General features: G+C 37.1%; 1 protein-coding gene across 1 annotated transcript; it reads left to right on the plus strand.

Moving 5' to 3' along the window:
• Positions 1-51,967: 51,967 nt before the first annotated feature.
• On the plus strand, positions 51,968-56,185 carry LOC115455346. The gene is made up of 4 exons (XM_037441522.1): positions 51,968-52,186; positions 53,505-54,489; positions 54,640-54,750; positions 56,049-56,185. Exons 1-4 carry the CDS (start codon positions 52,034-52,036, stop codon positions 56,183-56,185), a joined length of 1,386 nt encoding a protein of 461 aa, XP_037297419.1. The 5' UTR covers positions 51,968-52,033.
• Positions 56,186-72,089: the final 15,904 nt, after the last annotated feature.

The raw sequence follows: 72,089 nt of genomic DNA on the forward strand, positions 1-72,089 counted from the left end.
CGACTGATAGGACCGACGACTTGACAGAGGCAGCGGGTAGCGGATGGATGGTTGCTCGAGACCGGGATGGTTGGTGCTCACTTGAGAAGGCCCACATTGAGCAGTGGACAGTGACAAGCTGATTGATGGAAGGCTATAATACAGTTACTATATTAATGAATACTCAATAATAATGATGAAAGGCCGTTGTGCCTTAAAACTTAAATCTAGCTGTACTATACAAATTGAAAGCCGAGATATACTTATCTTCAAGATTTATGAATAACAAAACAAGCACATTGCCATTACAAAGGAGTTTTGTTGATAACAGTAAAGATAACTTGGTACTTCCTTTAATTATGTTCTTTATCTGCAGATCTCTTACCTTCTTTGTAATGTATAACATCTTTTCAACTACGACAAATTATAACATAACATTAAAGTAATGTAGCGGCGATAGTCTAGTTGGTTGTGGAACAGACTGCCGAGTCAAGGATCCGTAGGTTCAAATCCCAAGGGAACACACCTTTGATTTTTCTAAAATTATGTGTGTATTCTTTGCGAATTACCGCTTGCTTTAACGCTGAAGATAAACGTCGTGAGGAACCCTGCATACCTAAAAAGTTCTGTGTAGAAAGTTTGAGAGTATGTAAAGTCTATCAAAACGCACTAGGCCAGCGTGGTGTACTAAGGCCTAATCCCTCTCAGTAATAGAGGAAGCTCGTCCCGAACAGTGAAATACATAATACTTTTATTATTTATTATTATCATTATATTAATGTAATAACGTTCCACAAAGTTATGAAAATCTAATCGGAATAATTAAAATGATTGCAGAGTTTCAAATCGTCGACCGCATTCATTAAAATTATTCATGTATTGCCGTGTGCCGTACCAATCAAGGCGATACGATCTGCCGATTGATTGCCGGTTGGCGTGAGTAAAGCCGAAACAATGCCGGCTTAGTGCGGAGCGTACGTGACTTCAACTATTATACCAGCGCTTTCTGCCGCCCTGGTACTTTGATTTCAAATTCTGGATAATATTTGGTTGTTATTAAGCCCTGCAATTCTGTTCTACTGCGGCTTCTATTATTATCAGTTTGAAAATTCGTTTACCTTGCTAGCCTATAAATGTGGATTAGTAGATCGCATATCGTAATTTTATTGTAGAAAACTATCGAGTATAGACGTGTCAATACAATATTTTCAGATATTTGTGAAGCTCTAGATAAATACATTACACTGATTTAGTAAAGGCAGAATTTAGATAAACACATTACACCAATTTACAGAGTCCAAATTGCAAATCATGACGACTACGCTCAACCTTACAACTCGTCAATCATTCACTCGCTAGGCTATAACTTCATAAATATCGAATATACATTAGAAACCTTTTATAAACAAATCCCTACATTAGCAGAAACAACAAACGCATTTGAAAGTTCCGCCGAGGTCTCGTTAATGCGTAGTTTTTGTGTTTTACTTTGAAACGAGATCCATTCGTGAATTACTTTGTAAAGCTGTGCGAATGAGAGGCGACTTTATGATGGATTGTGACATAATTAACGTCGACTGTTAGCGCTCTCATTTGTGGCGTTTCAATGTAATTGGATCGGACTTAAATTCAATCGTATTATTTGAACTAATTATTCGTTGAGTTTCAACGTTTATGTACAATCATAATTATTCTGTGTCATGGCTTAGAATAAAATATTACGACAAAACTAGACGCGTCTCTGTAAGTTAACATGGTCTCGTTTTTTTTTATGAGCCCTTAAAAGTTTATTTATTTATTTATTAAGAGATAAAGATTTAAGAAGAAGAGACCCACAATGTTAGGTTATTCTAGGTGACAAATATTTACAGGTATACAACTCTATTGGCTAAATAAAAATATATATTTTTATATTAATAGAAAATTTCAAGAACATAAATTAATAAAATGAAATAATGTAAGAGTTAATGTGTAGGGTTAAATATAATATCCTTAATTGAGAAAATTCGAGAAGACAGTAGTAGTAGAGGTAACTCATCCAATCAATGAATAAAAATTTATGAAACAAAAATATAAATCAGAGTATAACAAAATAAACACCTCTCGAACTGAATATAATCACTGCCAGCCCTTTGTAATTACATCACGCCGTTGGATATCAGACAAATGACTTTGGAAACATTTTCTCTGACTGCGAGCAAAATATTACGTGAGTGATTCCTCTTACCGGGGAAAAAACACTTCACCTCATAACGGGTCACGGCAAAATGCACTTTAACACTTCACTGATACAGTAGATTGTCAACTGTGTGATGTGTCGAGTAGGGGTCTTTTGTACCCGTCAATGATGTACGTGATAATAGTGCCATTAGTAGCAAAAATCCAAGCTTTTGTTCTCTTAGACACTTGAACGATGAAGTTAAACGCTAAACATCCCTTTTTGCTATAATCATCGTATTGTGATTCTTTTATCGCGAATATATTCTAGAATGGTTTAGATTGGCTGAGAAGCGTTGTTTTTCAAAATGGACAAGTAGGTTATTGGAAACGTCTCTGCAAGAATTGAGGCTTATTGTACCTTTTCAATATTGTTTGTGACGAATTTATTTCTAGTGATATTAGTGCTGTATGATGCTTGATCCTTTATTTCATAGGGTGATCTAGACTTTATTTTCGATAGAAGAAACTAGATATAACAATGTAATGAGGGAAAAGTTGTTTACTCATTCTAACCGATGATAAATAGGACTAAAAGTATTTTGGTTTTATTACGAATGGCCAGGTACAAAAGACGATCAATATTTTCAGTAATAAACAACTCGTACGATACTCGACATGTTTTTAATTCCTGCACATAATTAGCTGTGACTGATCCAAGATAAAACCCAACAATCGTTATACGAATAAAAGGAATAATTGCGAAAACATTACGTATGCCAAAAATCTACCCATATACATGTTATTAAACCATTCATGAAAAGTGTATTAAAATAAGCAAATTAAAAGCCACCATTCGCACCAACCAATAATCGGCACCCACATTTCCCTTCGCAGCCATACCGTTTACTCAAACAGGTTCCCACAAAAGGATTTCATTTAAAATTTCATCAATCATTCCATACAAGTTAAATAGTAATATTTTATTTCGCGCCACATGAATATTTATGTCCGTGCCGACGAATACAATTATCAACTCGTATGGAGCGAGTCCAGCTCGGAATCAGGAGCCAGTGTTAAGGGCAGTAGTTAATCAAATGAAAGGTTGTCGCTAACGAGTGGGGGCTCGGTCCGCGCGACCCACTGAGCATCGAGGGTGTTAACGTGTGCCATAAATGAATTCAATTCGCGTTAAATGTACTGTTTAGTTTCCCCGCTGGGAGTCTATTTCTGTAAATACTATGTTTACTGCATCAGTTGTAGCTGCCATGTTCCGAAAGCCAGTTTTAGTATGACTGATGTAAAAAGTAACTGCCTCGGTGGAGTAGTTGTATTAGGTACGAATGCAGTGCTGAATTGTAGGGTTTGAACATGGGTTGGGTAAAATGATATTATGTTTTTCTTCTCAGTATCAGTCTTGGGTCTGAAATTTGTGCCCTGTAAGACAATAGGTTCGACTCTATAACATCATGGGATGTAGTACACACGGCGGAAAGTAGGTGCACCAGTTGTATTGCTGCCTACTTTTTCGTGGATAAAAGGCGTGTGTGTATGTACAAATGTTTTAAATTCGACTGTCCATTTTATACCACTGAACAGCCACTAGTAATAATAAATCTATCAACGTAATATCTCAGGATACATCACGCGACTGTTATCACGTGTGTAACAGTTTTAGCCAAATCACTCCCCGGCACTGTGTTACTTTGTACAGTTTATGTAGTGGCTTTACTGCCAGAGGCACGAGCCGAATGTTGTCCAATCGAACTTGCTAAGTGGAATTGATGTATACTGAATTTGTATTTGCATTTTAGAAATTGAATGCCTGATATTACCACTAGAATTGATGTGAGATATATAGTTGGGTAAGGTTCTTTGGCACGATGAAGGCTATGACTTATTACTGGATTATTCATTTATACACGTGTATACATTTGGAGGACTGTATCTATAAGTAAATAAATGACTTTTGTATGTATTTTTGTCCGATTTATTTCTATTTTATACCAATTTACAATCATTGTAAGTACTTTAAATGAGACATAAAAGTCTCCAAAGGTAATTCATCGAGGTAATAAACCTTTTGTAAACGAGCCTTTGTCCAAATAAACTTCAATATTTCCGACGCCAAGTAGTGTGCAAGAGCTGTTTTTGGTAGTATTAATTACTTTGCATTATACTTCATATATCAAGTCATTGGATAACAATCATAGTGGAGTGTCAAGTCCTTTGTTATTAAAGTAGTTTGCATTTCTAATGTGTACACGTACCACACGAACAACTCATCTCATCCAGCGACCCGCAAACGGACCGAGAATTAACCTTTAAAACCCAAAGCAAAATCCCAGTGAAATGATTTCCCAATATCTGTCCATTCACGGCACGCGGAACAACGCACAAAATGGACGCAAAAAATACGAAACCACAGAATGAGTGCGCGGCGTAGAACGAACTAGTGCGGTTAATGGTCGGCCGCAGCACCACCGCTGCCTACTACAGGTCGGATACGCGTGTAGCTAATCCGTTTAGTTTATTAACTTCGAATCTTTTGAAAATTATGGCACATTATGCCTGCTAATTTGTAATGTATGATTTGATGGTGTCTGTCAGCATATTATGATGATGAATGGTCTCACGCATCTAAAGATGTTTTTTATTTCTTCTTTCCTACCAGCTCGAGGTGGCTTTTTTGTTTATTTTATGTCCAATATAAAATGTCTGTTATATAAGCGACATGGTTTAAGTAATTATTAAATATTTTCACCCGGGTCGGGCAAAGTGATATATGGAATTTTCTGCTCAGTATCAGCCCGGAGTCTGGAATTTGTGCCCAATATGGCGATAGGCTCGCCCCCTATCACATCATGGGACGGAACACACGAAAAGTGGCGAAAAGTGGGTGCCCTGGTTGCGCCTCTGCATACCCCTTCGGGGATAAATGCGTGATGGTGTGTATTTTTGTATAAATATTGTAATCTACCTTGACATATCATAAGCGCAACTATGTTCGCCTACGTCATGAATAAAGTATTTTATTTATTTATATACTAGCTGACCCGGCGAACTTCGTACCGCCTAACAGTCAATGAGTGTCGTGTTACCTTTTAGCTGAACTAATTTAGGCTTTGATGAACGTAATACACATACAAAATAATAGAAATATAAAAGTATTTTATTATGATGAATGAAGAACGATGATGATGGCCTTGAATCTGTGAAGTCAAAGCCATGGTTATAGTTAGATTTACAAACACTTTTATCTTCAAATAATAACATGCCATTTTTATTTTAGAGACAAATACAGAAATCTAACAAACTACATTCCAGATTTTTTTTACAATCATAGAAAATAAAGTTTTTAACGTAAATTACCTTAAATGTCGGATTATATCCGTGTTCTTCGATAATTTCCGCCCCAAATGAAGTCATTTGGAAACAGACATTGTATTTTTGAGTATTCGCTAGAAAATGTCGTGATTCTAGTGTTTCGCCATAAAGCAGGGAACACAATGGCTCTGGTGGCGGGACCAATAATGGCAATTTCACTTTACCACTAAGGCAGCCCAAACCAGGCGTTTCACCAGCAAACTTCAATGCGCCACAATGCTGGCAAACAACGTCCATTGGACCAATGCAAACTAAACGATGAAAGCTGTAGTCGATGGTGCAATCATATAGAAACGCTGCTCGATTCAAATCAATACTTGAACCATTTCTTCTTACACTTCGAAGATTATTCCTCTGTTCATCTGAACGATAAGCTCGACGATTTCTCGTTTCTAACCTAGCCGTTTCACGGACTGCCTCTCTGTGCTCTTGTGTTTGAGAAGCACGAATTAAGGCCCTTCTTTGCTCCATACTAATGCGGAGCTCTTCTCGTGCAATTTCTCGTTCTTCATCAGATAATTGACTCGCGATATTCCGCTGCCCAATTGCATTACGGCTCCGCTGGGAAAGATTAGATCTTCTAGGACGCGGCATTGTTATTAATAGTAATACTGAATATGCACTCGCACAAAACTACATATAATCACCAAATATAATAACAGTGCCTGAACTTTCGAGACATAGACGACATAGACAATAGCTTTTCAAGAAAAATCATAGACAACCTATAAAAAGACATTTACACTTTTGTTAACCTGTAGAATAAATCTTAGGTTTTATTCCGAGCTATTTTAGATTTTTCTCGATTTGTTTATACACTTCTATTCGAGATGGAAATAAATTTCTGAACGCACACATGAATAGTTGTTACAGTATTTGACAGGATTGGACAACAAATTTTTGACATGTAATAAACAAAAATGAGCATTTATTGAAATGATTAAGTATTATTACACATATTGAGTTTTCATTGTTTTTAAGATGTATTCTGCTATTCGGGGCGGAGACAAATCCAACGAATCAATAACCATGAAAATTGGTTCAGCAGATCTCGAGTTATAAGTGTTGTAACAAACCCGTCTTTGTTTTATATATATAGATAAGATAATCCAGGGGTGTCGTAGTGCCGCCCTGTGGAATGGGGGCGTTTGGAGAATTCCACCACGGTATCCCCTGCCTGTCGTAAGAGGCGACTAATAGGGGCCACGAAGGGGGTCGTCGGCGGGCAGCAGGGGGCTGTCCGCCCTAGTGCATTTCTGTGCATCTCTGCACATTTGTCGGTTGACCCCCGGGATGGACGGCAGTGTGTAGTTGGCCTCACGCTGCCGTAGACGCCGAGAGCGTCCTTCGGTGCGCGGGGGCTTTTGAGCCCCCCCCCCATAGGAGACGGGCCGTAAGGCGGCACCGCGCAGGGGTGGCTGCGGTCGCAGACTAGACACTTAAACGTCAGAGGAAGCCCGCAGCCGTCCCTAATGCGCCGAAGAGGGCCACCGCGGAGTTTTAGCTGGTAGGCCGTGCATAGGTTAAGTTGTATATAAGGTTAGGGACTCGGCCCGGCGGTCGCCTGAAGGTCACCATCAAATCCGGGCGGCTCAACGCCGGGCCGTAAGGCACGGTTACCCCAGCATAACCGCTCAGTCGCCCCCCACGAAGGCTGGGCGGTAGTAATAAGGCACTTTCTCCGCGAAACCAAAAAAAAAAAAAAAAAAAAAGGGGTGTCGTAGTGGTATAACGCAGTACTCATAGTCTCAAGAATATTACTTTATTATCCGATTTTAGACTGGAGGAATTTTGCTAGCCTATCTTGAAAGGTGAACGTAAATTGGTAAAGGCCAAAGAATTTATTAGCCCACATGCGATTTTCTCTACGATGCTACACTGGGCAGTTGAGCCTGCAAGGTAGAGTACCTGTTTTGTGTGTTTATCACATTAAACATACAAAGCTCTCTACACATGCAGACTAAAGCAAAAATACGTGCCGTTGCTAAATGAGAAAACGGGTTATTTTCCTATTCCAAGTCTTTTTCATTTTACAAACACTACTATGGCGAAAAAAGTAAAAAAGCGAAAAGTTATGTTACCTTCAAAGCGGCGCAGTTATCCGGACCACATAGTGCACGGCAACGTTTATTTAGATTCAATATCAAAGCGCCGCACAGTACGCCTGGAACAGCTTTATTCTACCTAGTTTGTATGTAACTGCCAGGGATATTGCCGAGTCTTCGCATGCAGGGCCGGTTTGGAGTTAAAACACGTAAAATATAATTTATAGACCATAATGGGACCTTGGTTTACATATTATAAATATCATATAATTTATTATAATTGTGGTGCCTCGAAGAAAATGTAAATAAAATACATGTTTTTTGGTGCATAATTTGTACGGGGCATTCATGATGCTCGTTAGCTTTTAGTTTTGTAATGTTTATGCCTTTATCGCCCGTGACATCACAAAACGACCCAGCGGAAGATCAGCGCTGGTTTTTTCTGCAAATGTTGAGCTGGGGTCTCTTTTGTGGCGAGCAAATAGATTTAAGTAATTTTTTTTCTGTAATTATTATGTAATTTTGCGTGTTACAAATAAATATTTTCTTGCTTTCTTTCTTTCATTGAAGTAATGTAATCTATACTAATACTATAAAGCTGAAGAATTTGTTCGTTTATTGGAACGCGCTAATCTCAGGAACTACCTAACATATTTTTATTTTTTTTCACTAAAAGGAAGCTATATTACTTTTGAGTGCTTTTTATGCTGGGGACATATTTATACCGAAAACCTTTTACACACGTGCGGAGCCGCAATCAAAATAGTTTATAAATTACTGATAGGTGCAATGTCTTTTAACAGTTTATACAAAGTGTGTTTCGTTCTACATAAAAGGCTCTTTATTTTGCTTTAATATTAATTAATGGCCTTTTAATTTCCAATTGTGACAATGTTCTGTAACAAAATTAGGCCAAACGTTTAAATACCATCGTTACTAACTCCTACTTATTACAGATGGTTATTATTATGAATCAGTACGAAAAACTAACGTTTCATAAACATTTAGTCTGAACCACAGCCTTGACATATAACCGAAAACGAGTGTAAGCGTATTACTATTCCTTTGGGAACAGAAATGAAACTAGAAATACCAGAATAATGTCAGACTGTAGCTTTTTTGTATGTAGGGCATCTAGAACTGTCATTTTCCAAATATTAGGGCCAAAGAGTATCCAGTGGGGATACTAGATATTATATTTTATATCTATTCCTTTATATAATGATAACTATAAGTACATAGTATATATCCCGCAAAAATGGCTCGTAAGCAAGAATCACTAACAAAAATACTTGAAGCCGCTTAAGACTTTTGGAGCATCATTTTGCGTAAAAATTTCGGTAATTCGATATAAGTCTTACTTATTCTTGCTCTAAAACTTTATATAAATCTGAGAGGCAGGCCATGTTATAAACAAAGTTTTAGTATTTACGCCGCATATTATTCTTTAGGAACTCAGCCGCGCCGCCATCGGTAGAATTCGCCGAAGAGCGATATTCGCGTGTATTTTTCCACGTGTTTATTTGCCGCTGGCTGTTGGAACAGATATCGGTTTATTCAGATATTCACAAATCCTAACGTAAATCATCTAACACTGATTTCAACAAGCTGAATTAGTTGTTAGTATATTACATTTAGATTTAAAATTCATTAACAAAATCCACACTTTATCATGGATACAATTGCACTTCTATCGTTCCTTGCATAGAAAAGAGAGACAGAAGGGCAAATAGTTTACACACAATTCACAGAGCTTATATTCATGAACCTTCCCATGATGTAATACAGGGTGAGTCTATCGTCGTATCGGTCTATTCTATACATAAGCAACTATATTTTTCAGGCAGGCAGATATATTTTTTGAATCATAATCATATCATAAATAGGTTATAATCACTTAAAACAACTAACTCAACGATTTTAAGTTCCACTCCTCTAGATCAATAACAACGCTCTATAGTGTTTTGCACTTCATTTTATTTCAACAAAAGCATCTTTATTTAAATACAAGTGGAGTTTAGACGCTTTTGCATCGTATTGAGCTGTTGGGCGCCTTCCCGGATATCTGCTGTATTTTCGCGAGGAGCTCGACTCAGATGCAGTGAGGCGGCTCTGCCGGGATTCGAACTTGTTCCGCGATAATGTGATAGAACGAAACGAATCGATATTCCGTTTTACTGCCTTGTATGTAAAGTTAGATTTTTATGTTTGTTTTAATATTCAATGGTTATATTTATTGAAGCCAAATGTTATTTTGTGCCGTGGATTCTATTCCCAAGACTGGTAATAAAAAAATGTAAGTTCATTTTGAAAAAAATATACGACCGATGCTGTGGATATTTGTAACACAGTATGGCGACTGTACTTAATGATAAATGGAGTGACGTTCAAGAGGATGTCGACTAACGAGAGATGATTTCCCCTCGGCAGTCGACACAACTATGCCGGCCTGTTAGAACCGGATATTTACAGGCTGATCCCGAAACGCGACACACTTACGTAAACCACTATGGCGAGTTAACATCACGTGTACAGCGGTCGCTATCCGGGCGGATATAAAATATATCCTACCACCAGCATGATGATGTAGATGTACTCTTATGGTCACGCTTTATCCCCGGACGGCAGGTAGATTCGTATGCATAGTCTTCCGTGTTTATTTCTATTGTTTGGTCCAGCTATATAAATTATAAAGTTTCAAGCATTTCCTATATGATGCCAAAGTTAAGCTATTACAATAAGTTATTAGAAGAACGTGAACTAGAGTAATAACATTTCTCGGCATTTCAATGTATCAATAATGTCCAAATATTCTATCCTCTCGCTACCAACTAGCAGTTATTCCATTTATGTAATTAAAATATAATAATAATATCAGCCCTGTATTATATACTGTCCCACTGCTGGGCACAGGTCTCCTCTACTACTGAGAGGGATGAGGTCTTACTCTACCACGCTCGCCTAGTGCAGATTGGTAGACTTCACACACCCTCAAAATTCCTGTAGAGAATTTCTCAGGTATTCAGGTTTCCTCACGATGTTTCCCTTCACCGTTAAAACAAGCAATCATTCATAAAACATACACACATTATTTTAAAGATGTGTACCCTTGGGATTTTAACCTGCAAACATTCGTTTTGGCAGACTGTTCCATACCCAACTAGGCTATCACTACTAATTATAATAAAATGTAGGTATAAATCTTGATGCGTGCGATGACATAACCCTAAACCTTATCCCGCCCGCAGATTTGACTGTTTTCTATAAAATCTCTGCAACAAAAGAAATATAACTATTTTTTGTTATTCTCTTTTATTTTCTCTGAAATATCTAGACGTATTTGAAGTTAGAAATATTTGTATAACTTTGATGAAAAAATTTGAATTGCGCAGACGAAATTATTAGGCGTGATGTAAAGGTTGCGGGACGATGAATACAGACTACCGATTTACACTGTCGACTTCACCTCCTATTTATGATAGCACGATGTTATCCAACTAAGAAAACGAGTAATTTATTCGCCTTATGATAAATATCTGTACATACATATAGCGACGTGTTTATAATATCAAACACTGTTTTGCACTGCGTGTTCGGCTCGCTCAGATACAGTGTGATCTTATAATTAACAACTACATTATCGATAAAAATATATTTTCAATAAAACATAACAATGTGTACGCGTTGCTGCCTAACTATAGAAATAAACACACACTGCCGCCTTCCATCCTAGAAGGGGTAAACAGAGGCGCACCTGGTGTACCAACTTTTCCGCATTGTGTATTCCATCCCATGGTGTTATAGATCGGGCAGATATTCCAGACTGGGCTGATACTGTGTAAAAAATCACTTTTCCCGACCAGGGGATCGAACCCGAGACCTCAGCATTGCAACCGTACCAAAATACAACTACATTAGATCGGGTGTTTATTAACAACGCGATGATTCTTGTCCAAATAAATTGCTTTACTTCTCTCTTGTTTTTTACACTGTCAGATTAATCTGCGAATTTGTTTAATATCCTAAAATTAGTTATTAAAGTATGGCGAACTTATTTTTATCTTTGTTATACTAATTGTTATTTTATTCATTTTTTTAGGGCCGTGAAACCGGTCGTCTGCGTTCGCCGTTATATATATTTACATAAAAACGCCCTGTAGGATGCTAGAAGACAGCCATGTGGACCATCTTCTTAATCTACATATTTATTGCTTCTTTTTTATAATAGTTCATTATATTTCAATGGCGAAAGGTGACATTTTTCAAAAGGTAACCCGAGGCAAAAACAAATTGCCTTAGTTAACATATCGCGGCCAATTGAATAGAAAACAAAAACCAAGACAATCGTTAATAAACCTAAAAACGAAGCCGGTAGGAATCGGGTCGTATGGTCGCTTCGCCACTGTTATATTTAATTTTCCTTACAATAAACATCTTTTTAAAGACATTACAAATACGTTTCTTGTCAACCGTCCTCAATCTATTAACTATGACTTTAGTTATTGTTCTGTAAGTGATTATCAGTCTAATCCAGTTTGACGCCGTCATTCAGAATAACTTAGTATAATTTTATTATTCACAATTAATACATTAGTCTTACGAAGGTCATTGACTGAATTGATGGAGGCCTCGACGTCGATTTTTTTTATAAGATGCCAAAGTGTAGCGTGTAATGGCCGTTGTATTATAATTTAACGGACACTGAAAATTACTGGCGTCATGAGACAGTATTTAGGACGAGCAGAATCAGTTCATGGTTCATATTTCAATATAGTTTTCCTTGTTAGCGGTAATAGCGCTTATTATCGTTCGAACGATCCTTGATGATTAAAAATCCTCTTTCCTATACCAACAAACTAAAAACTACAACGACAACGCGACCTAAGGGCCAATTTTTGGAAACAATAAAGATAAGAGATCAAAGGATATTGGCGACCGTGAGCGGCTAATTACCACGATTAGCACTCCTCCGCCTTTCTTTTAAGGGCGACGGATGATGCTGACTGAAGCACTTTTCGTCACGAAGAATAACAAACCCTATTAGCGATATTCAAGGTTTATTTTTGAGTGTTTTAATTAATCGTGATTTCACGAGATAGGAATGTACAGTAAAGTTATTTGTTTAATACCGGTTATATTTATAAATGTCTACTGAAGGAAATAGAAGAATTTGAAGCTCTTGGAAACTAGTATGAACGTGCGAGTTACATATCTAAAAAAAATACAAACTATCAACGATATACCTCCTACTTTTTTTAAATAAAAAAAGTCGACGAAATAGCATGAATCACAGAGTCGAACAAAATAAATATTCACATGAAAAAATCGTATCCGTACATTTAAATCACAAACAAATGTACACGTAATTCCATTGGAATGCTGTAGGGACTTAAATGTTTCCTTCTTTTGCATTTGAGTCAGTATTGAGTCACAATTTAGCATACTGATGACTTCTCGACCCGGTGCAGTTATTTGTTTTTGCGGGTGGCGCGAACAAAGGGCACGCTAATGAACAAGGGCCCGCGCTTGTATTTGCAGGCCCTCAATGGCCTCCATCCACCATTTCACCACCAACGCCAATTCCCGCTCATTCATAAACACTAGGAATTAATATTTGTACCTTTTAGAGTGTTTTGTTACTTTATTTATTGTTAGTCTTTCATTTATTTATTTTTTTTCTAAAATTCTTCCCCAGATCAGCACTAACGCCACTTGGCACTTATACTGTCAAGGGATTTACTTAGCCGACTTTAAAAACAAGTGTGGATTCAAAGCAAGCAATGTGTTGAAAATAAGCATGACTATCGCTGGCTTCACACTAGCACCTCTATCTAAACGTCCTTCATAAACATGCCTTTATAAAAACACAATACCCATTTACTACAACGATACAAACCACTAAGTTAACAGTTTAATTTAGAAATTTGGTACCTTTCAAGTCGGTTAGTAAAATGACCGAAGATCCGTGTCCATTAGTGTTAAACCAACGTCTAAGTTTATTGATGGCTACGAATAAATTACAAGTGGGGTAATGGGTGGTAGAGAGGGGGGTTATGATGTCCATCTGCCGACTCCGCTAACTGCCAGTAATCTAATTATTATAGTTTAGAATTTAAGCCGTCTCCACTCCTCTTCACAACTTAGCTCATTACACGCCTGCTTTGAACGAGCTATATAGCCTACATAAATCTATTTCTTTCATTAATCATATCGTTGATTTCTAGGTAACTTTATACTTTACAATATAGCGACAATAGAGAATCAGACGAAGCAGCTAGTTTAGTAAGATATATCTTGTAAATCAACCCGGCATAATCCTTGCAAACTTTGACTAATGCAATTCTCTCGTTAGTTACTGCCTTCATAAATCTATTTCTTTGATTAACCCAATCGTTGATTTCTAGATTACTTTATACTTTAGAATATAGCGACAGTACAGAACCAGACGTAGCAGCTAATTTAGTAAGATATATCTTGTAAATCTGCTCAGCATCATCCTCGCAAACTTTGAGTGATGCAATTCTCTCGTTAGTCAAGTATTTGATCTACTTATCTACCGAGCCAATGGTAACTTTACCGTGCCCGACCTAACTGGCATTACTTTATTAATCCTCTTTAAGGAGACTTCTATTGCCTTATTATAACAAGTGAAAATTTTTGAGTTTGGAGGTTTGTATGGGCTAATCTCTGGAACTACTGAAATGATTTTGAAATTTATTTAAATGAAATTCATTTAAAAAATAGAAACCTGCATTAATATAGGCTACTTTATATCCCGGGAAAACGGTTTCGCGGGCGGAGCCGCGTGCAAAACCTAGTGAACTATAAAATGCATACCCTTCGAATATAGTCTAGACTTACGTTACCTGGCATCATCTGCGACTATACTAAAGACTGCTTCGAATAGAACCATTTTAAAAGCAGTATTTGTGGAAAGCCCTCGACATTGTAGCGGTAGTCGTGGTCCGCATTCCCGCACGGGGAGCAAACACGATGAGAGGCTTAAAATCGGAGCGGCCGTGCGCCTCGCGAGCACGTTTGACTGTTTGTATTGATTGTTGTTACTGGGCAGATTCCGGTGAAACGGAAAATCGGGTTGAAAGGATTTTTTATACTGGTGAGACTAAAGCTTGATGGTAAGCCTAGTCGGCTGGAATTTTGAGTTAAAAGAACTGCATGGCCTTGTTCAGGTCAGCATGAAATACGTTAGATGATAGATGCTTTAAATTACACTGCTTACATTTCCTTTCATATAATGCAATCTGGATTCCAATCTGCTGCTTGGTGGCAGATAAGGACATTGTGGAACTTATTTAAAGGCACTCCCGCATCCGAAATATTATCGCCTAACTTAATTAACAAAACTGTCATAACAACCTAAACAGATTATGGGATATGAGAATCCTTGTAAATTACGCCACAAGACCCAAAATTTCTCCATGACATCAATATGTGATATAAAGCTAATTATACTATTCGATTCAGTTTTAATATCTAAAATTCGGTTATCGATCATTGTTATAGATAATCCAATAAATCAGGTAATCAATGCAATAACTGAGTTCCAAAATCCAGATAAAAAAAGACCTGGCTTTTTTACAATAGCAGCTGCAACTTATAAAAACAAATCTGTATCGAACATTCGCGTCATCGATACGTGACGAACTCCACTCATGGTTAAACCGCAATTTCCCCTGTGCCTGACAAACTGCACCTTTCATTGATATATATGGCAGGGGAGCGGTGAGGGGTGCGGGTGAGGGCCCAGGTGTCAGAGGGGTGTAGTCTAGTTGGCATAATTGTCATTGTGTAAGCGATCACCTGCTCTCCAACAAATTATTTCCAGCTAGTTATGTTGACCTGTTTGAAACTGAAACAAGGGGATTAGTGTCAGGGGAATGAATTAACGTGGATGTAAATGTTTGCTTTGGTTTATAGTTATGAGTTGTGATCAACTGAATTTATTAAAAATGGAAAAATATTACTTACTCAAGAAGAGGTTATGGATATCCCCTAAAACTGTTCTGGTCATCCACTCAAGAAACTAATGACCATGTCGTTTATATCAGTATCCTTGAATTTATATTTGCAATGTCCAAGATTGTCATATAATTTTACTTTACATTTTGCATTATATTTTTGCTTTTAAATTTGAGCCGTTTTCAAGGTAACCAAAAAAACTGACGTCTCGAGTGTACACCGTCTGAAGAGCTACCCCACTTAGATTTACATAAAATTCTCTTTGTGAGGGCTTGCAGCGTCACGCGCCGACTAGCCTGCACTCGCGGACACCCTCTCACAAACACCATGTTCTTACTTTATTTCATCTTCGTCCCTCACAAATATAAATATTCACGAATGTAACATCAGAAATATTATTTTTGGTATTAAAGAATTTCAATTTTATTTTATTTTTTGTCACAGTGTGCAACTACAGTTATATTTTATGGTAGGAGACAGTACATTTATGGTATTTTCTTTAACTTTTTCGTTAGTTATGTTAGGTTTAAGATTACGTAACCAAGAAGGAATGGTTAGGTTTTAATTTTACATTCTAATCTTCCCTTATTTATACTAACTTTCATACGTAGTGTGGTATGGTAGTACCATGAATAATCCCGTAATATATACAGCACGATTGTGGCTGATTTTAACTTGTTAGTGGTACCACCTTATAGGAAACAAACGTGAGGCCAAAACGTTGGTATTATATTGCGTATAGTCACTTATGATTGCCTGAAGCCTAAAAAATCATTGTAAATACCTCTTATCAAAATAATAATTTCGAATCATGAAGAAAAATCTTCAATATTGACGAGGTCTCAGTGCTAAGTCTTCTGCTGTTTCCGTTTATGGATGATATTGGTCAGTTATCTCCAAAGAAACCTCTTTTTATTGCGCTTACATTTTGTAGCCACTAATATATTTAAATCATTTATCCTTTTTTCTCCGTTCTTTCTATTCAACTTTCAATACCTACTGTTATAAAATTATCGCTAATTCTCGACGTAAAATGTAATACCCAATTGAATCCCCCACCTGGCCAATAAGCAGCCCACGCCACTTTTTACACTTACTCCATTAGAGGCAAATCAATTTGCTCACACTCCAAGTGTTCATGGTTATACAAAGCGGGTTCATTTTACCGCCGGCGGCTGGGGGGTGGGGGTCGGTCTCGGCAGCGCCACTTTTGTGCTGGCTATCGGCTTGTCTCGATCAACGCCTCTCGGTGACTCGAACAATGGGAATGTTGGAAAGGATTACATTGTGAGGACGGCTTCGTTAGGAAGCTCGGTTGTTTAAGAGGATTCTGGTGTCATTTGCGGAGACTGGGTTTGGTTACTGTTTTTGTTACGAATGCCAGAGTTGGTACTTTATCTTGTTTGTTTATACAATTGAATGAAGACCAGCACTTCGTTTCTCTGTTGGTCAGCCTTCATATTTCTCTAGCAACGTCGCTACTTATAACTTGAGCACTACATTGTAACCATCTCTTAAGATACTACATAATTATGGCCAGTAATGTCACTTCAATGTCCACTATATATTATAGATATTGGGTACATTTATATTTTTTTACTTTTATTTTTCTATTGTCATACTAAAACAAGACTCACTGCATGTCATAGAACTTAAATAATCTTAGTGAATTGTTTCAGCAACAGTTGCGTCTCTGCTTCCACTTTGTGTGGAAAGGTGTGAACTTACATTACTTAAAGGCCCAGTTACGCTTAAGTGCTCAGCCATTAAATAGTGAGTAATTAAAGAAAAAGTCGGACATTAGAGAGATGGGGGCTTTCAATGGTGGAGTGCTCTCGACGTGAAGGCGGCACGTCATACGCCGCACAGACGGACACGTATTTTAATGAGACCATACATAAATCTCGCCACTTCAATGAGTACTCGCGACTGATGTTACCGACATTATTCAGATTTTTATTAAGTTAATTTTCTTTTCTGTTGCTTCAGTGTGACTGCAATGGGTTAGTTATGATTCTTCCCAATCTATTATGAACGCAAGTTTCTAAAATCCGTAGTTTTATATTCATATGTTATTTCTCGACTGATACCCGAGGTTTAATTCTGAAAAAAGCAGTACGTTGTTTTTTCTACCACACGTGGCATTACAAGTTATGTTAAAAACTATGCTCTCTGTCCATTCTACACATAAAATGTGGTAGCAAGTATTTAAATACACGTACATAACATTAAAATACACGTAGTTAACCACCTAATAGTTGTTCTCCTTTTTTGGCCTTACGCCCAGACTCAGTGCAGTAATATCTTGGAAACAATACTATAATAAAAGGCACATTATTGCAACAAACTGCGACCGTACAGTTAATACCATGTGTGGTTAAAACATAAGAGTTTTTACGCACTACAATTTGTTTTCGAGATATTATTGTAACATAAAAAAGGCGCGGTAGCAAATACAACAGATTTGCGCACACTGCGACAAAAAATCGCGTTAATTTAAATAGCCAAATTCCGCCTCAGTGCTAGCGATGCACTTGCCGTAAATGTAAAATGTATGTCTATTGGTAAGCCATATGATCGCAAGATTGATTATTGTCATTGCCGTAGACTGAAATAAATGCAACGCCATTTGCCAGTATAATATGCTGATTGAAAATACCATATTTAATTCTGATGTATAATTTTTAACAAGCAATAATATTGTTTTTATTATCAATACAGGCAAACGATAATATTATAACACACAACGACAACGAATGAGAACCTACCGCAAGAGTCCATCATTAATGGCGACAATAAAATCGCGCGATTTATTGTCGCATTGTGCAACAACTCCATACGATGAACCTTACGATAAACGTCAGTGACTCACGCCCTGAGCCGCACGGATCGTTAATTCGATAAAATCGTGAGTTTTATTAGTGGGTTGCATTTTTGCACTCTTACTCATGAGGAATTAAGCGATGACTTGGATTGATTCACAATCGATTTATGTTGCAGCGTATTTGATGATTCATTTGCGGATTAGATCCGTTTAGACATTAATGAATATTGGTTTACTCAGCTATTGCACTCACATGTATGACAAGATTATACAAAAATAACTCAATATCTTTTATTTAAGGCTCTTTTTATTTAACCCAGAACTGATCATATTGTCATATTATAATTGTAAGACTCATAGACTAAGTTATAAAAACATGCATATCTGTCGCACATTCTCATACGGTCCACATGCTGATACTCTACCATATGATAATCAAACAAAGCTCATAAAAATCGACCTTCGAAGTATAGACATAAAGTACTTAAACGCGTCTCTCCAACCGATCCTACCGACACAACGGAAGTGTTCTTTGATGTTTTGTTCGGAAGTTGTTCCGCTAATTACTGTGAATTTCAACGCCTCCGCCGGCCGAGGCTCGCCGACGCTCCCAAGTATTTCCTTTTTAACTGGCTTGTGAATAGTTTGTACATTGCAGAGGTGATTGAGATTAGCTGTTTGTTTCGTCTTGGTTTCAACAAGTGGTATCACTGACGCCTTTAATGTTTGTGCAGTTTTGTTAAATGGTATTGGGTGGTGGAAGGGTGCCTATTATCGGTTAGTATGCTTTACTTTTTTATATTTCTTTGAATGATGAGACGAACGTGCTGTTCGCGTGATGGTAAGCGAAACGAATCCCCATAAACAGTAGAAACACCATTCAACACCTTGAATTATAATGTATTGTTTGGTATTGCACTGCGTTCGTTACCCTGAGACATGAGATGTTAAGTCTTATTATGTCCAGTAGTTACACTGGCTACAGTGTTCTTCAAATCCACACAACAGTGACTACACACTGCTGTTGGCGACACAAATAAACATTTTGGTGGTTCCTACCCAGGAGGACTCTCACATATGACAGACCTACCATCAGTAAAACTTAACAAGTTATAAGACCTGCTGTATAGGAGGGTGATACGGGATATAATTTACTCAGCTGGATAACGACATGAGAAATCAGATAGCAGTTCAAGAGCAGCGTTCCGGGGTTAGCGGGCTCACACTCACAAAGGACAATATATTTACGACACGTTTCCGTTGACCGTCGATAGACTTTATATCATTTTTTGGTATTATTTTCGAATAACACTTTACCAAACCGGAGTCAATTACACATTACGGATTCATACATTGAGTACTTAACTTTTAATCATAGGTTTTGTTTAGATCGCCCATCATATATACAAGAGTATGGACAAGACCTGAATTTGGATTCGCATATTTGAAATGGCAGAGAAATATTGATTAACCAATATATTATTGTATCTTTATTATTTATCGAGATTTTTTCGAGGCTTTGTCAGTAATACCCATCTAAAATAAAAATCCGCTTTCATTTCCATCATATAATACCTTAATACAGAACATGTTATGTACCAAACATCCAAACCCATTAAGCAGTTCCCGTGTTAATTAACAAACAATAAAACACCTTTCCGAAGCGTTGCGCTTATAATAGCTGTTTTAAAAAGTAAGAAAACTGAACGACACATTCCGTATTTCCTATTCCACTCCACTTCGACATTCAAGGAAAATCGTTCACAAAAAATGACGCGCTCAGGAAAGAATAACGTCCAACATAAAAAATTTAAACGCTTTCCGGCTCCATGAAATATTTATCATCGCGTTCTTGTGTCTACGTGGAGAAAGTGACAGACGGAGTAATGGCTCGATAAACTTTTATATTAAATCAATCGGAGTGATTAGTTCGCGGCGAGAAGTTTGCGGAGCGGCGGCGGCGCAGACACCTATTGTTAATTCTATTACAACAGTTACCCGACTATTAGGGAACTTATAAACTATTCCCGTATTTGAAACGTCTATTTGTCTTCGTTAATGGAATGATAGAGAGTAAATACATTAAATATTACTGTGAGAGTGTAAGTCGTGTTACATTCCGCCACAAAATTTAAACGGGCGTAGTGAAACTTAATGTCTGTTGTAGTTGGCGCATAACACAATGTCATGCATGGTCGGTTCTGATGGATGCGTATAGTTCGGTTTATGGACAAGTGTACGTACCAATCACATATATACTGACACACTCACTCAATGACTCACTCGTTCATTCAGTGCTTTAATTGAAATTCTCTCTCTCTGTAATCGTTCCCTCAATGCTGAGGTTCGTGACCCCTGTCACTTGTTCGAGTCTGGACAGCTGATCGCCAGGCATGTCGGTCCTCCGCCAGATACAGTGCCTCCGGGATAGTCATGGCTAATGTCTTGCTTCTTTGATCAGCCCAACGAGCTGGTCGTCGGCTACATTGTCTGCTCCTCTCAACCAATTGAAATTATCGGGTGCGTAACACCTCACCACAGACCACACTTTCCTAGCTCTAACATCAACACACTGATCTGATCGGTTTTCAAGGGCTGACCTCTTACTGTCAATCAACATACTTAATTTCTCCACATTGATATAAAAATACACAACCGACACAAATTGCAAATGAAATAACAATGAACTCTACATAATGTTATGGTAGACAGCGGTCGCCGCTCGTGAGTTAATTAACGAACTATTTTATTTAAGGTTCTATTTACAGAGCAGGTAGGTCGCTGACCTCCGCTAATAAAACTAATGAACGGACGTCACGAATGTATCCACGAGTAATTGCCTAACGCGAGTATGGCGGTATATTACTTTGTATAATGTAACGTGGGTCAGGATCTATTGTATAACATTTAATATTATATTTTGTTATATTCGTAATATAAGGTTATTTTTGGAATTACGCTCTTGATGTTTACCGCTAAACTACGCTTCCGTAATGATGTAAGTGTCAGTGATTTTTAATTAAACTTTTAATTTTAACCGACTTCAAAACCAGATGGTTAATATAATAGCAGGAAGTATTCAAATATTTCCATTTTTATGTCACTTAAAGAAGTAGGATAGGAACGAAATAATCAGACGAATCTTTCGACAATGGACGCATGCCTGATGGTGAGCTAATCACCCCAATTATAATTATTATTTTAATAAAAACCAAACATCGTACTGTACTATATTCGCCACCGTTATATATTTTAGAAACTAATTGGAACACCGAAAAAAAATCTCTTCACATAACAACATAAACTTTTCAGAAACCGCCATCACTCGTCACTTGCACACATTTTTTTATACGAGCACCGAAACGTGACTTCACTGCACTTGATGGTAAGATGTATAGCGTACTAACGTATTGAATGACGAGAGACGATTATGTGAGTCAACAGTATGCAGGCCCGTTTGAGACCACAGATACTTACAAAGGTTGATTCCAAAACGCGACACTTACGTAGGGCAACTACGATAGTCGCTATCCAGACAGGCATATATCCTACCTCCAGTTAATTTTACTTTTTAATGCCCGTATTTAATATTAACGTCACTTTTCTGGCGTCACACGAGGGGCGTGTCTTCGTTATCGCTCTCTCCCGTCACTCGGGTCGACCGTAGCAGTCTGACATAATTAGTTCTCGTGTGTCTTCCAGGAAGTTTGAGGGCCCGCGACGGAAACTTAAAAAGCATTGTGGTGACTGGCGAGCACTCATTATGCAGACGCGACAGCTAAGAATATGTATGAATGCAGCTGGATTCAAGTAGTTGTAGGTAAATACATGATGCAATGGTTAAAATCTGGATCAAAGAATCAGATTTTAAATTTTCATAAATTGCTGAAATCTTCATAAGTATTTTTAATATTTCTTGTAATTAAATACTTTACGCTTTTGAAAGTGGATTTTTTTTTTGCTCAGACTCAATCTTCATTGAAGCTTTATTTTAAAAAACTCGACTTTAAACTAGCAGGCGAGTACAGAACGCTAGAAAAATATCAAAGGAAATTAAATTTTCTTCACTCCACCGCTATCTTACATGCCATATCAATTGTTTCAAGCTCACTTATCAATAAGCGATTCCGATGAACGTCGCAATGAACTCAAAGACGTTTCCACTCCAACAGCTCTATTTCACCATCTAGATACGTGCCGACACGTCGCTTGATTACACACGCCTCCGCACCAGATTCAAACGTGCAATATGCGATCTGAGATTCTGAATGTAAATTAAACGCGGCGCAATTAATACTAAACGGTGTCGGAGTGTGACGTCACGGGACGCCGCATTGTTCCCGCGCTGCTCGGCTCACGAACCCGTTTAGCGTTACACCGAACAGCTCCACGGCTTTGTAATTCAACAAATGGCAAATGATTTTCTGGACGTCGACACTGAGTTGACTTTTGCGCTCAGTCGTAATGGTATCTGTGGCCTAGTTTAATAGTCTTTAGTTTGTTCATTGAATTTCATTTCGATTATTTTTAGATTATTTGCTAGGTATTATTGTTATTCCTGTATTATGTCTCAATGTCCTGTATTATATGTTATTCTAAATCTAGTTAAAACCTAAACGTAACAAGTGAATATTTTTAGAACTAATTTAGTAAAGAGTGGAATGAACTGTAGGCGCTCAGAGGGCTGTTTGGATCCGATCCTCAAGGCACGCGCCGGTGGGTTTTATAATGAGTTTATACATTATCCATATCACTCATAATGAAGTAAAAATCTGCATACTCAAGAGACTCATAAGAATTTTTAATTTATAGAAAAATACACATTCACATTAGATTAGTACAGTTAGCGAAAAGCATTGTCCTTTTTAATATGAGAAGACGGTTCCTATGCGGGTCCAGTGGGATAGCACCTATATATAACGCTAAAACTATTAAGCACCGCTAGGGTTTAGATATCTTAATGAAAATCTATGTCTGTCTCGAATAGCCGAGACCAATGATATAATAGTCGATTTGTCATTGTCGGAGTCGCCGGAACCTCGGCTAAGATATGACAAATCTACATCATTACCGGTCGCCACTATATTAAATTTGTCAAAAACACTGAAATTTGTATCCACTTCAAGTTTGAAGAAAACTATATTACTAGAGTAAATATCATAATCGTGGAAGTTTGTGAAGATGTTGGTATGTTTAAGTGTTTTAGTAAATTGATAAACCAATACAAAAGACCCAAATAGACCAAGTCTAGTATCTAGTCCTAGGCTGTTTTAATCCTAGAAAATTGGAAAATGCACGATAATACTTGTGGAGCTAGTACAGTAGTAGACTAGCAGGTATTTAATATAATATAAAGAACATATGAAAGCTACTATGTGGCTGATGACGCTGTCTCACAGAATTCATGTGATAGGATTATAGCTTTGCTGCATCGCATTTTCAATACAAATATTTGTCACCAGTCAAAACAAATATTTTATATAATTGAGCGTGGCAAACGTACAATTATCTGCCTCCAAACCCTATTTTATAGGAGTTCAAAACGCTACTACATTTCCTCTGTTGTTATGGCTATTGGCATTAGTTTCCACATATCCCCAATGTCCACTTGAATCACTGTTATTTACTGCCTATTGAGCACACAGGCGTGGATAACGTTATATAAATAATTGTATTCAAACATTAAACGTTTCCTAAGTATGTCTAATCAATACCCAAATAAACTAAATGCTTACCTACTCGAACCCTGGGCGCGTAACAAGCAAAACCCTTCGCAGAATTTGCGAGATCAATAACAAGTCCTAAATAATGGGAGCAAGAACGAATACTGTTACTGAGAACATGCTGATTCACGACGTAGCTAATTTACTTTGTAAGTAAAAACTTGGATGTTTTGTCTTCATATATTGCGGAGGTTTGTGAGGTGAAATGCGCGTAATGAAGTTTCTAGAAATAGCTCAAAATAACACTGAATTTTTTAATGGAATTGAAGCGCTAACACTCGTGACTTGCGAATATCTCACGCTGCACGGCTTCTCTTCGTAAGTTACATTACCTTTGCTGTTACATCGTACGACAGTGTCTAAGTGTACGTGATAATAATAATATCAGCCTTGACTATACTGTTCCACTACTGGGCACGGGCCTTATCTACTAAAGGTTTTACGCCTAGGTCCACCGCGTTGTGGTTTTTATAATTATTATTTGGGTTAGTAGTAAGAAATAAGCTCTGCAAACATCTGAAAAGGGAAAAAGGCGTAATGCTATGTATTGTATTATATGTATTGCTGAAAAAATTACGGCAATACAAAATTTGCAATTTCATTTCCTTGGACACACCTTTTCCAGTTTTTGCGGTCTAAAACCCAAACTACAGAAAAAAAAAACATTTATATCGTACCACTCTGATTTTTTTTAATGAACTAACGCCAAGGACAAGTCCCGATCCTCACTGCTAAGGACAACGTAAGCCCTAACCAAGCTAATATGAAAAACATAATACCCACGCCTTTTGCCTCATAAAAATTCAGTTCTTGTACATATAATCAGGCGAAAGTGAAGCAAGAGTGAAGAGGTTACGGGAGCGGAGGGCACGGGGCGCCTGATGTCCTCCGCATATTAATGACGCACCGTCTAATGGCTCACTTGACTTTGCCGCTGCGTCGCCGCTGCGTCGCCGCTCCGTCACCTCTCCGCCGCGACCACGTCCACCAGTGCTTTATTGTCGACGGACGGGCGAGCGCGGCGCTATATAACAGCTATACTCCAAGTATCGTAGTGAACCGATTTGCATACTAATGGATATTAACGAAGGATTTTGCAAGGATTTATGTTGTATCTTGTCCGTACAGTAACAGTTGCCCTGATGTCCAATTACACAAGGCTATGGACACAATGATTTTACTGCTAGTTTGTTCCCCGCCACACTAATGTGTTATCCATAATTTGTTTAGGGTCCCAGGATAGATTGAATGTTTTGTAGTTCTCGATATCTATGTCTTTGCAATGCAAACTAAATTTTAAATGCCGAATAATGGGCTGTCACCTCATTATATGATCAATAAAAGATTTCAAACATCACACAGTTTTTAACATAGAAAGCAATACTAACAAATGACTTATTGCTGCAGTTATTCATTATGTGACTTTTTAATCAGGTACAAAATGGAGTAAGTATCTTAGCAGCAAAGGATGTTTGAGAAGCGCTAATTAATCGTTGTCGCCGAACCCTGTCGCCAGGTCATAAACTCACGATACCCTCAATTAGAACTTACCGAACACAATTATCCCATACAGAGACAATAGAGATTCCAAGTAAAGGTCTGAGTTGAAACTATCGTAAACACAAAGTTTGGGCGCCAATGGGAATTATTACAAGGTACCTGTTCAGTAATCGCTAAGTTTAATTCGATAATACGACTTTGGGATTCATGAGATAATGTTTGGCGACAATGTAGGCGCAACACGTGACGCTTAACATGTTAGGCAACGCAACGTACAAAGTAGCAACTACGGCGTAGTTATGAAAAATGATGTTTCTTGTACTAGCATAAATAAATATATGCTACTATACTTACCACGTCTACATTTTAGACGAGATGTGTAATGTACAAACCCCACGTCATCTAAGCATTACATTAAAGACGAGGCTGATTTACCTAATATTGATGGTAGGGAATAGAAAAAAAGATTCGCGATAGTAATACGAGACAGTCGAGCCACTACATTCAAACTATACACTAATCTATACTAATATTTAAAGCTAACCAGTTTGTATACGCACTAATTCCAGGAACTACTTTTTCAAGGTTTAAAATTGTTCACTAATAACAAGCAACATTTACTCCTCAATGCTATAGACTACTTTTATGTCGGGAAATGTTTATTACGCAAGCAGAGCCGCAAACAAATGCTTCTATTATGACTCTTATTGTTATTTATTATTCGTCCACGTTTCTCATGCACCAGTTCTTCATTATTTCTACTACACACAAATTTGTTCGCACACGAGCCGCTATTTATCCACTCTGACCCTCATTTTTCCTCATATTCCTAAACCATTCCATAACTATATTACAGTAGACCCAATTCCCTTTCTCCACACGTACACGCAATGAAAGCAGGGCGGCTTATTGCAAATACCTCGAAGATTCCTCGCAAAGCCAGTTAACTGAAGGTATTGCCATCGGTCGCCACCTTCGCGCCCCTGATCATAATTTATGTGGGCCAAGTGTCACAATTAGGCCGGCGATATATCACCAGGCCGCTAACGGGGTTAACGTATCAACTTGTCAAAATATTCCAGTAATTGCAAAATTTGATTTTAGCAGTAGCTAGTATGACGAAAGTGTTCGGTTTTGAAATATTGGAGGACATTGAATTTATGCTAGATTATAATTTTTCAGGACGACGTACGCAATGTGTTGTGTATTAATGCCCAGCTTTAAACTAGTATTATTATTATATTACCTTGTATAAAGAATCCTTTTTAAGTATTGCATTATCTTTAGTCTTACTACGATAAATACGTGGTCTGTTTGAGTAAATAAACAATCATATAAAATAATTTAATCTTAATAAAATACAAGAAAAAATCGGAATCGGTACATCCGTTTTAGAGCTACATGTCACAGACAGATGACACCCACACACACCCACACCCAAACTTAAAACATTCCCGTATTTGCGACGGGGTTAAACTATCTAAATGTAATATTAACTTGTTGATAACCACTAAGCGGGCATGCTTTGCTCGTAATATTTAATTCCTCATTAAGTGTTCGAAAACTGTTAAGTTTCCGAGATAAATTCATGTTAGCGACAAAACGACTCAAAGATCCCGCCGAGTACACCAAGTCTGTGCGACGTGCACGAGCTTGGCGACACACGGCCGTGGAGATCCGAAGAATGACACTTCTAAAACAATAATATTACTGCATTCAATATTTTGTACATTTATTTATTTACAAGAATTACATGCACCTTAGATATCCAACTGTCGCGTCGGCGAAATGTAAAGAAATCTGTGTTTAATGTCACTTCTACATCTATATATACTTCGGCTGCTCTATAGTCTGAACATATGTTTTTAAATCTTCATAATATATTTACCACCGTATCGAAATACGTTATTACTATAGAAGCATAAAACAAAAATCTCCTTCAACAGCCCTTCAAAATACTCAAGATAGTGTAGCGCATTACTTTTTCGAAACAGTTATAAATCAATTACCACGCAACGCTGTTACGTAGAGCAGCTAAAACTAGTTTACACTACGATACCATACACCACACTCAGTTTACATATTGAGTATGTGTGTGAGAGTACGGAGTAAGATATATTGTGAAATAATATTGTCAACACCACGGCTGCGTGAATAATGTTAACAAATGTAAACAGTAAAGAGAATGCCTATGGCATTAAGTCCGCCTGTATACATTTGTATATTAAGTGCAGTAAATAAAAATAAATAAATAAAATAAAACAAATTACTGATGTTTCCTTCGCAATTATTGTTGGTCTAAACTTAATCCTCAACCAATAATATCATCAGTCGTATCCTGCACAGCCGTGTGTGACCAGACAGCCTCGCCGCCAGGGGCGCGCACCACGAACCGAGTAAACTTGCGAGTTGTCCCGACACCGCTTTACTGCTGCCGCCCCAGGAGTTTGCCGGTCGGTGTAGTCGTGGGGCAAATTTAGAATACGTGCTTCCGAATTTCATAGACTTTATAGGTGTCTGGTATCTCAAACTTTGCGAAGGTTATATTTCCATGTAGCACTTTAAACTAAAATGGTAAAACTTAGCTGTTTCGAGTAACCAAGAAATCAGCTTATCGCCCTGTTGCATTATCAGCCCAGCTAGGCGTTCAAGTCGACTTGATATTGAAGTTACAGGCGCTAGTAACCTTTCGTCAGGTCACTTGGTCACTTGCTACCAATAATTGAAAAACCCTACATATGTTTTGTAATCATATTGTGACATCGAACCCTGGATCGGAATGGTGTCCAAATACAACACACAGTAGTAAATACTACCTATCAAGAAAATTGTAGTCATTGAAAAAACGTCTCTAAGTCACAGACACAGAGGCGAATTTACAAAATCGAATTTAACCAAATAATAAATCTAAAAATATTATGTGATATTTTCCGAGTATTGTAGGCTACTAACCCAGCGAAACATCACAAGTGACAGTTGCATGTTTCAAAGAGGTCGATGGAGGATGATCGTGTCACTGACCGCATGTGGCCGGGGAGCGGCTCGGCGATGGCTTCAAACTAGCGTTTGTACGGCTTTTGTACAACTAGTCTTACCCATATGTAGAATGCGGCATAGATATTATGTTTCCTGTTTCGGAAGGGTTGTTAGTGGTTTAACGGCAGTGAAATAGAATTAATTGAACACTATCTGTGGATGTCTATCTAGATCGAACAAGTTTTATTCCTCTGTTACACAACAACACACATATGCATTATTTGTATAGAAATATTTTACGGTTTAAGTAAAGTAACGTTTCGAAAAAATGCGCAGTCGTGGAACAATTATTGTAAAAATACGTACGACGACGACGACGACCGACGACGTAACCAGTATAAAAATAAATAACATCGCAAGTTTGATATGTTTGTTCAAGTCTTAGAAATAAGAGAACCTTTGTCTTCGTGTAAAATAAAGAAAAATATTTAAACAAAAACACCTTCAGAGTTGGTAAATCGTTTGTCTTGGGTTTTGTACAAAAAACACGAATTTCACAAAGTAAAGATTCTTTTAAACCGCGCAACGTCGCGTCGTCTGCAATATTTTACTTTTTCGTTTGTTGTACGTTTAATTAAGACAATTTACTTTGCTTTTTAAATCGCAGGGGACTGGCTAAGGTACACAAGGGTCGCTGGTGGTTACGGATTATACGTAATACAATGTTTTACTGACCCTTGAGGAGAGGGACGGGCAGGACTGGCCGTAAGTCAACTCACAGACTATACGCAAAAGCAACGTTGATACTTTGTAACTATTCTTTGATTTGTTATCTATTCCCACACCAATATATTCCTCAGAATGTTCACATGTGTCCGCTTACTTATCAATCATTGGGAAGACCATTTTGTTTACTTATAATGTTTGGATGTCAACCCTCTCTGAGAAGTCAATTATCACGTTGAAAAGACATAAAGCCATAGTCCATAAATTTGCGTTGCTAAAAGATTAGGGAATCTAAATTAAAATATCATGGCTGTAATACACTATTCTATATATTTTTTAACAAATAGGCTTCGTTATTCAATTAAACCTGAAAAATTCAATTATTTCGATTGGAATTGAAAGTGGAGTGCACTAACCGACGGCCAAATTTCGATGTTCTCCGCACATTCCATTACATTTGATTGCCATTCATTATACACTTTGTATATATGTATATTGTACTTCATTGTTAGTTAATTAGTTTGACAATTGTGTATTCTTTACAGTACTATTTTATAATAAATATTTTCTCATCAAATTTAAATTGAATAATGTTTACTCGAATGTTGGAAATGGAAATAAAACTATTTTGCGGATTTTTTTCACGAGGTGGACTCCGCCGTTTCAGTACGAAGGTTGCAAAGTCTTGGAAACGTTAGGAAAAAAATCGAATAAACCACGATAGAATCCAATTCAAATTCTGATTCGAGAAATCAATTTAAATTAAAATAAAACTATTTGTTCTATAAAAGGCACGAAAACTTAATAACGCAATAACAAAAATTAATTGTTGGACTCTTTTACTAAGTTATTAAAGTCGGAATTTTAGTAACAAAAAAGTCCTAGCAAGCAAGCTTGACCCATTTGTAGCTAAATATTATTCTAGCCAAAGCGCCCGCTGACCTACCTAGCAACACTAAAGCCTTTGGAGGTTCACAGAAAAGGATTACTCGAAAAACAAGTGTAATTATTGTACTTCAAAAGTGCGGTCAGACAGTCACTAAATTATACATAAGCACACTTGTTTAACCGAGAAAGGTTAGGCAGAGGTGTAACTTATACACCAGCATAATACTCAAACAAGATATGTAAATTAAAAGATCGACCATATAGTTCTGAACTTATAATGAAATACAAATCTTGAGTCATAAATCGATTTACGGAAATTTTCCCCATGACACCTAATCGTAAAATTACCAATACTTGTCTCGATATTAGATACATATCCGTGAATTATTAGATTTCAACTTATCGTCTTCAACACCACAGTGGCTGATGAGAGAAATATAAGTCTAACAGACTAAACATAGAAACACACATAGCACACGCATTTATTCCCGAAGGGGGTAGAGGTGCAACCATTTCAGGTGACGAGTTTAAGAGCCATTTGGAGGAAAAAGCCGAACTGGTCAGCAAAAAGTTCGGCATCGGCGGGCCACAGATTAGCGCTTTACAAGACATGAGTCTGGTCACACTCCTCCTCAATCTTTACGCCAAAACCAAACGTGCTCTAAGGTACTTCTTTATACTACATGGCGAGGACAAACAAGTTTCACGCTTGGTTTAAACGTAACAGCTGCTTATTAATTGAATCATAACTTCGCGTTTGCAACGCAAAGTTTTAATAGCGTAAATGAACCGCGCTCGTCATCTTAATATCACATACAAACAGGTCGGCGCCCGGCATAATTATGACGACTGGCAAAGGATTAAAATCTCTCGCCAGTCGACACTCTGTTTGCCCACCACTGCGCTTACCATTAGGTGCAGAGAGGTCACTTTGTCGAGCCCTTATAAATAATATTACATTAGGTCTATTAAAAAGACTTTAGAAGTGGAACACAATTGTACTACTTAAACCATTTACCAGTTATAATTATGCTTGAGAAACTAAAAAGAATTCAATTCCGTTTTTATTAAGCGTATAATTTACTCGCAGATTTAAGTGAATATTCACAGAAAAATAAAGATGGAGAAAGAACAAATTCTCGACACAAAGTAACAATTACGACCGTTTCATTACCTATGTGTCGAGAACAAACAGCTCCAGGTAAATCCAGGAAAATATAATAACAGAACAATATTTATATTCTTATTTTACTTTTCCCCGCCGCTTTGACTGCGCCAAAAGCCTTTCCATAATAAAATACTAAGGTAGAGGTTACCGGGACAAAACGTAGCTTATACATTTCAAATTTGATCTATCAGCGTGCGAAATACCACCCCAATTAGACCAGCAGTTTAGATGTTTGTAAGCGTTAACTCGTTTACAAACATCCAAACATCTTATCATAATAATAATAATATCAGCCCTGTATTATATACTTGCCCACTGCTAAGCACGGGCCTCCTCTACTACTGAGAGGGAATAAGGCCTTAGTCCACAACGCTGGCCTAGTGCGGATTGGTAGACTTCACACACCTTCGAAATTCCTATAGAGAACTTCTCAGATGTGCAGGTTTCCTCACGATGTTTTCCTTCACCGTTAAAGCGAACGATAAATTCACAAAAAATACACACATGATTTTTAGAAAAGTCAGAGGTGTGTGCCCTTGGGATTTGAACCTGCGGACATTCGTCTTGGCGTTCCACACCCGATTAGGCTATCGAAACATCTTAAACATTCGCATTTATAAGATGTGTGGGAATAGGCATTATTTTGAGGTTCACGCAACATTATGACTACGTCAAAGATAATTTGTGTCCCTAATCTAAAGCCTCTTTAGCGGAACAACTGCTTAGCTGAGTTTTGAGTTCATCAGTAAAAAATCAGTAGCGCTATCACAAACAACTTTGGGCAATGGCATTATACCTTGTCGCCCATATCATTTGAGTGGCATAAAAACTTTCTCACAATATCAGTAATTACTCCACCTCAATACCTAAGAGTAAAACTGCTGGAAACTTGTTCTCGGCACAAAAAAAAATAATAATATCAATCAAGTAACGTATATAACTAAATACAACCATACTTAATTTGCTATACCAAACAATATTTTTAGCCCCTAAAAGAGACTTTTTAAAAAGTAATATAAAATATACGGTATAAAATTTAAAAATATAATGCATTTATTGCGTACAACAGGCGAATATCGTGCTGAAATCGAGCTTGCATTTTCCGGGCCTCGGGGCGCACTCACCATCAGCGTAACACAATACAGGCAGCCGACGTCCATGGGCTGAGGTCAGCACCCGCACCCTCATACCAAATTCGGTCACTCATTTGTTCGTGAGTCCATCTGAGTAGCCTTTATCATTACTGCCGCCAAAGATAAGAAGGAGATAAGAAAGATGGTGGTTGACTGAACCACTCCATCTCACTTTGTATTATATATCGGCATTATGCTATACACTGCCACATTACTGCCCACAGGCCTACTCTGCTACTAAGCAGATTGTTGTTATAAGACTTCAATGACTGTGTGACCTAATGCCGCAACGATTGGATCACTGACGCATCGCCGGATTTTTACCTTTTTTAAGTGGCCATTCCGTGTCGTCGCCACTACTTTAGCGCTCACAATAAAAGGTCCCCAATTTAAAAAAAAAACGTAAATAACAAACTTTTTATTTAACAAAGTGGTGACCTAAAAAAGGAAGGTTTTCAGGTAAGGTACATAAAGGGTCCTCCATAACATTTTCAGAAAATTGACCTTTTTTTAGTACGGAGGTCGCTACCGCCTCTAATACGCAGCTTTTAAAACCTATTGCCAAATTGAACTCTGTCTATCTATTACTGAAATTTAACGTCCTGCACACAACACGTCAATATTAACAATGTAATACTGTCCCTCTGTCACCTTAAGGCATCAGTTCATCACCAATGGAAAAATATTTATTTTGTCGTGGTATAAATAGAATTCGAGGAATAACATCACTTTTGGGAAAAATATTTTCTATTGTAATAAAGATAAGGAGGATGGCGTGTAAGTATTTTACGGATACCGAAACGGATTCTAAGAAATGTAAATTCGATCTTATAATCGCGTGACTTGAATTTTGTCAGAAAATTTCAAAGAAAATAAAGTCTAGGGACTCTCATATAAAGAAAATTATAACATAATGGACTTGGCTATACCACTAAAATGTACTTTACTACGACTGTAGTAAGTCTATACCGACGGCTTTTTTTAGGCATACACTAGGTAATGAACATCGCCCACGTTCTTTTTTTTTATAGAGTCCTCGGCAGAAAGTGAACAAAGAGTACCTTAAATGATTATCTCCTTATAATGTGCTCGTTACTAGTTTTTTAGGCACAGAGAAAGATGCAAAATATCTTGGTGGTTAAAATGTATATTAATACCTACTCTATTAAGTTACAAAATAACTTTGTAATGTTAAAAAAACATATTTTTCGATTAGCGAATTCAGCGTCGTAAGTAATGTCGCCCTGCCTGAGGCATTTAGTTTTTTACTGAATTGAAATAAACATTTGCTTTAAATAAATGGTTCGTGTCTGGTCTCTAGTACGAAACTAACTATAAATGTATATAAATACTTTTTTAATTGCAAGTTAGGATTTTGTTTTAGATTTTTAATTAACCGTTTCAAAGTCTGAGGGATCATTCCTTTGGACCATGAATGAACGTTAATTAATTTAGGGGATTACACTTGGTACGCGGTCCAAAATATAGTTCATATCAATTATAATATTAAATTAAGGGGTATGGGGTCTTGCTTTCCATTTTTATTATTACGAACACATAAACTATATTGTGAGTTTAACATTAAAATGTATTGGCGACCAGCAAGTGACGTCACTAACTATCACCAATATTATTATGTCAGCCTGAGATATCCACTTGTATGCCAGATGCTATAACACAACTCCTTAAGAAGAGTTTTGCCGAATATTTCACCGTGTAATGTCGGTACACACTTATGCAGTCGAGTGGCAGAAACATCAAGTGGGTTCTTGATGGTGGTGGGTGTAGAGTTCTACACACCTTCAATGCAAAAGCACCCTTATGGCTAACAAAAATCCTCTGCGGACAGCTTGTAAATTGACGTATATTCTTCTTTGTCAAAACAAAGACTAATAAAAGAAGTATATACTATATAATATACGTAATATTGTCCATAATATTTATTTAATTATAATTATAACTTACATTATAAGCTGTTTCTTTCTCCTGAAATGTTCCTTCGTACTCTGTTATTCTTTGTTAAAACAACAAACGTACACGAGTATGATGTTGGAAAAATATTAACAATACATTTTTGTTTTCATTATAACAATACAGTAACAAGTTTGAAAGTATTACAAATATTTATGTAGGGAATGTATTCAAATTAATTTTATGTTCTTGTCGTCCAGTAGTATTCGGGGTAAAATTCCGCCTTGTCTTAAAACAGTATATGGATAAATTATTCGCGAAATCTCATCTCAATATCAAATCGCGAAAGAGATTAGAATGTGTGAATTCTACAATAAGTACAGTAAGAAGTTGACTACATTTTGTATCAGTTCACTCGTTTAGATGTCTGTCCGATCAGATTCAACTACTCATTGAGACGGAATATCAAAAATTACCTACTATTTAACTTGTTAAGAATTCGTGTATATTGTATGATCTGAAACTTGGCTTAGACAACATTGCCTATATGTCAGGGCTGTGAATTTTATTAAGAACATAAAATAAGCTAGTATCCTCTGTATTATAATAATATTAATATATTTACTGGTATAATTTGATCGCTGTCTGAACATAAACTCATCCCCTCTTCTAAATAAGACGAGCGAATTATGAGGTATTATTGTATACATAATTCATGGAGGGTATGCAATTATGTTGGCAGGGCACGCGCCGACCTCTGTGTCGACTCTACATTATGTCGGAGCACTCTTGATCGCATTTTAATTTTGTTGACTTATTTCTGACATTCAGCGATTTTTTAATAGCCAGTGTGATTCCTAGGTTTTTTGAAACTTAGCATGTCTAAAGCCTCATTTAGACAGAGCAATAATTAGTAATGGTGAGGCAAATTTCGCCTATATTGACAAGCAATAATCGTTTGGCCTAAATAATAATCGTATAAAGTCTTTTGACAGACATTAAAGAAATACACTAAATTCTCAAGTTTGACAAAAAAATTCTTCATGTAAACACAGTGGTCGAGAAACTTGCTCAAGCAATTTTCGTGTGAGGTAACTGCATGCGAGTTATAGTTGTCGTCTGAAACAGGATGAGGCAATAATCACTTGACAATTTTTGCTAGTAATATTCTCGATTACTGTGATCAATTATAATTGCTCCGTCCAAATGAAATTTTAAGTGACAAATGATATGGCATGCAGTACATTAAAAGTAGGTTACTGTTGTTGCTACTGTTTAGACAGACTGAAGATTATTCATCGACCGACTTTATTTACTCGATATTCTGTAATATAGAAAACGAACAACAAAAGCTTTATTGTTACTTTCCAAGACGTCTATAATAGCATCCGCAGCGTATACAATATGTATTAGTATATACTTATTACTTTGAAAACTTGTTTGTATTGGAATTGCTTTTTTTTTAAGAAATGGGTTATTGAAATTAAACTACTTTTCGGATTCTATCGCGGTTTTTTATATTTTAGTTTTCTCCCGACGTTTCGAAGACTTTGCAGCCTTCATGGTCACGGGGGGGACTAAGTCCTAAAATATAAAAAACCGCGATAGAATCCGAAAAGTAGTTTAATTTCAATGTCTAACATTCGCGTAAACATAAGAAATCAGAAATGGGTTACTTACATTGTTTTTGATTAGAGACAAACATAAAAAAAATTAAATATTATCTCTTCCTCTTTACAAATCCGATGTCTCCCAAAAATCTAAGTAAAGTGGCCGCTTATCACTTTTATTTTGTGGAATCCAGTAATCAATATAAATGTTACTTTACTGAATAAAATTCGAAACACGCACCGACAGAGAATGCATAGCTTGAACTGATACCTCTAGATGCATGTTTTTCTTTCAAGCACCATGTATTATAAGTAGATTAACATCACGTGAGGATTTTTCAAAATTATTCTATTAATAAGAAGTTATAATTACGAACAGATATTGAAATTATATAATATGGACTTCGTTCACAATTAACGTCAGATGTATGAAAACATGTGCTTAAGACTATTTTAAGAAATAACTGTATTTAATATGAATTATAAATTACAATAATCCTTTATTTAAACGCCGGCAGCGCAACCCTGATTCCTCGAATATTGTGTATGTTTGGGCCGTAAAGATCAGACTCACCTAGTTGTTTGTCGTTATATGAATAGTAAATGATATGCACGTAGCTAGTACATAATAAAACGTGGCGGAATATATGAGACAAGATAAATAATTCCAAATAATTAGAAAAACTAGCTGTCACAGCTAGTAGGAAACATAATAAAACACCAAAACAAATTCTTTCCAAAAGACGAAGAAAAACGTTTGCACAAACGTAGCCAACTCTTATCAGAGCATTTCTCACTCGGCGAGGACAAGCGAAAAAAACTGCCAACAAGCGAATGAACATAAAAATATCTGAGGGAAATATTTCTTATATCGCACCGACGGTAAAGCTCCTTCCGGGAGCGTTTCCCGTCGACTTACTGCGAACATGCGCTGGACTGGATTAACGGACGAACTGTGAAATACGAACTCCTAACTGGTTTATTTATATCCAGCAGGTGATATGGAATGTTTGCCTTTGTATGATAATGTCGTCATCCATATGGTCAGGCGTAGGTGATGTACCTTACGCGTTAACTTTGCGGGTAATTGAAACTTGACCCTGTATAAGTGTTTGCACTATTGTGGAGTAGATTCACAATTCCTAATTTTATATGTAGTTATTAGGTACATCATAATAATAAAAGCCTTATAATTTACTTTCTTTATAAATGTACTAAATATATATTGTGACATTACGACGCATCTGTTTGCCCTTAAGCAAAAGCTTCTACCACCTGTCTCCACAAGTTTCTATACCTAGCTATCCCGATCCACTAGTTACCTGTCGTTACGTTGATCTAGTCAGCCCAGCGCTTGTGGTCTTCCTCGTTTCCTTAACTTACTTATACGACGCCATTGAATGATTTTGTTACTCCGTTTGTCTTTTTTTCTTATTATGTCTTGTCAATTTCCACTTTAGTTTTCTGTCATTATGATATCATCTAGTCTGTTATGTTCCTTTATAGCAGTTTTTCTTATTCTGTATTTTTTTTCTTTCCTAGCATGCTTCTCTCTACCACGTTTTGACATACCTCTAATTTTCTCGTATAAGCTTTGGTAAGGGCCTAAGTTTGGCAGTCGTAGGTGAGGACTGGCTAGAGGTAGATGTTAAAGAAATTTCGTTTTACAGCCATGATTTTGTATTTTTCATTATCTCCTTCAGACTTGAGTATTTTTTGTTCTCCCAATTAACCACATTATTAATCTCCCTCCCAATTAAGTCCAATATGAATTATTTAATATTTAACTGTAGTTTTATGATTTACTATTCACTTAATTAGTGTAATTGGATTATATGTTCTTATTAAAAATAGATATATAAAAAAATAAAAGACATGTTAATCCGATTATGGAAAGTTGTATTCTACAACTGACTGCATACTAATCATCATTTCATAAAGAACCGGTTACACTTGCGTTCCACTTAGTTGCGAGTAGATTTCCAGACTCGTTCCAGTCAGAATACACTAGAGACAGACAGAAATAGTTCAGGTGACTGTTGAGAAATATAAGTTTTCTCGTTTTTCGGCATTATACATGGCCTGCACTACCTGTCATCAGGCACCATATAGTCACTTTGCCCTACTATAAGTTATTATTGTAACAAATCTAAAGTAACATATGTCGTTAATCTTCTTTTATATTTATGGCTTCCACTATTTATCAGTGTCACCAATGTCGAGTACAAAAAACGTGCAGTTTCCCTAATCAGTATACATAAATTAGCCTCAAAGTTAATAAGTTATTTAGGTTGTCACTAATCATGTATCAATGTGATTTGACATCTCTCCGTGACAGGTATCACAACATCCGCATCATGTACTACAATACTATTATGGTAATTAGAAATGTGTTAATTCGCGTCAATACACAACAACACTCATTAATAATATAATTATTCAAGCTTGTTAGTGTGGTGAAACTTAGGTTGAGTTGTCGGCGCGGCGTGTACTGGGTTCAAAGATAAGCATTAAGAAGATATTATTTTTAAAAAACCAAAAGAGGTGGTCGCTTTCGACTGAACCCAATATTCTGTAGTCTTACCCACACACACCATCACGCATTTTATCCCCGAAGGGGTATGCAGAGGTACAACTAGAGCACCCACTTTTCGCCAAGTGTGTTCCGTCCCGTGATGTGATAGGGGGCGAGCCTATCGCCATATCGGGCACAAATCCAGACTCCGGGCTGATACTGAGCAGAAAAACTCAATTATCACTTTGCCAGACCCGGGATTTGAACCCAGGACCTCAGAGCGCTGCCGTACCGACACCGTTACCGTTGTAGTCTTACCATCTATAAGAAAATAATAGAAAAATATTGGGAGCCAGTTTTGAATACTCTTGTTTCAAAGCTGCTTACCACTTTCCTAATAAAGTATTGCTGGTGGTAGGATATATTTTATATCCGCCCGGATAACGACCACCGCACACAAGGTGTAATAACCCGTAAAGTGGCCAACGTAAGTGTGTCGCGTTTTGGGATCAGCCAGTGTATATCCGATTCCAACAGGCCGGCATAATTGTGTCGACTGCCCAGGGATAACCATCTCTCGTCAATCATTATATTGGATGAACATTCTATTGGATTCCCCTCCACTTATCATCAAGTGCAATAAGGTCACTTCTCCGTGCTCGTATAAAAAAAATAAGTGGTATTTGTTTATTTTGATTCGCCGATTCCTGTAATCGCAATTACATTATTAATTTCAATCTGTAATGCGTATAAAAGTTAACTGGCAAATACCAATATGAACAATCGCATGTTAATTGTGCCGCCGCAGGCGTAGCACTCCAATAACGTAGGGACACAACAGTACGCAATTTGATTAATCAACCAAATGTATTCGCGGAACAGCACTAAGTTCACTATGTAATATGTTTTTTTCAAATCCCAGTAGTGATTACATTGTACGTGGTGGTAGAGTTTAGTCAGGATGTCGACACTTTGTTCAGACGACGGATTACGGGTGATGGTTGCCAGATCTATGCCGGCCTGGCCTGGATATACATCGGCTGGAGATGCCTTCAGATAGACTTCACATGCCTTCCTAACACTTATCGAGAACTTCTCGGGTTTTCAGGTTACCCCACGAAGTCTTCCTTCATCGGCAAAGCAAGCGATAACTCACAAAGAATATACAAATAACTTCTTAGAAAAGTCAGGGATTCTCTTGGATTTTGAACCTACCGTCATCTCGGCAGTCAGTTCCACTCCCAACTACGTATTTACCGCTGCTAAAAACTATCGAAGATAAACACGAATGAGTATGAAAGACAATACCAGGCGAGTAACTTGCTCATCAGTCTTTGTATAAAAACATTCAATAAGCACCCACTGAGTTATGGAGAGGGAGGGGCCGGGACGCGCATTTGTTACGCGAGGGGCATAATGTTGATGAGATGGGGGATCTCGGAATATATACGATTTGCCTGTCGATAAATGGCCGCATTATACCCATATTTATCAGAGGTCTCTTGACAGGCCGAGTTTAGAGGTGTAATGTTTAAAATTCTCAAGACAGGTAAAAAAATATTTTCTGTTTGTAATACTACGTAAAACTAGAATTGAATTTTAGATATGTCAATATGCTTGCTTATTAATATAAATAATGTATATAATAATTATATAATACCAAACGAGTAGTGCGCTAATTATTCTTTACGATAAGAGAGGAGTGACCTTATGGAATATGTATAATTTATATATTACAAAAATAAAGCGGCGATAGTCTAGTTGGTTGTGGAAAAGACTGCCGAGACGAATGTCTGCAGGTTCAAATCCCGAGGGCAAACACCTCTGAATTTTCTAAAGTCATGTGTGTATTCTTTGCGAATTATCGCTTGCTTTAATGGTAAAGGAAAACATCGTGAGGAAACCTGCATACCTGAGAAGTTCTCTATAGGAATTTTGAGGGTATGTGAAGTCTACCAATACGCACTAGGCCAGCGTGGTGGACTAAGGCTTAATCCCTCTCCGTAGTACAGAAGGCCCGAGCTCAGCAGTTGGACAGTAAATAATACAGGGCTGATATTATTATTATTACAAAAATATTTAAAATCGCCCTACGATAAGACTTACGCCATCCACTTTTAATCAAACTTTCTCATTTTTTATTATTTAAACGCAAAACGCGTATAGCATAAAGACGAGAATCCTAATCACTCGTAATTTATACAGAAACTCGAAAAAATACTCTGAATAATTCCTTTGAGACAAATCTCGTTTATACAGACAAATTCCTGACGAATGGATATTGACGGCTTCAGAGGGCGGCTGATGTGATTGATTTAATTTCCGATAAGCTAATAATAGCAGCGGCTCTAGAAATATGCAGTTAGTGAGATTGTTGAAGTGTAACCGTTTCCTACTGACCCCTATCCCATTTCTTTTCAAGGTTGACAATGCAATTCTTCTGGCATTGCGAGACTTTTGGGACTATCTTGATCATTGGAAACGGTTTTTGACTTTTCCCTATAATAAAAATGATTAAGAAGTTAGATCTATATAAATACTGGTGCAAAGATGAGGGTTCCATGTGAAGTATCTTTAAATTATCGTCGAAGGCTTGCAGAGCAAACAAATCGGAAATCGTAGCCGAACGTCACAACAGAGTAATTCGGATGTGCTTTAATCGCTTATACAATAACTATTCCAACATCAAACTTGCTCGCTGAGTACCTGCTCGTTCCCGACTGATAGGGACTGTTATTATTAACACACACATACATATATTTATCCCCACTTTTCGCCAAGGGTGTTCCGCCCCGTGATATGATAGGGGGCGAGCATATCGCCATATCGGGCACAAATTTCAAACTCCGAGCTGGTCCTGAGCAGAAAAACCCAAATATCAGTTTGCCCGACCCGGAATTCGAACCCAGGACCTCAGAGCGCTGCCGTAACGCACGTGCAGTACAACTACCCCACTGAGGCAGTTATTATTGATTTCGATATTGGCAATCAAATAACATACCATGTCTTTTTGGTTGACATTAAACATCAGATATGAACTATACATAAGTACTGTCTAGGCAGGTTTAAAAACTCCATGGCATACTGTCCGATCTCATACCATAGTGTGAAGCGTTAGTCGGGCTGGTGTCGTGCCAAAGTGTTGTTCGTTTGTGAGCCGACATCGCCTGCATCGGCATTGGAATGCGCCCAAAAATATGGCACGCCTAGATACATCTCAATATCTTTGCGTATTTTTGTTTCGGTTAACATTTTTGTTTGTGTTCCTTTTTTAAGTTTTCTTTTTGTTTTGGAATATTTCAATCCGAACGCGCAGAGAGATATTGTGTTTTATTGGGTATGTGTGCACGTTTGTTGAAGTCTAGTTTGAATACATTTTTTTTTAAAGATTAGATTATTTCTTCCTGTTAATGTGTATGGATCTAATTAAACTATAACATAATTATTGAATAAATTACGAACATACGAAACGCTGGTAGGATATTGTTCAATCAGATTTAGTTGTTGCATTAGTTAATCCGTTTGTAATATTTTAGCTCAAACCGACCTCGAGTTTATTTTAAATATTATATTCTTTGTAATTATTTAATTAAAACTGGCAGCATAATTTATGTTTGATCCTAGTTTCAATTAAATTTTCTTTTAGCTTTAGTACAAAAGTGATATTTCACTGACAAAAGTTTATAATATTTTATTAATTAATTATGTAGTCGATATGTATTGTCTCCGGCGAAGTAATAAGCCGTCGTTAAACACATCACACACACACGTCGTTAAATGACATTTTACCGGCTTATTTCCATCAAACGAAAGGTTATAGTCTGTCATATTCGACACAAATTTCAAATCCTACCTGCAGTTTCATCGAAGAACTCACGACATCCTTGATTTATAAAACTTGGGAACGTATCTAGGGCCTCACAAATGAGACCAAAGGCGTTGGATGAAGCATAAATCGATAGATACTAAAAAAGTCTCATACTTTTTAAAAAAGCGAAAATACATTTCATTTGAAAATAACTTAAAAAATTTAAAAGTCTTTTCAGTTGTAAATATATTTAACTTGTTTAATGTCAGATAAAATACGCTCGTAGAACCAGTTATAATATTTTTAAATTCAATTTCTATATCAATTTATCGAGTGTCGACGCTGCCCTCGCGGGACCTATGACAAATAGTGTCACGGCTCATTCCGCCTTATCTCCTTTATCTTAGAGGCCGGAGTTGCTTGTGGACAGCTATTGATGCACTCGCCGGCTGTATATTGAAGCGTAGCCCCAGGGGAAGTCGGTGAAAATGGGACATTCGATATCCTCCCAGTTATGTTACCGGAGTGCGGCTGATACAATGCACGTAAGGGATTGGTTACATAGGTAGAGCTGAGCTGACATTTCCTAAATTAGCATATCGGTAGTTCGAAGTGCCTCGATATCAGTGCCGAATGGTGAAATTTTCTGAAAAGAAACCCTACACAACATATAATTACTAATAATATGCATAAATGCAGTCTTCAAATCTTTCTAATGATACTAAGATTTTAGATAAATCACGAAAGGGAAGCTGACAGGAATCGGGTTATATAAGCCCTTCGCCACTGCTCAATATTATTGTGTAGATACAATAAAATAAAACTACAATTCATGACTGTTAGAGATTTGTCAAAAGGCCAATAGCGGCATGAAGGAGTTAATAAATAACGTTGGTTGGAATTCAAAGGCATCCTACCCCTTTTATCCTTTCTTATTTGTTCAACAAGATAATTATGTTGAATAACAGATTTAATTGTACATATTTAGGTACAACTCATTCATCAAGAATTAAAGTTGCTGTTAAGCTGTTGAGTTTTATACGTCATATCAAACCCTATAAGTCTTCTTCCTATTCATAATCTCATGTCGCTCCTCAGAGGTCGAAACTATTAATTAATTATTAGATATATAACTGAACTATTGTGGTTGTTACTTATTAGTGTTGGTGGAGACATCATCAAATCTCGTCTACTCATCAGCTAACCTTCGTAAACTAAGCCTAACTCGCTCTTCCTGTATACTCTACCACGATCACCTGTCAGTAACTTGCATGTTAGTACACTATACTAGTTACTTGATACAATAACTTGCAGTGTATGGTTAAGGCACAGTCCCTGGGCTCTGGTGATGGATCGACTCCCCACTTAATGTTATTGATTGACCACTTGCTTCCATATACTAATGTTGGTTTAATTAATGGATTCGGCGCCGATAATGGATTAGGATATTGATAGTTGTGTAGTAAACTAATGATCATGATTGGAAATCGAAAAGACCAATCAGAAGTGTGAGCAATTCAAGTGTGTCTACTAAGATGTGACAGAAATAAAGGCGGACAATATGTATGTGTTTCTCACGTTTGGACAACATAAAGTTTTAAAGTTGAAGTTTTTTTTTCACGTTCACCCTAAACAATGAATGCGAATTTTATAAATAGGCTCTAGAAATATAAAGTTCTCAAGAGACTGCGTCCCGACAAGCGCAGCGTTAGACATCCACCTATAAGGTGAACAGGACTTGTAAAATATCGCAGAAACGCGCTGGATGCAGATTGCTTTTGACAGGACCGTCTGCAAATCTTTAGGGGAGGTCTATGCACATTAGTGGACTTCATGTGGTTGATGATTAAGGTCACTCTCGAGACCAACACGAAAGCGCAATAAGTGGGATAGCGGGCTAATAGTAAGGCAATCGCGGCTATAACACGCGCACTTGTTTGTAGGGTAGTTTTAAAAAAAATTAAAGCACCTGGCACGGTGACCGACGGTAAGTTGACAATAAATGTGGCGCACTCACTCATAGAACTCTTATGTTTATACATTTTGAATCACAACTCTAGCAGTCAGTAGCGCAGTGATACAATAAACAGTTATCAAAGCAAAAGCAGGAATCACAACATGCCGAGAAAATGTGCAAATAAAAAATCGTCACTGGTCCGCCACCGCTCCCGCTTATGACAATAACAGCACCTGAATATTCGAAATTGAGAAGTTTTTGAATGTCTCATGGCAGATAATAGCGCCGAGCCCGCCATTATAACTTGCCTGAGACACCATTATAAAGTTAGTAGTGAGACGCAGGTCGCGGGCTCGAGAGCCACTTACACTCTACAGCGAAACTCATCAGGTACTCGGGCGAGTAAGGTGATATGCAATAAATGGTTATACATAATTATGCAATAAACTTTTGAATATAGTAAATTTCATATTTTTTGGTTTTTTGCTCTTTAATTCAAATTGCGACCAGGCTAGGTAAGGCAAGATAGTTTGAAGACCATTTCATTCAGTGGAAATAGCATTATAAACTTCATAGTTTTTTACTTTTTAATTATAATTGCCGTAAGGTTAGGTAAGGCAAGGTAGTTTCAAGAACATGTGCTTCAGTGGAGATAGTATTGAAATAGAATTTTATAAGTGGACGGAAAGTCGCTTTACAAAATAGCTGAATAAATGATAATGCAAACTCGATTATCCGCGCCAAAGGGACGCGGAAACGGAAACCTTCCAGGGACGCTTAACGCAAACCTTTTAATGTTTAAGGAAATATCATTAAAAAAAACTCATTTCGCGGGTAAACAGACGATCCCTGTTTTCTTAAAAGATATTTAAAAAGCTGATTAATTTGGGAACAAAACCGCGGCTCGGGTCGGTGCAGGGTAAACCTTCGAGCGATCTAATATTTTTTAAATTGATTACTTGCCTTTACTTAGTTCAGAAACCTTCAGAGCTCTTTGAATGTATTTAATTTTCATTAACAGGTCTAGATAAGCAAAGGAACACGGTAAAATAAATCAATCATAAAAGCCACAACGCAAGAAGCTTCAGGACGTTACCGACTTCTAAGGTACGGTGGCTAGAAGGACTCCAGGACCTCTGCCATTCTCCGCTTAACATGAAACGGAATTGCAAATTAATTGGCAACAATTTCCGGGAAGACAACTACAAAGACGCTACTGACTCGTCAACTTCGTGATATTACTTACTCCGTTCTCTATGTTATATTATATAGTTGATCTCAAATAATATAAAATAACATATTATGAAGAAAGATAGCATAAAGCAAAATAAATATAATATAGGAGTATCGTCACACATGTACGTTCATATTAATATTTACATACAAAGAATTCATTACGATTCAAAGGAATATTATATTTCTATTTAAAGTTTACCTTTGAAGGAACGTTTTAATTTCTTACTTGAAGATAGGTGACTTTATTTTACTTTTTTTAAGGGCGAGCAATTAGTTAGAATTGTAATTTATAATAAAAATGTGGATGGAGTCGGTTGAGCAGTTATAACAAAGTAATTGGATTAAAGTAAATAATAAAATGAATAAAGGAACCCACTTTGCAATATTAGTTCATTAATTAACTTTAGTAATACAAAATCAATACGTAAATGTAGTAAATAAACACAACACTGACTCATTGTCCACTACTAATGGCACACACATTTGAATATTTATCATCGGTAGTTAGCATTGCAGGGATAGTATATGCTGTATTTGGAGTGTTCTGTACTCGCCGTCAGCTGCACTGTGCTAGTTTGTACAAGTGTATCACATCGATTCACAAAATGGTTTGCTATCAATAAGAAATCAGACGACAAATAGTAGGGGTCGGGGTGATCCCGCCAGCCGGCCCGGCGGGCCATCTGTTATGCGCACGAATGATGGCCAATTTATCCGCTAATACGCGATTGTATCCATTTGGACGCCTTCCAAGGCTGGCTACGTGTTTAGAAGAGCGCGCGGCGTGCGACCTGTGTGCCATCCGCACGCGATGTAACGCGAATATAATGCGTTTCAATTATCGCGTATTAGTTAGTAGCAAATGGGAATGAATGACATGAATAGAGTAAAATGTTATTTATGTAACCATTTTGTATTAAACGGTCATATATTTTAGCTTGATTATTTTAGAACCGATTAATACAATATATATAGTTATAATTATGTTTTAAATAAATATATTATGTTCATAAAGTTCTCCTGCTAACAATAATACCTATTCTAATGTAATTTAATTATGTTTCAAATAGATATAATATGTTCATAAAGTTCCACTGTTTAAAATGATACCTATTCTAATATAATTAAAAACTCAATTAGTTTTGAAAATCGAACAGTTTTGTAACAACACCAAAAGCTTTGAACGAAACTTTGGAACGCATCGGAAATAGCTCCACAAACTTAAAGACGTCTTCAAAGTTTATTTCCTCGTTGCTGTATAGCGAATGAGGAATAGGTTTGCTCGCAGCGCCGGAACTGTTGTACTCTACATGAATGCAGTTACGAAATATTCTGTGAACCATTCCATGGCATGAAACGATGTGATTTCAATTAATTTAATGATACGAAACCGAGATTTGTTTCTGGTTTGTATATTTTGATCATGATTCATACTCGCTACCGATGAGTAATGACTCGTCATTACTATGTGAATTTATGTAATGGTTATTAGAAACTACAGTCTTTAAGGTCCACAATAACTCTATCAGTATCAAGAACTAATTGTCTCGGCGCCGAGACCAAGAGGTTTTCCTTGTAATCCCATCACTGAAAGTTGTAAATAAAAAATCAGTGCAATGAAAACGTATATTTTTGGATTTAAGAAAACACTTTTATCATACATAGTATAAACTGCTCTTTTGCTGAGGTCCATACGCTCAAGAGAACACCGTCTATCCATACTAAAATACCATAAAAATATTTTATGCAACAGTGCATCCTCACTAATGCAAATATTAAAAAGGGTTTGAAATAACAAATACGTATCGTCATGAAACAATGAGGAGGGACGGCCGGGGTCAACTAGCCACCTGAGCCGGTCCCACTGACAGTGGACACTGTAATAGAGCTCGATGTAAATCAAGCGAAGGGGTTGCGGACAGCTCGCCGCGACCGGAGAGCACGTACACAATTACTTTGATGCATTACTTGTATTGACGTCACTATATTGGTTTATATTGTGGTCAAAGCACGTCATCTCACGTTGAGTATTCAATACGTTACTAAATATATGTGCAAAAGTAAACATTACATAAAGATATTTTAATAATGTGAAAACCATTACACCACTCTAGTGTAGAGTCGATGTAACACATTAATTACGTATGTTATAGATAAATTTGGTTTTTACGATCGCCGCGAAGGAGCAGATTACTATTCCATTCCATGCGGTCTGGAAGCTACTATCACCGCCAATATTAGCCGCGCGAACCTCTTTTATGAATTAAACTAATATTCTTCACGATAGTGTTGCTACATTACAAACGTTTGAAACTGTCTCGTCGTTCAGTAAATAACGCCTCTCTTTTCTCAATATCTCTTTCTCTAGACAAATAATACAAATCTATAACACGTGAGTAAATTGATAGCCGGCGATACATCACGCGCGTTCAGCGTAAGTGCCGACAGAGTACATTGTAACGCGCCCAATCGGCGGCATCACATAAATCACCGCAGGCGTGACGTGAGCGCTAACTAATAACATTAATGTGCGTCTGTTTGTTACTCAATCACCTTGTTTGCGACCAATTCGGTTTGAATTAATTTATGGATTAAAATCGTTGGCAAATAATTATAGTTACTCTGTATTTGAATAACCTAATGATGCAGTGTACTGGACAGTTTTGGAAATGCAAATAGCATAAATTCGCCTAATTTAATTATGTACTAATCTGAATATGAAGACAGAATGATGCGGCTTACCTTCGTGTAAGGTCTGACCGGAGACTGAACAAACCTCCTCTCCTCCAATATTTTCCTTAAAGATACGCGTACGATTCATCTGGCATTGTGGCTGTTGACGGCAGGCCCATTTCAGCTGAAAATATACATTTTTTCCAAACCTTGGAAGGCATATATTTGCTGATAACAAATACACGAGCGAATTGAACTGTCGCTCACATCGCGCCGTTCGGGAATGTTTTATTACAGACGCAACACAAAGGTTTCACTATTCATTTGAGATTTTCATGTCGCTACAGTAATTTCCGCGTCCTTCGATATACGTAAAAACGGGACGTTATGATTTCTTTCTTTACCTTCGTAGTGGAAGGTGTAAACAAGTGTTTGTTGTATTTTTTGCCAACATTTCGAATTCTATTGAATCAGTTTAGCTTTGGAATCGAAACACTCATGTATTATAGTCTAAAATAGGAAATCATGTGAGTGAAACATATCGATCTAAAAATATGATTTTATTATTAGAAAAGTGGAAGCCTTTTGTTGGATTTCTGAGTACACAAAACATAAACCATCCACTTCATGTTAGTCTTGTGTGACATTGGTACCACTCCGGTCAAGCCGGCATATTTATACTATTAACAAAGGTCTTCAATTTATTATACGTTTGTCTTACCGTATAAGAAGAGACTACGTAATGAATTGTACTCGTATGTACGAGATCCACATGTGAATATCTTGAATATTAAAGCAGAGGTGGCGGAGGAGGGATCCTAACCGTCGGATCTCTTGAAATTTACATAATAGCAACATACATTCAGAGATTAGCCGCGAGTTAGCTCTGCGGCTGGCGGTTTTGTGGCTCGTAGCAATTCGTAGCGGTACGTAGCGCTCCGTAGCTCCGTAGCAGTCCGTAGCGCGTAGTTAATGCGTTTTACTACTGCATCTTAAGACTTGGTAATTGTTTTGCTACGTTTATGGGACTAGTTTCAGCTCCCAGATTCCTTATATTCTTAACTTTAGTCTCGGCTTACAGTTTTACTCTTCGAACGAGGAGTGGTTATTATTATCATGGCTTTCAAGTTTTTAATAACTTCTTTTTTGCTTCTAATTGTTTTTTTAGGTCAAACTAATATGAATTGTAACTTACCGCATTGGTACTGGATAATGATTCCCTAGGGTCTTATTTGTTTGCCTGTAAAATATACCACACTTTAGGGAGGATGTAGTCGTGAAGATTCGTTAGGACCTCATATGCTAAAACTGCGATACAATTATTTTCATAATGTAATACTGTGGTGATAAACAAATGTGACAATATACTCCGAGGCACTCAGGAACATTAAATTACTCACAACTACATTTACGGTTCCAAACATTATGACTATTACGTTATGTTAATATTTTGATACAGTAGTCTCTACACAAGCAATTTGCCGGCACGCTTTAAGGATGACAATGCCGGCGTGGGTTTGAATTCCTCTACGACTTGAGATACACGAATGCAAGGACAAATATCTACCTCACTTTCCTTATACGTTTTACCTTTCCTTTAAAACCAGCACAGTTTATTAGTTAGTTATTTCGTCTGGCATTTTAGGCGGCCATAGGTGAAGTAATTTACTTAATATCAAATACCCCACTTACGGTTTTGTTGACCTATATCAAAAATACATAAACTCGTCCATATTAAACAATAAATCATCTGATACTAAAAACTTTAGCCATATTAAATTAGGGACCTTAGCGTCTTAACGATTTACTTCAAATCTCCGGGAATCCACGTAGTTTGTCATAGAGATTTACCGCCATGCTGGGCGTCCGTCAGATCGTACACGTCTCACGTGACCCGTCCCTCGTAAAACATAAACGAGGCTTCTCTTACTTGTGAAAAGGTACTTAAGGCTTGTTTTACAACATCTTGGTAGATAAAGCTTGGTACATCCGGGAGCGACATTTTCAGAATGATATTATGTAACACGGTAATGTCGTGCTATGTATTAGTAAGTATTGATCTAGGGCCCGCGTGAGGACGCTATGAAATTGGTTGAAGACGACATTGATTCTCAGGTGTTTGATTTGAGACAACACTGTGAGGTCCAGTTTTAGAATTTGTAACAAATATGATGATTGATACGACAATTATCGGGACATTTTCGAGGGGATATGATACAAGGTAGGTATATGAGTTAGCTATGTCTCTACCTATCACATCATAAATAAAGGCGTGAGTTTACGATATTTAGTTTTAAAACGAACACACGTCCCGTATTTATCCCCGAAAGGGTATGCAGAGGCGCAACCAGGGCAATATTGGGAGAAACTATGTATTCGAAATAACAAACTACCAATTTTATTCCAATAAAACCCGTATACAAAAGTTAGAATTTAGTTTAAAACAAACAGTGAGATTTGGAAGTTCGATGATTTTTCGTATACGCGCAAAAAGTTATGAGTTTTTTACGAATTGTTTGCTATTTGTTTTTTTATTTCTTTTCTTGTATTTCAAAATTCAAAATATTGTTTTACAATTCCAATATTGGAGCATAATATTATAGTTATTACTAGGTTTGCTCGCGGCTCCGCCCGCGTATTAAGTTATTTCGGTATAAAGTTCTGCTTTCTAATTTACCATAATAAAATTGACACTTATATTTTAAGTTAGATCTCTAGCAATACATTGGTGAAAACTACATTCAATTCCATCCAGAAGCTATTACGTGATGCGTGTTCAAACATACAGACAGGCAGAGAAAATTTCTAAAAACTGCTGTTTTGGCTTCTATTGCTCCATTTCAAGACCCCTTGTTAATTTTTCTTCAATATATATAATATACAGACATCGGCCTGTTACAATTTTAGTTTTGTAAAATAAAGATGGTATTACAAGCATCTCACTCTTCAACCATAAATTATATGTAATTCTTGCAAACTGCTGCGTGGCAACAATGAAACTATGCAAGGTTTCCTATTGACTTTCATTTAAACACATTTGTAGTTTACTGCTTAAGCTCTCTTATTCCTTACTAATACGACATTATAGAAAAATAATTAAAATATCTTCATGAATAAACGATGAAATTCGACTTGATTTGGCACAAGCATGAATCTTCAGATTCCAAATGAAAGAACATTGAAAACATTTTTATTGAAAACGCGATTCGAAATATGGCAGAGATAGAAACTTAAAGTGACGGAAATAGGTTAAGTGTAATATCGTATGCATTCCGAGATTATATAAGAAGATATTGGATGTACTTCGAAGTGTTTCAAATGAAATTGACATACGAGTTGTGATCACTGATGGATAGTTGCTAGTTGTAGGATTTTTGTAACCGCCCAGATAATAATCAACGCACACAAGGTCTATAATCCGATGGTCGCCTACGTAAGGATGTCGCCATCCAAGACCAGCCTATGTATACTTAAACAGGCCAGCATGATTGTGTTGTTTGGCGAGGGATAAGGATCTTTCGTCACTCGACACTATCTGGACACGACTCCACTTTCTATCAGAGGTAGTGGCGTCACTTTATCGCATTCGTATAAAAAAGTGATACAAAAATAAATTGATTCGCGCTGTTTTCGTATGAAAATACTGCAATGGCTGAGGTGTTGGCCGGCGGCGGTGCAACTCAGCCGAGCGTTTGTTGTTGCTGTAGGTAACTGTGTTTGTAAAATATAAATATAATGTGGGTAGGTAGACGGAGGAATAAAGTTAGTCTTGAGCACGCAGTGGTGTTTGATTAGCGCATAACCTTTACATGGCGCAGCCGGTATTGAAATTTTAAAATGGAGTCAGTTTTGCGACCTCCTGAGACTTTTAAGTTCGAAAATAATTTATTAAATACTACATCTGGAAATTTAAGCAGAGATTGGGACAAATGGAAGAAATCTTTTAACACTTACTTCGAAGCATGCGAGTTGAAGAAGAAGGACAACAAAGTACAAGTTAATATACTTAGTCTGGCCATAAATACTGTTACACTTAATTATAAAAAAATATTACATTTGAATTTCGAATCTGTCATTTTTATACGATTGTTCATTGTGTTTTCTCATTTTGGCGCCAATACATTGTAAAATATTTTGCGATATTAAAATGGTGTGGGGTGATAAAGAGAACCGAATCGCTGTGATAGCATTACACAAAGTAGGTATGGAGCCAAATGCAATTTTTAAAACTCTCCATACACTTGGTATTAGTAAAATGTTTGTGTACCGGGCTATTAATAGGTACAATGAGACCTCCTCTGTTTGTGACAGAAAAGATCTGGCCGTCCACGTAGTGTTCGTACGAAAAAGGTGGTCAAAGCAGTAAGGGAAAGAATTCGAAGAAATCCTGTCCGAAAGCAAAAGATTTTATCTCGGGAAATGAAGATAGCACCTAGAACCATGTCGCGTATTTTAAAAGATGACTTAGGACTTGCAGCCTATAAGAGACGCACTGGCCATTTCTTAACTGATAATTTAAAGAAGAATAGGGTGGTAAAATCGAAACAACTACTGAAGCGGTACGCAAAGGGAGGTCACAGAAAAATTTTGTTTACGGATGAGAAAATTTTTACAATTGAGCAACATTTTAACAAACAAAATGACCGTATTTATGCTCAAAGCTCTAAGGAAGCTTCCCAATTAGTCGACAGAGTGCAACGTGGACATTATCCGACTTCAGTGATGGTTTGGTGGGGTGTTAGCTATGAAGGAGTGACTGAGCCATATTTTTGTGAAAAGGTATCAAAACATCGGCACAAGTGTATCAAGATACCATTCTTGAGAAGGTAGTTAAGCCCCTTAACATCACCATGTTCAATAACCAAGTATGGTCCTTCCAGCAAGACTCGGCGCCGGGTCATAAAGCTCGGTCCACGCAGTCTTGGTTGGAATCGAACGTTTCGGACTTCATCAGAGCTGAAGACTGGCCGTCGTCTAGTCCCGATCTTAATCCGCTGGATTATGATTTGTGGTCAGTTTTAGAGAGTACAGCTTGCTCTAAACGCCATGATAATTTGAGTCCCTAAAACAATCTATACGATTGGCAGTGAAGAATTTTCCCATGGAAAGAGTGCGTGCTTCTATTGATAACTGGCCTCATCGTTTAAAGGACTGTATTGCAGCCAATGGAGACCACTTCGAATAAGCTTTTTATATTTTTAATTGTTTTATATTTATGTATTAAACTGACACACTGTAAAAGTAATAAATGTTATTTGCAGTTAACAATTTTCTTTTTTCTTTATTACAATATTTATGGCAAGACTAGGTATTATTGCATGTAATTGGAGATCAGTGTCGCGAAGTGTACGATCAATTTAAAGTGGAATGTAAAACTGTTAACGAATTACTTGAGCAATTTGATAAATATTTCATACCGAAAAAGAATTTGGCGGTCGAACGTCATAAATTTTTTAAACGAGATCAACACGAATTGGAGTCAACGGAGCAATATGTGTTTGAGTTGAACAAAATAGCAGCCAATTGCGATTTTGAAAATCTGCGAGATGACCTGGTATGCAGTCGTTTAATTTGTGGTATAAGAGATATGGCTTTGGCGGAGCGATTATTAAGAGAACCTGATATTACATTACCGAAGGCTCTCGACATATGTAGATTGGCTGAAATGTCGCGTGTTCACGCACAGAATATTAAGCAAGAAAATGGTGACCAGCACGTTCATCAAATTTCTCAAGGTGCAAATATTGAAAGCAATAAGCCAAGCTGTCCTCAAGTATTTGCTGTAAATCGGAAGCGCGATTATGAGTACGGCAATACGCGTCCGCAGTCACAACGACTTCGAAACACGCCTTCGCAGTCAACTTCATTCGTGTCACGACCGCTGTATCAAAATAACTACCCTCCGGCCCAAGCACAAATCTTTAGGCAGTCAAATAATAATATGCAAGTACCAAGGAACAATTCACGAAAGACAGAAACCACGGCTAACAGGAACATATTGTGTAAAAACTGTGGTCGCAGACACAAGCATAATGAGTGTTTCGCATACGGACAACGGTGCAATAATTGTTATAAAATGAACCACTACGCTAGGATGTGTAGGGTAGGCAGAGTCCACGAAGTGCAGGAGGATGACTCAACCGATCAGGTAAAATTTAATAATAGTTATAGGTACAGTGATTGGTTAGTTGATTTAAAAATTAACAATCAAACAATATGTTTTAAGTTGGACACTGGAGCTGATGTAAATGTTTTGCCGCGCAAATATCTTGGTAAAATCCACATAAAAGAAAGTGAGCTAACTAAAACATCTATAAAATTGCAGGGTTATTCTGGTAGTCCGATTATCGTTTTAGGCAAATGCTATTTAAAAGTTATATATAAAAATACCGCATATTTATTACAATTTATTGTCGTAAATGTTAATTCATCCCCAATATTAGGTAAAAGTTCGTGCGAGGAACTGAAATTAATAAAAAGAGTTATGGATATAGGTACATCAGATAAAACAGATAGTAAAAGCATATTTGATGAGTTTCCTAGTGTTTTTGAAGGTATGGGTTGTTTGCCTGGTGAATACAAAATACAATTGAGAGAAGATGCTCAGCCGGTAGTTCATGCACCTAGAAAATTACCCGTTTCTCTGAAAGAACAAATAAAAAGTAAATTATTACAAATGCAAAGTGAAGGAATTATAGCTAAAGTAGAGGGACCGACAGATTGGGTTAATAGTATGACGGTAGTTAAAAAGGTAAATGGTGATTTACGTATCTGTCTGGATCCTCGTGATTTAAATAAAGCAATCAAACGCGAGCATTTTAAGTTACCAACTTTTGAAGAAATTGTAACTTGTTTATCCGGTGCAAAATATTTTAGCACTCTTGATGCAAAGCAAGGATTTTGGCAACTAAAATTACATAAAAATAGTACAGATCTTTGCACTTTTAGCACAGTTTTCGGAAGGTTTAAATTTTTACGAATGCCTTACGGAATATCGTCCGCTTCAGAAGTTTTTCATAAACGCTTATACAGTCACTTTGATGATTTAGATGGGGTTAGTCTATTTGTTGATGATTTATTAATTTATGGCCCGACAAAAGAGATTCATGATCAACGACTGCGGGCGGTACTTAAGCGGTGCGAAGATATTAATATAAAGCTAAATAAGGAAAAATGCAAAATTGGTTTGACGGAAATAAAATATTTAGGCCATAAAATTACAAAAGATGGCATTTCCCCTGATAGTTCCCACATTAATGCTATAACTAATATGCCGATACCAAATAACACGAAAGATGTGGATGATTCTTGGGCCTTGTAACGTATGTAAGTAATTTTGTTCCAAATTTTTCGGAAAAAACATTTATCTTACGCGAATTATTAAAAAAGGACATTGCTTGGCATTGGAATGCTGAACACGAAAAATGTTTCAATAATCTTAAACAATGTCTAGTCAGGCCACCAGTATTGCAATATTATAACTTAGAAAAACCTGTGGTTATATCAGTAGACGCCAGTAAAAACGGCTTAGGGGCTTGCCTTCTACAAGATAATTTGCCCGTATGTTATGCATCTAAATCATTAACTAAGACAGAAAAATCTTATGCTCAAATAGAAAAGGAATTGTATGCATGCGTATTTGCTTGCGAAAAGTTCTATACGTACATATACGGCCGTACAGATATTATTATTGAAACGGATCACAAGCCGTTGGTAAGCATAATAAACAAACCCCTCAATAGTGCGCCGGCGCGTTTGCAAAGAATGTTATTACGTTTACAACCGTATACATTTAAGTTAATATATAAACCCGGCAAGTATCTATTTATTGCTGACACACTATCCCGTGCAGTCGCACCGGCGGCACATGAGGCGCACTCGTCGCGCGACTACCTTGAAGCGCAGGCGCAGGTATGTGCGTTAACGACGAGTAATCCATTGACTGACACGCATTTTTACAAGTACAAAAATGTACCAAAGATGATGTAGAATCTCAAGAACTAATTAAAGTTATAAAACAAGGATGGCCGAGTGAAAAGTGTAAGGTATCTAACATGTTGAGGTGTTATTGGGACAGCAGAGATGAATTAACAGTAGATTTTGGGATCATATGGAAGAACTCTCGGGTAGTTATTCCGAAGTGTATGCGACGTGAGATGCTTAAAAGAATTCATGCCAGTCATTTGGGCATCGAAAAGTGTAAGCTGAGGGCTCGAGAAATAATGTTTTGGCCGAATATGAATTCGGAATTACAGGATTACTTGTCCCGTTGTCAGGCTTGTTTAACTTATAAAAAGCAAAACATAAGAGAACCTTTAATTCCACATGAAATACCTAGCCGACCTTGGTGCAAAATAGGAACTGATATCTTCCATTTGGGGCAAAATCATATGTTATAGTTGTTGATTACTTTAGTAAGTACGTGGAAATTTCTCAATTAAGTTCACTGTCCTCAGAAAACATAGTACATAAATTGAAAAATATATTTAGTAGATTAGGTATACCAGAAATTGTCATGTCGGATAATGGACCCGAATTTTCATCGAATTATTTTTGTTGTTTTGCTAGGGATTGGAATTTTAAACACGTGACGTCATCACCAAGGTATCCCCAATCCAATGGTCAAGTAGAACGAGCAATACAAACTATAAAAAACATCATGAGAAAGACTATATATAGTAAAGGTGATATTAATTTAGCGCTTTTAGAATACTTAAATACTCCTTTAAGCAAAGAAATAGCATCTCCTGCGGAATTAATATTCAATAGGAAGCTACGAAGTATAGTTCCATGCTCGCCGAAATTACTTATGCCAAAGATAATAAATAGAACAAGAAGCAAATTAACTTCCCGACAAAATATTCAAAACGGTATTATGATAAAAGGATCTGGGCCTTTAAAACCATTGTCGATAGGAGAAAAAGTTAAGGTATGGTTTTGCAATAAATGGATTTCAGCAACGATTTATCGTGTTTTAGGTCTCCGATCCTATTTGATTAAAATGAATAATGGTAATATAATACGACGCAATAGAAAACATTTAATTGTTGATTCATACCGAAACGTTGAATTAACCAAACCAATTTTGTATGATGACATAAAATTAGAAAACAGTATTACTACTACTGCGTACCCTGTTGTTTTCGGCTCCAGTAACAACTTACAGCTACATAATCGAGAACTTGGTCAATCAAATTGTAATTATTATTATCGCACTCATTCCGGCAGGACAGTGAAACCGCCTGATCGGTGGGGTTACCCCGCAACGACAAGCTAGTGTACCTGTGTGGCCAGCAATCATCTCCGCTATTTTTTTTTTACAACTGTCACAAGTTTACCTATTAACAGCTATCTGTACATATAGTGTAACATTAAATAGTACTTAATACTATTATTTTATGTGTAATGGTTTTGTGAATATTCAATTACCCTAAATGGGTGAAAAAAAAAAAAAAAAAAAATAATATATATGTACTGTTATGTGAATTATATAATTATTCATTAATTGTGTTAATTGTATGAAAGTATTAAAGAAATAAAAAAAAAAAAAAAAACAAAAAAGAAAATATAATAGTATATATATACATATATACTAATTGTTAATTAATTATTCATTCAGTTATAACTATGTATATTAATCATATACTTAGATGATTTGATAAATCATTGTTGTTATAATTTATTTGCTATTATGGATTTATGTGATTTCAAAGTTATAGTTAGTTAAGTTATTATTATTATCAATTTTTATTTATATAAAAATGATTACAGTAAAATAAATATGAATAGCAATATCAATGGATAATGTAATTACCTGTTTTCTTCTGGGCAAGTGATAATATTATGTTATTGTTTTGTTTTTATGTTTGCGGTAGGTAATATTATGTTTTTATATCACTAAAGAAATGTTGAATTTTTATTTATTTTGTTTATGAAAGGGATTGTAGGTAACTGTGTTTGTAAAATATAAATATAATGTGGGTAGGTAGACGGAGGAATAAAGTTAGTCTTGAGCACGCAGTGGTGTTTGATTAGCGCATAACCTTTACAGTTGCACTCGCGAAAAGTTTAAATCAAACCGTTATACAGGTCTAAATGCTCCGTGGTGTTTAATATTCTTTTAACCTGACATTTATTTGGCCACACAACTAACAAAAATATCTGCGTCTTTTTAAACTATTTTTATAGACCCTCAGCGATAATCTTTTTAGACCTAATTTGCTATAAAAAAACGCATATACGCCCAAACTCCAAAAAGAACCAAAGTCAGTTGAAAGGCATATAAAATAGCGAAAGACTAAAATTAACATATAAACACGCGGTGGGAAGCATTAACCCGCTTACTGCGCCGGAACAGGGCGCGCATGTTGAGCGACGAAACGAACAGACACGTAAACATTGAACTGAAGAAGAACCAGCGCAATATAAATGAATACTGGTCAGTGCCGAAGGGTCCATATAAGCCTATCGTCTTCCCTCTCTTAATTTAGGTAAAATCTAATTATCATTAGAACGATTGGTAGACCGTATTCATTCATTTTAGTACTTACCTATATGTTGTGGAGGGTTCCCTTGTGGAATATTTTACCCTTTGCAACTCCTACTGGTAATAAGCATGCTCATTTTTTGCCCGCTTTGATCTACTGATTCATTTTAATTATACTAGTTTATATCAAAAATGAATTTAAAATGATTATTAAATATAAATTGTCATTATTTTAAACTGACTACTCTTTGAACGTTTACTCGGTTACAATAACAAATAAAGAAAACATGTTATTTATTTATATTATGTTTGACAGATCATTAAACAGACGACAGTGAAATGATGTATTTGTTTAATAATATCCCACATACGGTATAGTTTCGATAATCAACATAGCTACCTTATAGCTACGCTGTTAGCATTTTTATACTTCCTAATGGGTCCGGACACGCGAATATCATATATGTACATCATAATAACTTCAGGTAAGTAATGTCTATACATTAATATGATTGTACTTTTTCTGTAGGATAATGCTAGTGAACGCAACTAGGCCGCCGACCTGGTAAATGGTCTACAGGAAACCGAGGTGAAGTATTTCTGTTGCATTTCGTACAGGCCAAGAGATGACCGAGATTGATACCATTATATGTTGATTGATCACGCAATCTATTGTATATCTGGTCCGTAGAGGTCAATTTCCACTGTCGGGTGAAGATCAGAAAAAGGATATTGATGAGTGGTTTTCTGGTATATAGTGTACTTGATGGGAAATCGATATCCACACGCGGAAAAAAACAGTTCGGTTACAGGTTTTGCTCCTTGAGCCGTATTCAAGGTCAGCAGGTGTAGTCAGTAGAACTAAGCATAGACCAGCGAGTTGTCAGTCATATATTACGTAAGAACTTCGAGATACGTTGACATTAACGGCAAGGTTTGAAAACTTAAAAACATTGTAGTAGTAATCTTACCTATCTTGTGGTTTACAGGGCAAAAAAACGCTAACGGAAGGTTACCACACTGCTTGTAACATTTGATACGAAAATACCAACCTCCCCAACCTTCCCAATAAAAACAATGAGGCTTATGAGGGCTCGAGAACATTTCCTGACCATCTCCCCTCCGCCCATCCTAAGAGGATTCCTATTCCTTCCCTCACATGTCCATCCCAGATATTTCCCGCCAAAATTACTCCAAGGTCCTGCAGTCGCTGACCTGGGGAATTCCAGTATTTCATTCGCAGGCTTCCTCCGGTGCTGATTGCAGGGTCTGATAAACACCATAATGGTTTGATACGCCACGGTTACATAGCGTGTCATTAAAGTGTCCTTAATATTAAAATTCACACAAAGCCGTAGGCTTAGTGTAGTTAGTTTTAAAACTGTTACACCGCAGTAAGCGTGGGACGATGGATTTCACAACTTATTTCATTAAAAGTGACATTATTAATAATTATGTTTTCAGCATTGTTCAAGTTTTAATGCGCTTTTATGTGGGATTTACGATCCAGTTGGGTTAACTATGCGGAGCTGCGCGTAGGCGTGTGGGCTATTCAACTTACTTATGACTAATTTTATATAATAACTTATGAAACTTCTTTTCTAGTCTAGTAGATAAGTAAATGCAGCCGTCGATTTCTTTGTCTACTTCTAGTGATAATGAGTTGTGGACGGAGATATGTAGGTGACAATATCAGGTCGCACAACACTTACCTGTGTGCATGAGAGTGTATCAGGTGTCCAGTAAACAATATCTCAATGAAATCCTTTCTGCAACATGTTTGACAAAATGTACGGCACCCGCACCATATTGGAGAGAAATTAAGCCAAGTAGAAAAAGATAAGAATGACTATATACACCCACACATACGTACGAACATAGACACACAAATAAAGCTTTATGCGTTACTACTCCCATGGAAAATATTGGATTATATTATAGATGTCGCTGGCGTCGTACAAATGACGATTTTAATTGCTACAATGAGTTTTAAGGACTTTTGTGACGGAAAATGACTTTGATGCGGGTGAAACCGCGAGCAACACCTAGTATTTTTAATAACAAATATACCGAGAGCAACGGAATTCCGGTTTATATTAAATAACACTATCGGAATTCACGGATTTAAATCCATACCGGTTACCTTTACAACAGAGCTGTTACACACATGAGAGTAAAACTTTACAACTGGAGTGAACGATTCACAAAGCCGCGGCGTGGTTATCAGCTTGCACAAAAACCAAATGAGGCCCGCTCATCGAACTGTGCGTGCTCGTAAACACGGCGCCAACATAGCTTTACTATCAAGCAGAAATTTACAAATAAAAATATTCATACATTTTTATACGAACTAAGTGACCTCAATGCACCTGACAGTAGGTGGAATTGGGCCAAATTTTGTCGACTGTGATATGATTACCCCTAGCCAGTCGACATAATTGAAATTACCGGCTTGTTTGATCCAAGAAGATAGAACCCGGAACGCAACGGGTTTGACCTTGTGTACGCTATATACCTTTTTTTATTTGAGCACGGCAAATTAAACCCACTGCACCTGATGGTAACTGGAGTGGTGTCTAATAGAATATCGAATGATGAGAGGTGATGACCCCTCGACGTCAACAGAATTAATGCCAGCCTGTTTGAACCGGATATACACAGACTGATCCTGGAAGCCCACCATGGGCCACTGTTGCGGGTTTTAACACCTTCTGTACTGTATTTACTATCAGGATGAATACAAAATATCCTATCACGAGCGTATATATAGATAAATATAAATGTTATGCATAGAAGTATCGCGTATAGTATACGTATAGTACTACAGGCGACCGTGCTGAGGTCTCGGCTTTAATCCCCTGATCGGGCAAAGTGATAAGGATTTACGGGTTAGTATCGGCCTGGAGTCTGGAATAAGGTAAATAGCAAAGGCTCGTCCCCATTACTGGACCTAACAAAGCAGGTCAACTGTAGTTGTTATACCTGAAAAAGGAAAGAGGCGTGATGCTAGGATACAGTGGCGATGGGTGCTATTTTTCAAAAGGTAACCCGGGGCAAATAAAAATGCCTTACTGAACATATAGCGGCCAATTTAACACAAAACAGAAACTGTCTATCGCTAGCATATCTCATTCTCATACACAATGTTACCGTTAACGATTGTAGAAAAGTATCTTGGGTACTACTTCAGGTAGTAATTCACCCAACATTTTCGTGTCTCGAATGCGTAAGGCGCCCTTTTTATGTATCCGTCACTCCCAATATTGATTAAACATCTTTACCTGTTTTGTTACAGTAATTAATCCGAAGTTCCCGCCGTAATAATTCTCAGACACCCTTAATAAAAATTAAAAACGCAATACTCTAATAACAAATTCCATGAATAATTGTAAAAAATACTTAATTTAATTACAATCTACCAATGAGAGATCGACCATTGTAATTCAATTATTGAAAATATAAATTAATAAAATAATGAATTGAGTACGCGGTAGCGAATTATATTTTTACCATTCAATAAAATTACACCTACATTTCTGCTGAAAAATGAAAATGGAACACTGTTTTAATTATTTAATGTATTTCAGTAACGAGAATGGTTTAATTAAATATTTACAATCAGTAAAGAAACTTATAAAATAAATACGCAGTATGAGTAATCCTATTTGTATCGAAAATTTTGTTTAATTTTATTATTGGCAAATGCGCCAGAGCCACGCGGCAGGCAGCTTTGGATACAACATGAATGACCACTCGCACTGTGTTTTCGCTTTTATGAAAAATATTTTATTGGGTGGTTAACTTAAATTATAGATGTAAAAATACATTTATTTAACAACTCGCTATAAGCTCACCTGCCATCTGTACGATCACTGTCATACAATGCGCTTTACACAAATCTTTTTTTCGTATAAAAATGATGAATTTGATACTTTGAAATAAAACTATTTACGGTTTTTGTCGTGATTTTTTATATTTTTATTTTCCCCCGACGTTACCAAGACTTTACAACCTTCATGGTCACGGGGTGGACTGAGGTGTTAGTCGTCCGCAAGTCAAAGTTACAGTAGCTACCTATATTCTGCCTATATTTTACAGTTTATCAATGGCCAAGGGTTAAATTTTTCAAAAGGTAACCCGGTGCAAAAAATGAAATACTTTAGTTAATATATCACAACTAATTCAAGAGAAAATAAAATCAAAAATATAAGCCCTATAGGAATCGGGCTGTATGGACGCTTCGCCACTGCATTTCACCATCGCGTGCTTAACATAAAAAAAAACTCGAATAAAAAGAGTTCATTTAAAGCAACATGTACAACAAGCCCATGTATAGCGCCGCGCTGGTAGACACCAGTATGAAACCCTCGTCACGTCAAACCTCCCCGCGCCGTCAGATTTTTATTCCGGCTTTATCCTCGCTCGCGAATAAACGTCCGAACCGGGTTTTATATTGACTTTAGTACCGGTTCAACGCAGTCAGAACAACCGCCCGTCAAATAAACTCTCGAAAATTAATTTATTGTTTTACCGAGCAGTTGGGGACGCCTGTTATGAATGCTGTTTATATTATGAATGTATCACTCAGTACATTTGGTAAGTCGTATGAAGTCTGTTCGGTAACACTGCATTGTCTACTTCTATCGATCTAGCTATCGGTTTAAGATATTGGAAGTATCGTACTTACTAGACACTAGGATATGTAAAGTGTGATAATAACAAGGGGGGCGTAGTTCAATGTCGAGTTATGTAATTAAAAAGCCTGTAACTGCCAATGGCACTTAGCACTAGTAAAACGACATGCTGCGTTTCGTAAAATTTTTAGTAAAAAAGGAATTGTAGAAGGGTGCAAAAATACTGCTAAGATTAATTGTACTGGGCTTAATCTTACAGGCCACATAAATAACGACATAGCAGTTGTTCAGTTATCCGTAAAGAGCATCTCGGCTGAGCAAAATTCATACTGTTTTTTTTTAAACTGCGCTCTACATGTGTATCTATCTCAACTTTCCATGTCTACGCATACCCTATTTGTACAAAAAATCAACTGAGCTACAAGTAATAGTAATAGACGGCAAATCAAGAAATTTAATAACCGTTTATCGGTTTCTTTGTGCGCCCTAATCCATTTAAAATATAATTAACTGGAGCTTTGTTCTGACTGATATTTTACCCTTCCATCGAAATAGACCCGCACGGCCAAATATATTAAATTTTAGATGCACTCAGAAATTTCATAGTTCACCATGTTCTATGTTACGGGGTGGTACGAGGAGGGCGCCTCATAAAGTGAGCGGACATAGATCTAAGTCCACGCAGACGAAGTCGCAAGCACAGATAGTAAATATAATAAAATCGTATCCAATATAAAATGAACCGTCGCAACGCGCAACTTCAATCCCTCACAGCAGAAGCCAAACGTAATACAAATAGTGCTGAGCCGGAGATATCGCCCGTTTAATTGGATCGGTGGATCATTAGCCGCGAGGGAGCGCCGCACTGTACCGGACTATAACTTATCGCCTGCGACCTACTTTCGACCACACTGGAAGAAATCGACCACGGGATTTAAGACCAGGGGATGTTTGGAAGGATTAAGATTGGCAACTGGTAGATGGCATACTAAATTACATGTTTGCACAATTATCAACCACTTGCCAGTGGAAGCGTGCAGTGACCATACAGCATCCTATGGCAGTAGGGTCCAGATAGAGTGTTGTCTGACGAGAGATGATCATCCCTTGCCAGTCGACACAATTATGTCGCCCTGTTTATGCCGTGGATACACAGAGTTCCCCCAAGCGTATATACAATCTCTGTGTAGGATTCGACACCAGCCCATGTTGAATAATGGACAAGTATTTCACTACATTCTTTTTCTAACAGTAGTACGAAATATGTCAGCACCTTAGAATATATTTTTTTATTCAACATAGTGTATATTGAGTATCTAAAGCAACCTTTGTTATAATCATGTACATACTGAAATTTCCTTTCAGTAATGCATTAAACTGCATCAATATCAACTAATATCACTTAATCACTCAATTTCACTTCATGTTACCAAATGCGCATGTCATTATAGCGTCGAATCCTACACAGAGATTGTATATACGCATCCTGGAATGCGGTACACACTTATCCTATCACCAACAAAAAGTATTTTAAGTTTCGTGTCCCTTAGACATTACGTTTCTGCCCTTACCCCACTCTCATCTAGGTTTCGCGTAAAACATTTCCAAGTATGTTATATATTTTTACGTCTAGTACATCATTGATATCCAACTGATGCATTCTTAGACAAATTACAAATCAAATCCTAAATAATTTTAGTTATTTTATTATTAGTTTGAATTTTATTTTATTGTCATTGCTGTCTTAATATTGTTAAATTTAGAGTTAGATTATATTGTTAGATGTAAGTGTTTTGGCCAAGTGCTGTAAACTTTCATTGAATTTATATATAAATAAATCAATATAAAACCACGTCAAGTTTTACCTGGAATTAAACACCACGCCTGACCTAAGGGCCAAAGCGCGGTTAATTCTCATAGTGCTTAATAATTTAACCAGCAATAATTACGTATAAAACAGCACTTGCTCAATAATCTTTTATGAATTATCAAAGCTATAAAGATTCCCAGATCGAATCGCGCACATGAAAAATATAAAATTGCTATCTTTAAAAATAAAATTAATATTGAAGCTAGTAATGTAATATCGTTGATTCGTCTTGAAATTTTATTGCATTTGAAACTGTAATGAAATTGAAATAGTTTTCTGAAACAGATTACGTTTGTTCTTAATGCTTCACATCTCTGAGATTTCAGTAAATCCACTTTTATTGAAATCTAAATCTAATGATCTTTTAAATTCGGCAGCAATTTATTTGATTCTTTTGGGCAAAATTGTTTATATTAAAAATTTTATAAAATCAAATGTTTGTATAAAGAATCTTGATTAAGTTTCTGAATGACGTCACATGGTGGGTGGATTTCTATGTACAAATGTGTCTAAATATAGCACGTGCGTCAGAGAGCAGCGCACGAGCCTGCCATGAAAATTCCAATTAGGGTATGTGAAGTCCAACAATCTGCTTTAGGCCAGCGTTTTATGGGTATGAATTCCAGACAAATTAATAATATTTTTCAAAAATCAATTCTTCCATATTTTGACGAAACTTGAGAACACATCCAAGAATATTCATCCCCAGTAGAGAGTTTCAAGTCATTCAGTCAATGTTATTGATTCTAAACAACTGTGTCGACACACAATCCTCTTGTCAAAGCTCTAACATATGTAACAATACAGCATTCTCTTGAAATCCCAACAGACTAACAAAGAAGCCAGCGGGGTGGTGCGAGTTGGTAGGGGGTGCAGGGGGAGTGCCCTTGACGTATACTCTTAAACATTCACACGCAGAAGGGCGGGAGGCACCCGAATTATTTATTCACCCATTTGTGAGTGCCGTAATGTATCGAAGGTATGTTGAATGTTAAGCTTGATCTATTAACCTTTGTGAAAAACACGCTAACGACATCAGCAGTTTACATTTTTGATTATCGATTAACCCTCGTTTTGCCTCTTTGGCTTTGAGGTAGGCATGACTGTGTCAGTTGTACGACTTTCAGACATTAAAGGTCTTGTGCCCAGTAATTATATTATGGTATTTATTGTGCACATTATAGTAACTAAACTTAATACAATATTTAGTATAGTGCACTCTCTCACTCACTTTTATACAAGGTCATTTTGACATTGCGTTATTAAATGAAACCGCACACTTATCTACTTGAAAGTAACACTTTACAATAAGTTAGTTAAGCCGTAGATGTAAAATAAAAAAGTGTAAGTTTCGAATTCAATAAAAATCAATTAAAAGTAATTTTAATTTTACGCGCCCTAATGCCATTACTGCTACATTAAGATAATTCGTCACAGCGGCAGCATCATACTTCCAGTCAGGAATATACTCACGCACACGCCATATTCGCATTAAACTACAAAATGAAAAAAATCAGAACCAGGATTTTTGCTGGATATATTCATTATTAATGGATGATTTTTAGCACAATATCAGCAAAGGGGAAGACGAGTATGTGGTTTCATTTAGTAACACAATGTCAAAATGACCCTGTATAATATTATATAACTTTATTCTGGTATCACGTAGCCACAACGGTGATCAGAGTGCCTGTTTTGCCTACCAGGTGACCACAAAATGTTCGGCATATAACACTAAGGCTGATTGCACCATAACCGCATATGACCGTCGGCGTCTCATCATAAGAATTACCAGAAATAGGTACTGATTTATTCCGAAGTAATATTTCTACATAAAGGTTTATATTAGGGTCGAATTTAATTCGGATTTCGGTTCTCGAATCAATCACTCGGTACAAATTACACGCATTATAAGAGTTTTCTTTGTGATAAGAAATACGCCCCATTCCATTGATGCATGTTTGTTAATTGCTAGTCGTTATTCAAGCGTCGAGTTACACAAAGGCTTTTTCAATTCTTTTTCTCATTCTGATAGGGTTGCGATGTATTGAAATCATTCTTCCGCCCTAATCTTTATTTGTAGTGGACGCATCATGGCCCAACATAATATTATGCTCACGCCTTTTTTCATGATGGTTAGTCAGGGATGCAATTACTTGCTCACTGCACTAGTTAGTTATTAATTCGCATATCACCAAGTCATATGATAGTCAACATAGGCATATGTACGATTTCAAGCATGCTGACATAACATTCAAAAATTACAATCCGGGACTGAGGCGAGTTTTGTATCTGGACTCGCACTAAGAGGTCCCTAAGAAAAGAGTCCAAAGCCTCAGCGTCTAGAGCGTAAATATACTTGTAACTAATGACACAAAGCATATAATACTTCCAAATTACTATGTCAAATGGCATTTTGACGTCAAATCGTCAAACATTTGTGAATGTAGCACATGACGAGCCGTAACAAGCGGTGTGCAAATAGGGCGGTCAGTGCGCCCCGCACCGAGCGGCAAATACGGGCGCTTCCCAAACATCCATCATACTTCGGCTTCATTAATTTGTACTGAGCGCACAGGTCGATCGACCCTGTTATTAGCCTCGGTTCGTGTTTGTACATATAGCTTATAAACAGAACTCCAGTGTTCGATTCCTAAGTGAGACAACAGTTGGTCTAATTTTTTTATTGATTTGGCTAATACCATATCTTTTAAGTAGAGTGAGATTAAACCAAGGTGAAAAAACAATATTTTATAGAAGGCCTGAGAAAAGCAGAGGTCGAGGAAGTCAATACTACTGAACAGAGAATACCCATCATACTAGGGGAACCGTAAACCTCTTTAAGACAACGCAACCTAGTGATAAAACTCAGCGCGTGAATACCCAATAAGACAGAACGGCAAACCTCTATCAATCCAGGAAACAAACAAACAACGCCTCATTCAACTCCTGTAGTCGACTATACTATACTTCACAGTGGTTTCATAAAAAAAACTCAACGCGATAATAAGAATAAGGACAAAAGCGAAGACTAAGCAATCAATATTAACAATCGACGCTATTTCACGCTAATCCCGTGATAAATACGCCATTGCGGATAAATAAGCACACCTAGGGGAAGGAAATACTCAATCAATAGGAGCGATTTCCGCGTATAATAAGAATAAAGATGGCTGACGATGATTAGCGGGAAGCCGGGTGGCAGGAAGGTATCACGTTATTTAGATATCGTTTATCAGCCAGATCGGCGGGAGGCGGTAATCGGTAATTTCGGACACGATCCCGCGGGAGCGCTGCCGGCGCAATCTCGAACCATTTTGTCCTCGTCCTATTTTTTCGTCCACCCGTTTAAGGTACAGTTGTGCGAAAAAGATCTGAGCTGTATTTTTTGTTGTATCTATCCATTGATCTTGAAGTTAAATATATTATACGTGGATGAAAACGTATATTTCACTTCAAAATCATATGACTGAGCGTGTTGCCTATTTATTAATAATACCCATTACAAACATATAAGTGATATTGTGTTTGTGTTGTTAAAACACTCTAACGTTATTGACAAGCCCTCCTTGTCTTACGTCGTAATGTTTTTGATAGGTTCAAGCAATCCAAGTCTCCGACAATCTATTTGACTGCATTAAACGGTACAATAAAATATTCCACACTGATTATTTGTGAGCAATGTTTCTATATTATAGATAATAATATTAGAATTAAAATAATAAATTATACACTCTTCATTGTTGGAAAATATCTTTTGCTTTTTAAAACTAAATCTTGCTTTTGACGCAGTAGATTGCAGTATTATACTAGTATGTGAAGTTGACGTTTCTAATACTGCAAACACAATGTGTGTTCAGGACAGACTAACACCCACAACCTATCCTTTTATATCTTTGAAGAGGGTTCAAAGAAAATAACTATTTTCGTACCTGCCGTTTAAATTCTATATGCGAAACAAACATAATAAGCTTACGCCTGCTGTGGGAAGGGTGAGCAGAGGTGAAACTAGTACAGTCAGATCCCAGACAACTCGCACGGAACCCGAGTATAATAATAATTTTGAAATTAATTTGCATGTGGTAGACACTTCTTCAAACGCCTCCTAAGATCATGATTTTGTCACCCGAATTGCTATTGAGGGAAGTGGACAATTAATATTTCCAACTCCTTCTATTTCTGTTTCATTAATTTCGTTGCGGGATATTGACAAATTAGGTTTCCCTGAGACTCGCCGAGCTTCACTGCTCGGTGTCATAAAATGCGCACCACTCTGATCCAGGCTTACAGGAGTTGTAGTGGCGGGTGTGAGGGCGGGAAATTCTCATTCGATACTTCTTCAAATCTAAAGTATGTCAATTTTAATTCCTGACGCAGAAACCGAAGCCGGATTCTCACGTCCCACGGCTCGTAATACCACTAGACCATTGATTCCTGATCATAATGCCCAGTAGTTCTCCCATAATGAATGCATTGTCCGTTATAGCACTGGATGTAGCACCCCAGCACTATATCACACGACGTGACAGCGTCCCGCCTACCCGGTATCCCGCTATGAGGCGATATTAACTTATAGCCCCTTGTAGATAAGCGCCGTAAGTTGGCATTTAATTTTCCCCAATATTTACGATGTGGACCTTATTTCGCTTGTTTTAAGATGTTTCATATAGAATATATTGCAGTTTTTTTGTTTGATAACTTTAGCAGATGAAATAACTATTGGTTTGATTATAACCGCTTGACCGTCGTAAAGTAACAAATCGACCCAGGACTAGTGGATTATATTTGTAGACTATTAACACTGTCTACATTGCGTCTGTTATTATGACATATAAGTTATTAAATCCACAACCACCGACACTGCTTTATATCACAAAGCACTGAATGGAACCACACTGCTATTTTCGCTGGTGCAATGAGTGACAAGCAATGCGATTCTTTTGTATGCCGCTGTGGTTACAAGTTCTAAGCGCAGCCAGTATCGAAGACCAATGTATAATCAATGTTATCGCCAAAGAAAATCGCTTCGGTATTGCCTATTCGAACCTATTTGAAATATATGACGAGGCGCGGCCGTGAGGCATCTACAGCCCTGTCGAAGTGTAGCGTGTCCAGCGCCTCCAAGGGGCCATATTGCACCGCCTCGCTCGGCAAATATTTGTACAGCCAGTGGATCACACCACACGCTGGCCCAAAGCAAAGGATACGAGACTTATCGTATCAAACTAGTAGAGTTGACAACAAACACTGTCCATATTTCAGGCAATATCGAAGCCAAATTCAAATATTAAACCTCCTCTCCCTCCTATATGTTTTTATTGTTTAACCCCACCGCTTCTGATATTCGTCTTAATGTTCGTAATCTGTAACATTCAAATAAACCGTTCTATCAAAAACAAGTACCATTGATTCGTTTTGATATATACTTTTTTTTCGTATAAGTTCAGACTAACCCATCCATCACTTAATTCGCAAAATAAACAATCACTACATCGCTACAGGCTGTATTATGCGGCTCACGGCTCAGGGAAGCCAGCGGTGAGCGGTGTGGCCCGGCGCTCGGCACAGGTCGCGCTACAGGGCGATCCAAGCCTTTTTGTGGCACAACGGTGTGTCCATTACGTCGCTCCACATACGCTCAATGGCCGATTATACGCGGCCGAAGAAGCTTTTCAAGAGTCGAGTGGCTAGCTCACTTTATCCTATACAAATATAAAAAGGTCGCTTTGGTGTTTCCTTTAATAAACTCGCCTTTAGACTTGCATATCGGGAGTGCAACTAGTTACTTAAACTAAGACTAGAGGCTTTGATTGATGGGTTCGGTATTATGTCTATTGTAAGTTATAATTGCATGTCAATAACAATGAAGGAAGCGGTAGATATGATAATAAGGCCTTCACGATAATATTCATTCCATAATACCGACCGAGTTTGTAGCCATTTTAAAAACTGGACAAAAAAATTATAACAATCCAGCATGAGATCTAAAGGCCTGAAAGATTTCATGTCTTCATTCCACTCTCAGTAGACTAATAAGTGATTTTGATTATATTTCGTAAAAGGTGTAGGAGTTTTTATCGTGTAATTTATTTATGAACTTTTCGTTTGGGCCCTACACATTGATCTCAACAAATTGCTTTGTGATACGTAATATTAGTATAGATCATATACGTCTTATCATCAACAAGCATTTATTTTGCCTGTAGGCTGCAAACATTAAACTAAAGATGATAAAGTTCAAAAATACAAACCAGAATATGTAAATTTCGAAATAAAAAATCACGAACATCAAAAAACTGAGCGCTAATTGAATTGTACCATAAAGTTAAAAAGCAATAATACCGAGATTTAATAAACAAAATATGAAAATAAGAGCAGCAAACGGCGCCGCAGCCTCCTCCATAAACAAAGTAGAGTTTGTGACGTTGTTTTTGTCCCCTCGAAGATAAACGCTTGAAGTTTACACGCCGCAAGTAACAGGCGACCACCCAAGTTATACAATAACGGTCAAGTTTGCAGACAGAGTAGACACGCGTAATGAAATTTTACTTCAAGCACCAATATTCAAAATCATCACAATAATGCTTCTAATGTATTTTTATGTTAAACAAGCATAGAAAAAATGGCGAAGACATTTTAAGTATTTTTAAAGGTTTTTACATACTCTAGTAATAATTTTATCCGCAGTTAAAAGCCTTTTCCAACGTCTACATTTTATTGAGAATCTTTTCTTAATTAATGTGATGACTAAACTAGCTAAATCGTTGTTACATTTTCTAACTTCCTCCTGATTTGGTCCACAGTCATAACGCGTTGTTCGGAAACAAACTGACTTTACAAACGAAAATGTTGGGATTTGGCGAGGGCACTTGTGGCGAGAGGAACGCTTCCTGAGTGCTCTTC

Source organism: Manduca sexta, chromosome 22 (assembly GCF_014839805.1).
Source record: "Manduca sexta isolate Smith_Timp_Sample1 chromosome 22, JHU_Msex_v1.0, whole genome shotgun sequence".
In the NCBI taxonomy this organism is placed as follows: Eukaryota; Metazoa; Arthropoda; class Insecta; order Lepidoptera; family Sphingidae; genus Manduca; species Manduca sexta.

What these genes read in the sequence shown, in the direction of transcription:
- LOC115455346 (XM_037441522.1), top strand. Translation starts at nt 52,034, where the DNA reads ATGGAGTCAGTTTTGCGACCTCCTGAGACTTTTAAGTTCGAAAATAAT. An exon ending in TAAAATCCACATAAAAGAAA is followed by an intron (nt 54,490 to 54,639) that starts GTGAGCTAACTA and finishes CCCCAATATTAG; the next exon opens with GTAAAAGTTCGTGCGAGGAA. An exon ending in GTTTCCTAGTGTTTTTGAAG is followed by an intron (nt 54,751 to 56,048) that starts GTATGGGTTGTT and finishes TATCCCGTGCAG; the next exon opens with TCGCACCGGCGGCACATGAG.